The sequence below is a fragment of the Populus alba genome, chromosome 1 (assembly GCF_005239225.2).
Source record: "Populus alba chromosome 1, ASM523922v2, whole genome shotgun sequence".
Lineage (NCBI taxonomy): Eukaryota > Viridiplantae > Streptophyta > Magnoliopsida > Malpighiales > Salicaceae > Populus > Populus alba.
The window spans coordinates 44,452,731-44,524,819 of NC_133284.1; the positions used below are offsets into that span (position 1 = coordinate 44,452,731).

Sequence of the window (72,089 nt, forward strand, 5' to 3'; positions counted from 1 at the left end):
TTTTTTTAACTCTCGCAATTGGTTCTTTTTCTTATATTTAACCATGCAGTCACAAGTAAACAATCTTTATCTAGTGAGAAGTTCTTACTTCTATGTGATCTTCGTTTTTAGTAGTTGGAAAATTAAATTAGAGTATATAGAGTCATCAATTATTTGATTAAGATCACTTGGTTGAGAGATGATATATTCTTACTCTCTAACAAGAAAGTTGTGAAAGAGCTTGAAAAATTTTAATCCATCTACATTGAAAAAAAATTCAAGGTAGAATTAGAATGTTTATAAAGTCATCTCTATCGAAAACTCAAGTTAGAACCTTAAAAGACAAAGGTATTGTTTACACATATGATTTCATTTTTCCCTATTATATCATGTAAAGTCTTTTTTATTACAATAGTAGCATCAAGATGTATCATGCAATAGTTAACTCAAAATGATGACATGAGAACTTTATAATTCATTCCATTATTTTTAAGATGTCATGTAATTCTCACAGGTGCAAATGACTATTTTCTTAAAACAAATATAAAAACTTTTCCTTTAATAACTCATATATTGAGATGCGAAATTAAATTTTTTTAACATAATTTCCAATAACAGTCAACCAGCCTTCATATATCTCCCATAAAAAAAATATATAGATGTCCTGTAACATAGGAAAAGCAAGTGGTAGGGTTGATTGAGTTGGAAAGATAGAATACATAAGCCTAATAAGAAGCATAACCACATCTAAGCCAATAATGGCAGAAAAATAAACTTTTTTCACACAGACAATAAATTATACTATAACGTATCTGACATGACATTCATAGAGTTGATTTTCACTTCACCCTTTCTCTTTTCTAATTCTACTACATTCTCTTTTCTATTTTCTTTCCTTTTACATTCTATCTTCTATTGTATTATTACTTACAATACAAGCTTCAAATTAATCCAAAAATCACCAAAACTAACACTCAAATTTTGTAGAGACTACCAACAAAAGAAAGCAACTAGTTTTTTTTTTTTTACAAAGAAAAGTCTAATAAAAAATCATCAAATGTATCACAATTAAAAAAAAAAACCTATTTTGAGAATTGTCTCACTAACTAAAATAACTTAAGCAAGCTAATTGAAAAAGTAAATTAATAACCGATGAGCAATTAATTGATGAGCAAGGGAAATAATCACCTAAAATGAGAAACTATGACACAACTACAAATAATTAACAAGTAAGGAAAATTGAATGATTGTTACTTCTTATTCTTCCAAACCACAAAGAAGCTAAGACAGGGATTTGATGTTTGAAGGCTTTTTATTTTTTATTTTTGAAAAGGAAAGCAACGGAAAACTATATATGAAAGAGTTGTTGGCCAATGTGTATGTGTACCTTATGTTGACCTTAAGGGCATATATATATATATGATAACAATAATAGGAAAATTGGGCTAATAATATACTTGGTTGAGAATATATTTTAAACATGTTTATACAAATATCATATCATCAAGCAAGAAGGATTTCATGAAAAAATCAAGAAAAAGTCCAAGAAGAAAGTATATTGAAGAATTAAAATTAAATATTCATTTTTAGTGCTTGATGTAAATCCTTTATCTCATCTTGGTAGCATAAAATTAAAATGAATGCACACACACTTTACTATGCACACATTTAAAAAGATTGATAAAACAGTTTTAAAAATTCACCTAGGTTAAAAGTGATAAATCTAGAATTCTACATGAATTGATTGACCATTTGATGATACCAAATGACTTAGTTGACTACTGGTTCATCCATGATGAACACTTAGGAATTTTTCAGGAATTGATCTACTAATTGACTTGACCAATCTAAACTAATTGATCGTTTCAACCGTCAGTGGGAATGTAACGGCTATAAATAACTAGTTTTTACAAGAAACATATATATAACTTGCCTAAGTTTAAAATCAAGAAGGAGATCCAAACCTATATGATACAAGCTATTCTAAGTGTAAAAACATATCAAAATCATCAATCCTTGATTATACTCTAATTGGTGCTTTTAAACCTTCATATTCTAGCATAAACATATTTAATCTCATTCGCATTACACTTAAATACTTTCAAATCCTTTAAGTGTTATCTTGTGAGATATAGAGATATAAAAACTTTCATTTGTTTTATCCATTATTTGTGATAACAAAAATTACATTTATAAACCTTTGAGAGTTAGCTATAAACTTTTAATATTGGTGATGCAATTTCACCAAGAAAAAAATCTTGAAGAGAGCATATCTTCAAGTGAGAAAAATATTGGTGGATTCATCAAGTGGTGAAAAATCTTGAAAAGAAAATATCTTCAAGTGGTGTAGAAAGCTTGGTGTGAATTCATCAATTGGTGTTTATAATCTTAAACTTGGACTAGTAAAGGAATACAATACTTAAGACCATTTTGGTATTTGATGTGTGGATATAGGCCTGCCAAACCACGTTAAAAATCGAGTTTGCAAATTTTATCCCTTACCCATTTATTTTAATAATTTTAATTATATTTTTGGTTATTATTTTTTAATTAAATTACATTGATTGTTAATATTATTGATGCACCTAATTCACCCCCTTAAGTGTTATTGTTACTTTAATTCTATAAACAATACCTTTTCCATGTTCTTGGATTTTTTTCAAGTATGTGTACAAATAGCATTTATGTAAAATAAAAGGTATTTTGGATATTGAAATAGTTATCCTATTTGAGCTGTTAAAAGAAAAAAAAGAGTTAAAAGTATGTTTTTTTGGTTTTAGCTTTCCTTTTTGCCTCTTGTGTTGAAGATGCTCTTAATAGCTATACATATTACATGAATAAGCCTTTACATGATGACATCAACTATATGTTAGACTTTAGAAGATTATGTATGTCTGCTGAAGCAAAAAAGATTATGAATGTCTGTTGAAATTAAAAAAAAAAAACTTTAAACTAAACTTTTCCTTTTTCCACACCTAGTTTAATAAGTTTTGGTGATTTTTTTTTATAAGTTTGGCTAAGTATGTCACTCACTATTTATTGTAAAAAAAAGGTTTTTTTTTTTTTTTTTTTTTTTTTTTTTTTCAAGATAAAGGATTCTACGATGTTTAAGTTGGCAAATACATAGGAAAAAAAAATAATACATAATAAATAAAACAATAATATAAAAGAGTGTATGTTGTGATTGTTGTGTATGTTTTTGTATGGTGTTCTTTATTGTTACATGATGACCTAAGGTATTTATATACCTCAAGTTACATGAAACTATCTTATGAATTGTGGAGTTGTAGACATAATGTGCAGAAGTAATCATGGAGAATAAATACCTTCATTGTGTAGATAACTTGTAAAACAAGTTGTTCATGTAAGTTTCATTCTATTCAATTTGATAAACTAGGTAAATGTTGTACTGATAATTATGAGATAGAGTTGATGTTGTATTGATAATTTGTGTTGTATTTGTACTGATAACTTGTAATGGTGAGACGAGTAGGTGGTTTTATTAGAAATTTTAGCAAATGCACTGGTAACTTTTGCAATGAAGAATTGGATGGGCATCATGCAATACTAGTAAGTGGTTGCGCGATGAAAGCATGCATGTGATTATATTTCCATATATATTGTCCGATTAAGCTTAATTAAGTGACTAAATTGAACAATCAAAGACTAAATTGGACTCTTCCTTGCATGTTGTTTGGTCAATTTAATTTAGGGATTGAATTGGAGAGTTGTTGAAGAATTAGAGACTAAGATAGAGAAAAAAAGGAAAATTTATCATGTGTATTACATGTACTAGCATATGAACTAGGTCATCACTTTGTGGCAGCGTATAAAGTGTCATCCTGGCTTTAATGTTGACTTTTATTGATGTCTTTGGATTTGTCTCAATGAACTCTTCCTCTTAGTGTAACATATTTTGTTATCAGAGACATAATGGTGCACCGATGACTTGTCATTCATTTCTCATTTTTTTTTTTTTTACCCATTTTTTTAGGCTAGTTTATTCTCTCTTTCTTATCTCCCTTAGCCCAAATATTTGTTTCCATTTTTTCTTTTTCTAAAAAATGTCTTGTTCTCTCTTAACCAGTTGTTCAGATAACAACTATCTAGTCTTGACCATTGGGCCTTTAGCCCAAAGCTTGACCGAATAATTATTGTTCGATCTTTCTTCTTATTTTTTTCTAGGCTTTTGGCCCATCAGTTAACCCTTTCAATCTTTAAAATTGAATGTAATTTAAAAGACTCTTGAGTTTTTCTCATAAATATAAAAAGCACTAGTAATGTAATATGTTACAACAACAAAGCATTTATTGTAAAAACTTGAGTTATGATTGCATTATGAGGCACATTATAGTTCTTTGAATTTTTTTTTAAGAGGCTTGCCCAAGGTGTGTTTGGAGAGTGTGAAAATGTTTCTCATACTCAAATGGAAGCTATACCCAGAGGAGAAGACCATTTTCATAAGGAGCAGATAATGCTTTATGCTCAAGTGAAAGTTATATCATGGTAAATGTTGTGCCAATATAGATGAAGGCACTTCTATGTTGTTCCTTGTATCTTTATTGTATCAGGGTTAAGTGTTGTACTAAGCTTGAAGAGAGAATAATAGATATTTTATACTAGGTAGAAAAATAAAGAATTAATAAAGAAACTGCCACGATAAATGTTTAGATAGATCATTATATGGAGGCATGAAGATTTTTTTTTTGAAAATATGAATGTTTTTTTTAAGATCATTTTTTTTTCCCCCCATAAAACATGTTTATAAATCAATTCAAAGTGTCTTGTACCTAAATAAAGACCATATTGTGTCAGAGAGGGTACCTATATACACTTGAATAGGGTGTTTATAACATAAAGAGTTATTTATGCTCTAAAAGAAATCATTTAGAGATTTCATATAGAGAAATGGTGAATCATTTAGAGATTTCATATAGAGAAATGATGACAAGCAATACCATAGAGAAAATATATGGAGAATAATTGAAGAGACTATTTTGTTTTTTTATTATCGAAAACCTCACAAGATTTTCTTACACGAGTGGATGTATAATTCCTAAAAATTTTTTTTTTGGACAATGTATTATAAGATGTGTCAACCTCTTTCCTTTTTTATTCAGGTTGCATTTCCATTCTTATAAACTATTGAATGTAAACATCATAAATCAATATTTTTATCTTCTTTATTAAAGCATAACAATTCTTAATATCATGCTCATTATTGTGATGAAAGAGATAAAATGTATTCGGGTTCCATGTGTTTTATGTCAATTTTCATGGGAGAGCTGTATTGCATATATACTCATTTCTTTTGATAGTAGGCTAATACCTAAGTACATATAGTGTTTCAGTGGTATGATCATGAACTTGGAGAATATCAAGCAATCAGGAATGAACCCTTCGAGGTTTTCATAGATGTCCTAGAAATGCTAAGAGATCGATGACATTTTAGATATTCTTTTACCTAACACTGAAACTAGGGGTGCCCTTACCTAGTCACACTCGTCTTCTCTACATGGATGTGGTTTTCCACTATTTAACTTTGAGAAAATTTAAACCGAGGAAAGTGTATAGTTGTTCTTATATAATATAGTTATAGACCCTACTAATTAGTGTCTTAGTTAGAAACAGGTTTGAGAAGACCTTCCACATTAAACTTTTCATTTTAAAACCTTTTTAGATATGATCCAATGCTATCGTCTTCTTGTTGTGTGATGATGAAGAGCTCACTTGTGGTTTTTTTAACTAGTATATATATACTAAACTGAGATATGAGTTTGGTGTGTAGATCATAAAAGTCAAAGATTGAGTCAGGTTTTGGGCTATGGTATCATGCTCAAGTAGATGCGTATAATGTTGTTAAAAAGATTTTATATATAGCATCTCTTCTTATAATACAAGCTCTAAACTACTTTATACATTTTGTATATGTTCCCTTGGGTTTGTAATTTAATCATAGTTGTCTAAGTTTGCCTTTACGAATATATTAGAGAAATAAGTGTGTAATATTTAATTGCAAAGTGGGGAATCTTTTACTTGGTAAAGGTGATACTAATTTTTGAAAGCTCGTCTCACATGGTTATCGATTCTTCTCGCTTCAGGATCTTTTTTTCTAATAAGAAATATATAAGTAAGATTTAAAGAGGGATTGATTATGACTATGACTTGTTGAAGCTTTACTTTTAGATAGTTAGAGTTCATATATGGGGCGTTTAGTTTGAGAACACTCTTTGTCGCTAGAGCAGCTCCTATGTAGGGTTAGAGTATGAATGTTCTTGTGCTTACTTTCTTACATATTTTTCTACTTTATTTCTTTAGGAAACTAGATTGTTTACATGCATTTAGTTATGAATGCAATAGACCTAGTTATTGTGTCATTTGTTAAGGAAGTGACAAAGTTTGAAACTATTCTTGTATGGCTAGAATTACTTATGTGAGCATTTTTATTTGATGGGCGGTTTATTGGAGATTTGGAGGAGCCAATACACTTATATTAGGGAACTCATTAACTCTCTTATGTCCTAGCATTTCTAAGTTGTCAAACATGAAAAGAATTAGGAAACAAAATGAACTAATATGATTTTGTTCAAGTTCTCATAAATGGAACCATTAACAAAGTAAAACAATTTCAAATTGAACTTGAACCTTTCCATAACTAGTGCAACAGGCTTTGTGGATTTTTTTTTTTTAATTTAGGCTAATTTTATGGCTCATGATCTCTTGCAAAACATGTTTTATATTGGGATAAGAGACCTTTCGATATACAAGTTAACAAATGCATATAATGAAAATAATATACAACAAAGAGAACAAGCACATAAAATAATATATGTTGTGATTGTTGTGTGTGTGTGTGTTTTTTTTTTTTTTGTCTTGTATGTTGTTACATGGTGACCTTAGGTATTTATATACCTTAGGTCATATGAAATTTCCACGTGGAAAATAGAGTTACAAACATACCATACAAGATTAATCATGGAAATAATTACCTTCACCATATAGGCAAACTATAAAACGAGTTGTTCATGTAAGCATTGCACTATTCAATTTATACTCTGACAATTATGAGACAAGGTAAGTGTTATACTAACAATTTATATTGCGCTCTCATTGATAATTTGTATTGTTTAATAATGTAGGCATTCGTTCTAGTAATTTGTGTACCCACATTAATAACTTCCGCAACATAGAATTAGGTGGGAGACATGTAACAATAGTAGACGGTTGCATGATAGAAGCATGTACGAGATAGTATTTCCTTACATGCTACCTAGTCGAGCTTAATTTGAAGATTGAAATGAAAAATCAGGGACTAAATGGGAATCTTCCTTTCATGTTGGCTAGTCAAGCTAATTTGGAGATTAAATTAAAGAGTTATTGAATAATTAAGGTCCAAGTTGGAGAAAAAAAATGAAATATTTTCTATTACGTTTACTTTACAAGCCAACATGTGAATTAGACTTGTTGTCTTGTGGTAACTTGTGAGGCATCTCCAAACACCAATGGCAACCTTAACCTTCTTTGATGATATTGGATTTGTCTTAGTGAGCTCCTTCTCCTGATTTAGCGTGTATCGTTACTAGAGACATGATGAAGCTTTAATGATTTATCCTTCTTTTCTTCTTCTCTCTCTCTCTCTCTCTCTTGTTTTATCAAGTTGTTATATTATTTTTTTTTTTCTCCCTAGCATAATCAACTCTCATTCTTTTTGCCCAAACAACTATTTGATTTTTTAGGACAGTTGAGCCTTTAGCCAAACTAGTTGATCAGACAATAGCTATATAATCTGCTTTCAGCCTAGCAGCTTGACCAAATAGTAGTTGTTTGGTCTTTTTGTTTTGTTTTCTAGGCTTTTTAACCCATCAATATCTATTTATAGATTTCAAGATTAATAAATATAAATAAATTAGAAAATTTAATAATTGACAAAGATAATTATATTGTCTCTATGCATGTTATATAGGATTGTTACTACATTGATGTTTCAAGTACCGATGTGATTTTGAAAACTATTAGAACTATTAATTTTTAATTTAGTGAGATATGTTTTTGCTATTTTATTTAGATTTATTGGGATGCTTAAAGATTAGATTTTTTAATATTTGATACGCTTCAAATATGGATATTATGTATTATACAATAGAGTTATACAATAGAGTTAAGTAGTTTTTGTATTATAGTTGTTTTTTTTTTTTTGAAAGATATAATTGTTTATTTATCAATGTGTATAAATATGTCACTCAATATAAAATAGATAAAAATGATGATTATAGATTTCCATTGTGGTGTTGTTATATCATATAGAGCATGAATTGATTTCAATGGAAATTAATTAAAAAAGAAAATTATTCAACAGTCAAAGTGCAATGTATGAAAAATACAAAATCCCTCTCAAAGGTCTCTCCATCAAGGATTCAAGGTTTGTCAAATTGTGACCTTTCTGAGCAATATGAAGATAAGTTTTTTCGGAAATTACACGTAAAACAAGGACTTTGCCTTGATTTTAGTACTCCCTATATTTTGCAAACTGCTATTCTCAATTGTTAAAATCATTTCATCTCCTCTTTGAGTGGACAAAACGAAGTATCCTAAATAATAAAAAGGGTAGAAAGTAATAGGGTAGAACAGCTCATTATTTAGACCATTCCCGCAAATAAATATGCATTTTGTGCGTTAGTTTTTATCCTTCTCCGTTTTTGTTTAGTTTACCCATGCATAACTGTGAGACATTGCTTTTGTTCCCTTTCGTAAGCCTCAAGGATCAGAACCATCCCGAAGCTGCCGAAACTTTCAAGTCTCTCTGCTCTATTCCTATATTTTCTACTGCCTTTATGCTGCAAGATGAGTGTGTGTAGGTGTGAGGTGATGAGCAACAACGAGAAAATAAATAGTTTACAATTTTGTTTCTATTTCTCATTTAACTTACAGACTTGCTGTGATGGTGTGTCCGGAGAAGGAACATAACTAATACATTGAACAATACAGGCCACTTCACCTGGGCCTGGTCCTAGGGCCTTTGAAAGTTGTTCCTGCAAATCACTACCTTGGGTTTCTGTCTTCTTGTCTTCCTTTTTAGCAGCATGTTTGTTAGGGAAAAATTTTCTATCAGACTCGACAAAGGGCATTCCATCAGAACAGAGTCCTACTTCAGACGAAAGGTTATTTACCATGGGTGGTGCTCGTCCTAGTCCTTCAGCACCATCATGAGTTTCCCTTTCACTGCTTGGTTCAGATTCTTGCAATTTCTGGCTTTCACCATGTTTGAGCTCTGCTGAGATACCAACTTCATCAAGGTAGTTACCTTGCCTTTCACTGCTAGGTTCAGATTCTTGCAAATTCTGGCTTTCACCATGTTTGAGCTCTGCTGAGATACCAACTTCATCAAGGTAGCTGTTCTCATTGGATTGCTGCACCAACTCGGTGGCATGATCCTCCATGGGGCAAATATCTACTTCAGTTAAAGGTGCTGCATCACCCAAGTCTGAATGACCAAAGAAAATTCATCGATTTCTCAGAAAATTGGAGATGATCAACAGTAACCTGGGCTTCTTTTGAAAAGGGAACGAATACTCACCTGATTGTGTATCTGCTTCTTTTGTTTTGTACAACTGTTTTTTCAACAATATTGTTCCAGGGAACACCATGAAGTTTATCTTGTTCAGACTTTGCTTTTCATCTTTACTCACTGGTATGAAGCCAAAACCCTTAGTCCATGTCTCAACTAAATCTGGGATGGCGGATATAACAAGCTTTTCCACCTTGAAGGAAATTAGCATCTGGGACCACCATCATTGAGGTTAAAAGGAAGGAAATGGAAATGTTGATCACAAATAGGCTTGTTATTAGAGAAATAAAAAACTCAACATGCAGCTGACATGTGAACCGTGACAACTTGAAAACCAAAACACAAGCTACAGTATGTAATGTGAATAATCAGTATAGAAATGACGGTGATGAGCAAAACAATACAACAAAAAAGAACTCAAAACACGAGGAGTCTTGAGAGCAATTGAAGAACTACAAGGAACAATCTGAAATGACATTGGTTGGGGTCACAAGGATATGATGACCTAAATTTTGTAAAGAAGGGGACCAAAGATAATGCATAGTAGCAAACATGCAGGCAACCCATACAAGTTCAGATATTAAAGCTTTGATGGTATTGAAATTGCTTTTCTAAAATCCAATTAAATACAGATAAAAAATGTTGGATCAGTAATTAGGCCTTGCCACCCAAAATATAGCCCCAAGTCCAAAAATACAGACACGTAATATCTTCTTTTTCATTTTCAGTTTTTAAATTTCACAGATATATGATAGATACCTAAGCATGGGTTTAGTTTGAAATATACCTCTTCAATAGCAGTTATAAGGTGTCGACACATCCCCTGACGGCGATAGTTACTGCAAGTTGCAATGAGGGGCATCTCTGCAACTGTTACTCCATGCACCCTGCAAAAAAATGAGATTTTAGTTCCAATATAAAATTGCAGACAAAGCAAATGCAGGGCAAAGAACACAACTCTCAAGATCAGAAAAGCTAGGAACATTTCTCATAAATACTCCAAAAGCTGAACATATAATGACCATCCCATCCCAAAGTAGATTATCAGAAAAAGTGATTCTGCAAAATCCTAGCATTTATCACCATTCAAGCACAACAAATAACTGCAAACACTGCACATCACTAAAGTTTCTAGCTATCCTTCCCTTCTTAAACACGGAAACAATTCGATATCAAATCCTCCAAGGTTTATGGCCAACACCACTTCCAAGCCCCAAATAAGGCACACATCATATTTCCATGTATTTCTTGGAACAAGGCAACGGAAAGAAAAAAGGGTGATTCAACACTCCAGTGCTATTAAGATAGATGACACAGATCTGGAGACAATGTCTTATCCAGCCTTCACTGCACCTGAAACATATGGAGGATAATAGACCCAGAAAAAGTTTTCAACTAAGACGGAACCTTATTCTTCCAAATATGGTTTACCAGAGTGATATAAGACTGGTGGGGTAAGGTGGGTAAAACAAGATATTGCATCCCTCAGCATCCGGTTACTCTAAAAGGTTAAACCCTTAGATTGGGAGTTTTAAATACTATCTAATGCATAAATGACGACCAGACTGCCTAAGAAATAGAAAAATTGTGGGCTGTCTTGCTTAGAAAAAGTGGAAAGGCAATTACAGTTTGAGAACAAAAGTTATAAGATTATGAGTACTTATGGAGAGAATAGCATGCAAAGAGGCAAAAGGAGAAAACATAAAGAGGGAGAAAAGCACAAAGAGAAGAACTAATAAATCATGCCATCCAAACAAACTAGAGTAATTTCATTCAATAATCTAATCTTGATGTGCAGGAGCTAGAACTGCAGTAGCTTTCATATAATTAGGGTTTTTCTTTTAATAGTTTATTTGAGTAATATTTATGATGATAGTTTGGACAGCTAAGATTTAGTTATTTTTAAGGGTAAGAACCTATTTTACTTAGTTTTTTTTTTTTTTTTGGTATTTTAAGGACTGCTATTACTGTAAAAAAAACAATTCTGATATTTTGATAATTTTATTAAGAGTTTGTTATCTTTTTTCTTTGGTTGTGTTAGCTATCTTTTGCCTTTTCTTCCGATATCAGTTGGTATTAGGATGCTAAACCAACTCAAGCAAAAGGTGTTAACCATGCTTGAAATTAGAGTGGAAGCCAAAAAGGAGACTTTGGAAGCTGACTACAACCCCTTATACATCCCAGAAGGTAGTCATAAGGGTCAAGGCTCTTTTCATGATGTTGAAGCCATAAACCATATGGTGTGAGGTGGATTGAAAAAGGGAAAAACACTGTATTTCAAATGGAGAGAGAGTGTTGAGGAGCAACAAGCACTATTTGTTGAGGAAAAAAAGAGTTATGGATCGGAGTTTTTTTGCCAATATATGATGATCAATGTGGATTGAGATTCTCCACCAATCTACAATGTTTATTGTGATGATGAACTTGATAAGGAGAACAGTGACAACTATAGCAACAACCATGAAAAAATAGCAACTAAATGCAAAGATTGCATCGTTGTAGTTGTTTCAGAAAAGGAATTCATCAGCTTAAACCGTTAAGTGCTTCATACAAATTCAAGAATAAGCTTCTATAGAGATTACAGTCTATTATCCATGACAAGAATTGGGAGGGAATGAATTGCAAGTACAAGTTTGGAATCCTAACCATGAAGTAAAACTACTATTAACCATATATGTATATGAAACGGAAAAAAGGTTGGCGATTTGTAATTGGACACCCTTAGGATTGAGGCAAGAACGGTTTCAACTCGAGGACAAGTTTCTTCCAACCCAAGGAGAATGATTCAGGAGTTAGAACTACAATAGCTTTCATATAATTAGGGTTTTTCTTTTGATAGGTTATTTACGTAATACTTATGATGGTAATTTGGATAGCTAAGATTTAGTTATTTTTAAGAACAAGGGTTTATTTTGCTACTACTACTGTAAGAAAACAAATATGATATTTTGACAATATTATAAAGAGTTTGTTCTCTTGTTTCTAGTTGTCTAGCCTAGACAACCAGCCTTTGATGGTGTTGGTTATCGTTAGCAATCTTTTGCCTTTTCTTCCTACATCAAATCTCAACCATGCATCAAACCCCAAATTTAGAAACCTAAATGATAAAGATACCTTAAGGAATAAGAGTGATTACAGTTAACAAATATTGAGAAGATTTGTATACTACTGAAAGTTTCAGGAGTCTATACAATTCGCTGCATCATAAATGATGTTTTTTCTTTTCTTTCGCCCTCATTGAGACTTGTAAGAGCTAGATGATGTCAAGGACAAATAAATGAAAATAGTTGTGTTAGGAAGACAATGCATGCCTTTGGTGGGGAATCAAGAAAGACAACAAAGGGAATTATTATTTGATTATTTAGGAATTTTAATATTGTATGATAATTGTAGATATTTAGTATTTTTAGGTATTAGCATTTTATATTTAGTACTTAAAATAGAATTTTAGTTTCCTTATGGAACTATAACTTATTAGTTTTTTTCTATTTTATTAGCATCATATTCCTACAAGTTCCAAACCATTCTTTAACTTTGACCTTTAAAACTCATTATACTTTTAACTGTGGTCAAACTACAAGCTGCAAACCCTTTTCTTCTACCATCCCAAAATCTAAGTGTCTCTAACTCCACCATCAGATGATGGTAGACAGTTTAATATGCCACACATCATGACAGAAGTTTCATCAACAAATTACGGTTCATAAATGGAGACAAACCTGTCTAACTGAAATCCTAGAAATATTTCAGCATCAAATATAAAATCACAGAATCAAAGGAAAATACTTGAAAGTAACGTAATTCCTACAGGCATGATTCAAATTGTAAAATGTTAAATATTCTGAGCAAATAATGCATATCACCTGACAGATGCTGCAGATACAAGCACATCATCTTTCTCCAACACCACAGTGTAAAACCCAAAGAAATTTAGACGAGCAAAATCTGACCTGAAGATCATACAAAAAAGAAAGCAAATAATAACAATAAAACATCAAGTGCAATTATATTTTCTCTAGGATAGGATTGAAAGATTTTGCAAAGACAAGCATCAAAGGTCATTTATAATCATCACTTCTAATCTCTAAATACAGTAAGCTAAATTGCATAACTCCACCTATGATATCAACACTATGAATTAAGTGCCATAAGCTTTCTTATAGTTCCACTTGCTAATAGTCTTTTAGGATAGGTAACCTCTATCCTCACATTTCTAGATCTGTCATGGAAGGAGATCTGAAGCAAGTCAAGAACTGAAGCAAGGGAATGCTTATATAAGAAACTAGATGCATGAGGCTGTTTTATATTTTAGATGATGATTAAGCCAGGATACTCTCCATCCATATAGGCTCACAACTCTTGTTCTATAACAACATAAATTTGTCGACATATATGATGAAAAAACTTAAAAGTTGCAGTTTGTTGAAAGTGAGGCATGTCTAGCTCAATGCAATATAGACAACAAACCAAATCCTATGTTTTCTAAACTCTGGCAAAACACAAAACAAGATGAATGATATTTACATAAGATGCCTATCTTTTAACAGAAGATACTTGAAAAGAAAAGGATTGCAAACAACAAGGCACTCACCCCCAATTGTATAAAGCATGGGGTATCATGTCTATGCCTGTTCTTGGGTCTACCATAGATTGAAAGCATTCCTCCATAATGGTAAGAGCAACAGCTAATTTTGAGTTGCATTCTGCCTTGAGGGCAAGTCTTTGAGCAGAAAGAACCTTTTGATCTTCATGAATGCATCTGAGAAGAGTCCAACAAAAGCCATCAGCTATTGGATTATTGATCCCAACACGAGAATGAAGACCAGAGTACACCTGCAAACACCAGCAAACCAAGTCCTTAATTAGGAATTAATAAAAACAGATGCAATGAAGGCTTATTCAGCGGGCACTGTTGGTTTAAACACAAAATCTCACAACAAAAAAAGAAATCAGAAAAACTGGGAAGCAGGCATGGAGGATCATTTAGTTTCTTTGTTGGAAATAGCAAACTAGATCTGTTTTAAAGTTCTATTCTTCTGCAAATTAGCTTCTGCTAAGCTTTTACTATTTTAAATTGATAGTTTTCTATTAGCTTTATCTAGCTTAGCTTGCTTTGCTTTATCAAGTTTGTTTGGCATTATAGTTATCCAAATAATTAGCTTGTTAACCCCCTGTAAATGGGACTGTGTAAGTTAGTTCACAATAAGAGAGAAATAAATCATTGAGATTGTTTGTGCAGAGGAGTGTTGTTGCTTTTGTCTAAACCAACATCTGGTATCAGAGCTTGAAGAAATACTCTTGAAGAGATGGCATCTAACCTGGTACAACTTCAGGTACATGTACTAGCAATAGAAAACCATGAAAAATGGTGCATTCAATTCAAGGCACTTTTTAGCTCACAGGATCTGTGGGATATAGTTAGCAATGACTATACTGAACCCACCCCTAATGAAGAAGGTGCATCCACTCCATAACAGAAGAATACTCACTAGGATTAGGGGAAGAAAGATAAAAAGACTATCCCTTATTTATATTTGAAAAGATCCCAGAAGCTGTCACAAGTGAAGAAGTGTAGGACAAGCCGAGAATCATCTAGAAAGGAGTAGAACGAGAGAAGTCCGCACACATTAAAAGGCGTTTGAAACAGCACACGTGAAAGAAGGTGAAGCTGTGTTAGATTATCATTCCAAATTAAGTGGATTTGTTAATCAAATGAGTAGAAATGGAGAAAAACTCAATGATACTTGAGTGTTAGAGAAAATGGCACCGCCTAGTTTTGAATAAGGTGACAGTAATAGAAGAGTCCAAAGACTTGGAAAGCATGAGCATGCAGGAGTTGTTGGGATCACTTCAAGTGCATGAATTGCGCATTTGAAAAAATGACAATGTTAACAGCTATGAAAGCTTGTCCTTGAGAATATCAAAGGAGGACAAAGAAGAGGACGTGGAGGCTTCACATACCATGGGCATGGAGGACATGGTGGCTCAATGCACACAAGGAATGCTTAGTACAGTGAAGGAAAAATGAATGTTCAGTGCTGGAATTGTAAGCAAGGCATTATGCCAATGAATGTCCAAACTTTATCAAGTCTATTTTAGGCCATAGGTTCTTTTATTTTAGGCAATAGATGACTCTAATCTTCTGTAAAAATCCTGTGAGTTAGGAATGTGGGGCTGGTGCACCATTTATTGCACACTAATTTAGCATGTAGAATAAACAAATAGATCACTTCCTATTTAAAGGAGGCTTGGCTGCATAAAAAAGACAGTTTTGAAACATTTGTTATCAAACCATTAATGATCAAACGGTTATGAATTTGAATCTTACCACCTTCATTCTAACTAATTAAATTAATAAAATTGCACAAAATAATGGTGGGTTTGTGCAAGTTTCAAACCCAAAGAGCTTTCATTTAAAGGGGTGTGTTAAATAGTATTATAAAATCATACTTGGAGTCTTACCTAATAGTTTAAGCTTTTGAGTTAAGATGGTTTTTGACATGATATCAAAACCTAACCCCCTCTTCATATATGCTGCCTTAGTCTTCCATCCATGCTTCGTGTGGGGATGTTAGAATCCCACATTGAAAACAAAACACCAAAGTTAATACCCTTATAAGCTCTTGGCAAACCTCATCTCATAATGTGCCTTTTGAGATGAGTTAGGCCTTTTGGCCATTCTAACTTCCTGTGGACTCGGCCCTTTAGTCTCCTCTGGGATTCTGCTTGTTGCCCTTTTGGCTCTTCCAAGTTATGCCACTTTAAGCTTCCTATCTCACTCCCTCTCTTAAATTCAACATCGTATGTCTGTTCTGGGCTCCTGCTAGTAGCTCTTCTGGGTCAGGAGTGGGCTTCTTCCTAAACCTCTCTCTCTCTCTCTCTCTCTCTCTCTTAAATTCAACACAAAGAAAGTTGACAACATGGCAAACTTTGCTAAGGAATCAAACAGCACATAGGAAGAACCAACATTGCTAGTTGTTGGCAGTGGTATGCTTGAAGGTGAGAATGTTTGGTATCTGGATTTAGGAGCAAGAAATCAAGTGTGGAAGGACATGAATTATGGAGCTGCAGGAGAATTTTCGTGAACATGTTAGTTCTGAAGATGCTTCTAAGTTGCCAGTTGCTAAGAAAGGAAATGTGGCCATATATCAGAAAGATGGAACAACTGAATTCATCTCATATGTGTATTACATGCCTAACATGAGAAACAACATTCTGAGTCTTGGACAAGTACTTCAAAAAGGACATGAAATCCACATGGAAGGGAATTTTCTTTAGTTAAGAAATGTTGAAAGGAGACTCACTGCTCAAGTGCAGATGACGGAACAAAATGTTTCAATTGCTTTTGAAAACAGTAGCTAGGCATTTGCATATCCAACAAGAATGAGCATGAGATTGAAAAATGGCACCTACCTTATGGTCATCTTAATGTCCTGAAACTTCTGTACAAAAATGATAAGTTGAGAGGACTACCAAGCATAAAGGAGCTGGGTAGTGTGTGTACCACTTGTGTACTTACTGTCATTGAGATTGTATGTGCAGAGAAGTGTTTTTTTTTTTTTTTTTTTTTTGTGTGAGAGTTTGTGTTTAAACCAACATCTAGTATCAGAGCTGGATAGTGTGTGTAACACCTGTGTACTTGGGAAGCAGGGATGTCAAGCTTTCCTCACTAGAAAGACATGGAGAGCAACAACACAATGGCAGCTTGTACACACAAACATATGGGGACATTTTGAACCTATGTCAATTGGAGGTCATGTGTACTTTGTTAAGTTCATTGGGGTTTATTTTCTTAAGGAAAAAAATTGATGTATTTGAAGTGTTTAAAAGGTTAAAGCTTATACTTGAAAATGAGAGTGCTAGGAAGATTGTCACAGTAAGATTAGATCGAGGTGGGGAGTATACCCCGGCTGCATTTCAATCTTTTTGCAGGGAACATGGGATTAGATATCAACTTACAGCTGCCTACACATTGCAGTAGAATAGGATATCATAAAGAAAGAATTGTATGATCCTGGATATGACCAAAGAAAGAATGATGCCAAAGATGTTTTGGAGAGAAGCAGTAGCATGTGCAGTGCACTTGAACAAATGCCCCACCAAAAGTATTCTGCACAAAACACTTTATGAAGCATGGAGTGGAATTAAGTCAAGTGTAGCAAATCCATGTAAATTTGGAATTGTTGACTATGCACAAGTACCCGAGGCCAGACGAATGAGACTAGATGATTGTGAAGTAAAGTTAGTGTTTGCAGGTTACAATGAAGATTCTGAAGCTTACAAGTTGTATGATCCTCTTTCAAAGAAGCTGTTGGTTAGTAGGGATGTTATTTTTTATGAGACAGATGCATGGAAGTGGGACAACAATGACAAAAATGTGGAGAAAATTGTACTAGAAGACAATGAGGCTGATCAACATCCAGGAGTTGGGACAGCAGCAGCAGCAACATCACCATGTCAATCAACACTACAACCAGCAATACAATCAAAGGAACAAGTGGAAACTGTCACTTCCCTTTCAAGCTCAACACCAACTCTACGAACAAGGAATCTAGCATACCTATATGAAGCAACTAATGAGCTAGTCTATGATAATAAATGGATTCAAGTCTGTTGTGTCTATATGCTGATCATGAGCCCCTAAGCTTCTAGGAGGCAAATGAAATGGAATGTTGGAAGATCGCTAGGAAAGAAGAAATACAGGCTCTTGAAAAGAATGACACCTGGACAATGACTACACTCCCCCCTCAACACAAATCTATTGGTGTTAAGTGGGTTTACAAGATTAAGAGAACTGCGGATGACAATGTTGATCATTACAAGGCTACGCTTGTGGAAAAAGGGTACAGACAGAAATATAGGATTTAATATGATGAGGTGTTTGCTCCAGTGGTCAGATTTGGTACGGTGAGATTAATTATTTTAATGATCTCTTGCTGTGCAAAGACACTTCTCTGCACAAACAATCTCAATGATCTCTCTCTCTTGTTGTGCACTAACTTTCATAGTCCCATTTGTAGGGAGGTGAAAAGCTAAATATTTGGATAATTATAAAGCTAAACAAACCTGTTAATCCAAAGCAAACTAACCTAGATAAAGCTACTCAGAAACAATTAGTCTAAATTCAATAAAGCTTAGCAGAAACTAATTTGCAGAAGAATAGAACTCTAAAATAGATCTAGTTTGCTATTTCCAACAGGCACAACATACTCTACAAACTTCATTCATGATTATGATCAATAAAACAAAGGGTTCGGTATCTTTACCAGGAAGCTATTTATCTTGGCATGATTATTTCAATTAATTACTAAAACAAGGTAGAAACATTGTAAAGGAACAAATAGAGAAATTAAAAGAAATTAAAATATGTAAAAGCAGGCAAAATTTGTAGAATCATCTAGGTTCATTCAACAGTGATAAAGATGCAAGCAATAACTATCCTAAATCAACATTACAAAAGCACAGGGCTCCATAAAAATCAGGGAACTGGCATTTTCCAAAACAAGTGCTTTTCATGTCTGGCTCCAGGAAATTAGAATAAGAGTCTGCATTAAATGCTACATGCCAAATTTATGGAAAACATAAATAAGTTTTTCATTAGAAATAAGGAAACCAAATTGTGATGTGTTATGTCAGATACACAAGATCGACATGCTAGGCAACAATTAATCACTCTTAAGCACTTGAAGCTTCACACTCCTAGAAGGGTTCAATTTGACATCCAACGTACTTAACAAATTAACTAACTTTGAAGATAGAGCCAAAGTACCTCTTGACAGCTTCCACTACAAAACCAAGCATCAGAAACCAGTCCTTCATGTGTTTGTTTTCCTTTTTGGCATGCCCCATGATCTGCAAAAAATATAAACACCCGGTAAATTTGAGACTCAATATTATGGAATAGGGTAGCGGAAGGGGTACAAGTCCACATACGATTATGAAAAGCTGTGAGCAATCAATTACCACGGAAGATGAAAATAAAATCCTAGTGATTAATAGGATAGAGAACCACAAACAATAGCTCACTGACAGGATTATTATGCCAAGCTTATACATTCAGCAAGTTAGTTAGATTTTCTAGAATAGGGTTGAAAAAGATTAGATTTAGAACAAGTTATGATCCAAGAAATTAGTATCATCAACTTGCAGTTCTAACAAGTTTTCAACATTATTGTCTATGACAGTAACAATATAAAAGTTTCCCCATTACACGAGAAACAAATCTAGTTCTATTTTAACATGTATGTCCAGCAAAAATAATTTCAAGCCACCATAATACGTAGAAATTACCCACTCCAAGAAGCATGAGCTTTAATTTCATGTACAATTCATACTTTAACATGTGCATCCTGAATCAATTCTCAAGCCATCCATGGACGTTGCAAGGAAGTTTAGATTCAATGAAAACAATCAAGCTAAACAAAATGGAGGTTGGAGACGTACATTTGTGCTCACACTGCAAACATTTATAAGCACCAACAGAACTCGAAGCCTCTTTATCATTGACCAGATCCCCACATATCCAACAGGTGCAATTCGGGCAATACCAACTGCCTTCAGGAAGATCCTGAAGTACAATAAATAAATTAAAAAAATGTTGATTTCGCTACTGTAGCTAGAACAAAAACAATCTTAACTCAGAGAGAGAAGTCATCATGCTCCTTGTGTGTAACTAGTCATATTGACATTCATAAAACCGAACTGCACAATTAACATGGTCGTTCCACCACTTGCACATTTTCCTCCATTCTACTCTGTTTCAGAACTAATTATCTGTGAACTCTTGCAATAGTAAGGACATCAATTATTTGGAATGCAAACAGGAAAAATGACCATAAATATTGCTATCAAAATGCTATTTATTTCCCAAAAGATTTGACAACCAAAATATTGAGACACTAATGGCCATGTCAGTGCATCTTAAACCACAACTTAGACCACTTATAGTTGCTAAATAGTCTGCTTGAGACAAAAAAGAACAAAGAAAAAAGAAACAAATAATTATAAGAAATCTATGGGAAAAGAAAATGCACCATAAAACACAGCAGAAAAGCAAATGGCAAACCTCTGTACACAAGCAAGCTTGATGAAAAGTAGAGGGGCAATTATCACAGCATATCAACTCCCCACCATCACCGCACAGCCCACATGAATCATCATTCTTATCATCTTCATCAGCATGAACCACTTGGGTACCACTTTTCCTGCTCTTGTATTCAGCAGACCATGCTTGCAGCTGACATAAAGTAAAAGGCTTTCCAGATTCCATGAAAAGGTTTGAACATGGTCGGTTAAGCTTGAACCCAGCATGGCTGTTAAACTTTGTAACTGAAAGCACCATATTGCAGCACTTACACATGATGCCATCCTTGGTAACCAAACCATCTTTAATCACAAAATCGTCTTTTAGATTTCGGTACTGGACTACATCTTTTACAGACAAGACCCCAGCATCTATCAACCATGACAAAACCGTCCTAGATCCCATTCTTGACCACTTACCACCCACATAATGCTTTCCTAGTTTGCCCAGATTTCTTGGGAGTAGCCTGCAGCCGCCCTTTTTCCGTTTGCGCTTTGAGCCAGCTCTTAATATGCAGGATTTCTTTTTAGAAATAGATCTGGTGGCACCTGGGCTAAAATCTTTGTTCTTGATAATGGCTGCAATCAACAAATCATCATCATCAATTTGGCAGCCAGTTGTTTTCTTTTGTTTGTATTTGGGACCATAACTATTGCCATGCATACTCTTTAATTTTGTACCATTTTTCACCACCTGATGTAGGCAATTATCCAAAGGGGAGGACTTCATGCAGATCTTTTTAGTTCTTTTGATAAGCTTCTCTTCAACTTTGTTTGACTCTAATGGATTGCCAAGCACATCAATATTTTCACTTTGGCTTAATGTGGTTGATCTGATTTCTGATATTTTTCTGGACTTTCTACGTATCTTTTTCATAGCTGCTTTATCCCTTGTTTTGAACCTCGAAGCTTGAATGCACTGTAAACCCTCCTCTTCACTGAATCTGGATTGCTGCAAAACTCCTGAAGTCACAACTTGGGCAGAAGTTGGCTCATCATGGTGGATGGAGTCCATATGACCAGTGCCATCATCTGGATCAACTAAGTTGCTGTCTTGATGAGGGGAAACAGATTCAGACGCCCCATGCACTATAATGTTCCCAGCAGTAACAGGAAAATCATTACATTGGCAACTACACAACTGGGCAGAAGTGCAATCTGTCCCACAAGTTAGCCAGTCAGTCATATCCACACCGCCTATCTTGTCCTTACACATGCTGCAAGATTGATTTCCCATCCCATCAGAACACATGCCTTCTCTGTCATTCATATGAATAGATACATCTATCTGACCTTTCACCATTGATTCATGTCCACATTCTGAGAAAGTCCTGTTGCCAGATTGTACATCACAGTCATGGCAGCTTCCTTCACAAATTGTTGATGCACTTTTAGTGATCGGACAAGAATCACTATGCCAAGCCAACAAATTTTTCTGAGCAGACTCCTTTCCAATGCCATCTTCCCTTTTCAAATTTCTATCATTCACTAAGCTTCGTGCAGCTTTAACCATGCATCCCTTTCTCAGTACGCCAACCTTCCGATCAATGAACACAACATTAACAAAGGGATCTAAAATACTCCACTGATGTGCCAAGGCTTTGGCAAGATCAGATTTATCCATGTCTTTCTCAATAGTAGTCAATGTATCTGAGAGATCAGACCAAAAGTGACTTATATCAGCCCATTCCTTACCATTGCCTTCCTGCACCACCTTGTATCCATTTGCGAACAAAATTTGACCACACAGCCTCCACACTTTAGGGAAATCACGAATTAATCTCCCCTCAGGTGATTGATAAATAGACTCCATATATTTTCGACTGGGTCTCTTGCGCTTTCCAACACACCAACCCAAAGCTGAAAGTAAGCGGGTGATATGACTTTGGAGAAAAGGACGAGGATCCATCTTAGAATCTGTCTTCGAGATAATGGAGACATCCAATCCTGATGAATTGAATGCCTTCGCTCTTTCCTCTGCATTTAAAGGGGATCCAGGTTTCCCAACAACATCTACAGGTCTTGCAAGCAATATCCTTGTTGCGTAGCTCTCTTGGGAAACAGGTGAAGCAATAGCTTTGCCAGCAACACCATCTGAGTTTGGCAAACTGCACTTCAGAACATCTGGCTTGCGTGCATCACCTTTTCTGTCTATTTTTGCATGTTGCTTTAACAGATAGCTGGTGGATACAACACCCTGAGAGGATGATTCGACTAAATGTAATAATACTGTTTGGCTCAGTGAATCCATATCTGCAGCACCTGTACCATTAACAATCTCTTTAGGCAGTAAGGACGAAGTCAGAACTTTCAATGTATCAGGTTCAGTGTCCGAAGGTTCATCAACTGCAAACTTCATTCGCTTGACAGTCTTATTCTGGCTAGTGCCCTCCACAAAGGTAAATCTTTCTGTAAAACAGCCTGAAGCAGTAGCCCCTATAGAATTCTCATTCACATCAGAATCCTCGATTGACAAACTTACAGGAGAAGAAAGAGTAGTGACAGCTGAGTATTCATTGTTAGTATGCAGCGAAGGATCTGCAATCTTACAGTCCTGGCTCTTTAAATTAATAACTCCAGCACCAATACTCCTCTTACCTGTCCCACCAGTATCTTTGCCAAAGAAAATATCTGCAAAAATACAGCGCTCTTGATGTGACCCCTCAAAGCCATCACCCCGAAAATCATCAATTGCCGAACTGGTCATCACTACAGCCTGACCAAACTTCTAGATTCTCCAAACTTTTCCACGCATATGCTCTCAAGCCAAATGCAACCATCCATTAAAATTTAAAAGTTGCATAAACTGGTGAGAAACAACAAAAACAAAAGGAGTAAACAACCAGGTCTTAGTGACTGAACAATCATGCACTCCTATTAGCAAAAAACTAATAGTAAAAAACAATGTGTATGGTAAAACTCTACATTAAGGAGGTATAACATAAAAAGTAAAAAACAAAAGAAAAGCAGATGCATATAAGGTAATGGCATGTTGAACTTCTAATGTAGTTCGTGTTCGCTCTGCACCTACAATGCGTATGGATGAACAAATTCCACAGAATTCCCCTCAAAAGTTGTAAAACCTTGCATTACATGCAACTCAAGGAAATCCAAAATCCATTGCATGCAAAGAAATAATTTCCACTCCAATTGCACTAGGAAAAAATTAGGGGCATGAAGGGAAATTTATGGATTTGCATGGCAAGAGTATATTACTGATGGAGGGAGCACCTAAAACAGATCATTTTAACCGATCCTAAGTTTAAGAGGAAATATAAAGAAATAATCAGGTAACCAAATGCATTTAATAATTTCCATGCAGAAAAATTGTCACTGATATAACAGAAAAAACCAAGATGAAAATCCCAAAAATTAATTATTTCAACTGCCCTGGTTGTTAAGGAATCATTTTTCAGCTGGCTCATGAGGAGTTAGACCATGAAAAGATAAAGCCACTCCTTTTGTCTATACCACCACCCAATAGACCAAACCAACAAGTAAACGCAAATTAAGAAAAAAATCAAGCAAGAAAAAGGAGGATTCAAGTTTGGCTATCCAAGCTGCCATTTCCAATTCAAAGAAAAGTGAAGACAACATTCCCAGATAAATCAAATGGCAATGCTAAAGCTAATCCCGCTCTATGTACCTCCATCTGCTGTGTCAAAGATGAAAAGAAACAAAAAAAAAAAAAAATAGGTCTCCAGAGGATTTTAATGCACTTATGACCTCAATGGTCATTTACAAAATCCAATGCAAGAGAATTGGATACCCATAATTCACCATGTGCCATGCTCTTTTGTTTCATTAACATAGGACATCAATTAGCAATACTTCCTCCATTCAGTTCTGTTAAGGGCTAAGTTTTTTGTAAGTTTTCATGATTCTAGATTATTTTTTACCACTTAAAACAAGTCATATTACCCTCCAACCTAAATGCCATTTATCAATGTTACTTTAATTAGAGAAGCAAGATCAATAGATGGACAGGAAGATAGATATATAGATAATAGAGAAGGAGTGATAGAGAAGAAAAGCCTCGAAGTAGGTATAACTATCTTTCTGCCGATAAGTTAGGAAAGTTAAGAATCTTGATATATTTTATGCCTCCCCCAATAGACAGTTGACCAAGCAAACAACATCTAATTCCATAAGTCAACAACTCCTTCCATCTGTATGACTATCATCAATCAGTAACAGCATCATCAACATATATTAAAGTATTTTTCTATTTGCTAGATGGCAACACAGCATCGATTAAGCAGTGTATCTAAAAAGCCTAGAGAATGCATAAGGTTCTCTGCTATTTAGCTGAAAATGTGATATAGATATAGCAATTCTTAGTCCCCAGTACGGGAATAACAAACATGTCAAAACGCAAGCTGACATGAGCAACTGTAACTGTCGCGTGCATGAAGTTTTTCACCCAGTGAAATCATTACAGCCCATTTCATAATAAATTGCAACACATCAACAGTCTAAAAAACTGCTAGATGTTATCAGAGTGCTTAAAACCATGGAAAGGTTCTATGTAAACTAGTAGAATCTATTCTTGCATACGTAGTTTTACTGTGCAGTTGGATTTTTGCTTGAAAGTTTGTGTGCATCTATTCATAACAGCAACTTTAGTGAGGAATAAATATCAAAATTCGCACATTGAAAGAATATTATTTGTGCATGTTTACCATAAAAAAGCTAGTAAAAAATGACAAGCTACTTAATCATCTAAAGAACAATATATGTGATTATTGACAGGTTTGTTTAGGAAATATTATATGCACAAAAATTTCAGTAGAATGCTGATCATTCCAATTTGGCGCTCTCAAAACTCTCGTAGTCTCTTGTAATATTTAATTCTAAATTTTCCTAAGACTAGTGGAAAAAGAAAAGCTGGGGGCAACATTACAAAATGTAATCCAAGCTTGAACTTAATTGCTAGAACCATGGACTCAAATAACAACCATCACAGGATGGAACTGAAATCCAATGCCAAATGGAGGTAATTTTATACTCACAATTGTTACAAATCACGACAGCCGTTACCATGCTAGTAACAAATTTGGTGACTATTGCAAATGTTACATGTACAATCAATGATGTTGTGCTGTCAGACCATTACCTTAGAAAAAAACCTGAATTGTTTAGTTACATTTTTCATTTCACGTTATAACTGAAGTCAAAAGTGTTTTACTAAAATGAATTAGTTTTATCTTGTATGTGTTACAATTAATATTTTGTAGTTGGATTTTAGATTTGCATAGAAGCACATTTAAGAAGGTTTTTGAATTAATTTTTTTGGTAGTTCTTTTGCGTTAATATTTTTTTGGTAGTAAATGCTAGATTTTGGCTTAATCCTTTTCATCAGTGCATGTCTTAGGAATTGGCTTATGCAATTTGAAGCTAAATTGTTAATCTTGATTGTGTGATTAGGCAAGACAAGTACTTTCATGATAATATGATATTCATTTAAAGTTTTCAGACCATAATATAAACACATATATATATGCACAAATTGATAAAGAGGGAAAACTAGCACATGAACCGACAAAAGATGACCTCAACAAAGAACCCCCCTGCACAAAATTTATGGAAAGAACAGAACAAAAAAAGGAAACAGATAAAATCCCATACTTCTGTCTTACATATCTGTATGTACCTCAAATACACATGAAAAGATCAACCAGAAAATATGGAAAAAATTAAGTTCGAAGATTAGGCATCGCCCTAAGAAGAAGAAAATGAAAAAATCTCAACAACTACAAAATTTGGTGGAAATGCTGTATCTGTTTTTCTCAAGAACTGTTGAAGATTCTGAAGCAATCAAGGCAGATTTGAATCTGATCTGAACCTGATTTATGGGAAATGAATATAGAAAGCCAGATTTTCTTTCCCATAAATCAGGTCCAAATAATAACACCTATTTATGTGTAGTTAATAGCCTTCCTAATATAGATTTGTAGATGGTGTATATAATCAGGAATATATTCTGAAATAAGATTGAGAAGTAAGAATTCAAGAATTCTCCACATGGTATCAGAGCTCTAAACCGAGCCAGTTTTTTTCTTTTCTTTTCTAAACCTATCTCTCTCTGGATCTGGAATTTCTTCTCTTATCTTCCAATCTGTTTTTGACAATCCTAGTAGCAGACCTGTCCAGATCTGAAAAAACATGTCTGAAAACACTACAAAAGAAACCCAAATATCAAGTGAATTCCAGAATTTACAGTCATCCTACCGACTGAATGGAAGAAACTATCTGAAGTGGTCACAGATAGTAAAAACCTTTCTCAAAGGAAAGGGAAAGATTAGTCATTTGATGGACAATCCTCCTAGTCCAGAAGACCCAAAGTTTACACTCTGGGATGAAGAAGACTCCATGATTATGTCATGGCTATGGAACTCTATTATGCCAGAAGTCTGTGGGCCTTGTATGTTTTTGGTGACAGCAAAAGACATATGGGATGCAGTGAGACAGACTTACTCTAAAGTGAAGGATGCTGCGTTAATCTATGAGATTAAGACGAAGCTTTCAATGACCAAGCAAGGTAATATGATGGTTATTGAATATTACAATACTATGAAAAGTTTTTTGGTTGGAGTTGGACTATTATCAAGATTTTAAGATGCAGTGTAGTGATGATGCTGTGATTTTAAAGAAATATGTAGAAAGAGAAAGGATCTTTGAATTTCTTGCAGGACTCAACATAGAATTTGATCAAATGCGAGTCCAAATACTTGGAAAGGAATCTCTACCCTCACTCAATGAGGTATTCTCAGTAATAAGGGCTGAAGAAGGAAGGAGAGCTGTGATGCTGGATGCACCAAATACTGAAGGATCTGCTATGTTGATAACTAATAGCAGAAACATGGGTGATGCCATGAATGGTGCAGAAGTTGGGAAGATTGAAGGAAAAAAATTCCCTAAAGATGATTTGTTTTGTAACTATTGCAAGAAGGCAGGTCATACAAAGGAGACTTGCTGGAAACTCCATGGAAAACCACCAAGGATGGGGCGTAATGGAGGATACAAATGGAATCAGTCAAGAGGACATGCACATTTAACAAATTCAGAAGAGACAACCCGTGAGTCCAGCATCCCAGAAGTGGGGGGATTCAACCAAGAAGAGATTGAACGCCTAAGGATCCTACTCAACACCATGGAGAAACCATCTGGGTCATGCTTTCTTGCTAAAAATGGTAAAATTCTAATTTCTCATGCATTTAGTGCCTCAAACAAGGACCATTCCAGCATCTGGGTCATAGACTCAGGTGCAACAGACCATATGACTCATTCTGCAGGTTCATTCAAATCATATCAGCCTTGTCCTAGCAGTCAGAAAATCACAGTTGCTGATGGATCTCTAATCACAGTAGCAGGACAGGGAACAATCCCTCTTAATCACTCATTGAACCTTAAACAAGTGCTACATGTCCCTAACCTTACTGCAAATCTGTTATCCATTCGAAAACTAATCAAAGACATAAATTGTAGTGTAACTTTCTTCCTTGATCACTGCATATTTCAGGACCTAGCTACGGGGAAGATGATTGGGCAGGCTAGAGTCAAGGATGGGCTGTACATGCTTGGACTGCAAGGCAGCAGTAGTAACTCTCACCCTCTATCATTTATTTCAGTCAATTCTAATAAAGATGATGTTTGGAACCATCATCGTCGTTTAGGACATCTTTCATTTAAGACTCTTAGTCACATGTTTCCATCCTTATTTAAAAATCTTAATGTGGAACAATTTCATTGTGAAATTTGTGAGTTTGCAAAGCATCATAGAGTGTCTTTTCCTATAAGTGATTCAAGATCTATGTCTCCATTCCAAATAATTCATTCTGACATATGGGGTCCATATAATGTTCCCAATATTTCAGGAGCAAAGGGATTTGTAACATTTATTGATGATTGTACCCGAATGACTTGGGTTTATCTTCTTAAAAGAAAAGCTGATGTAAGTCACATCTTTCCAAACTTTACAAAAATGATAAAGAATCAATTTGGGGTTAGCATTAAGGGGATTAGAACTGATAATGCTAGGGACTACTTTAATAAGATCCTATCACCATACTTTGAAAAGGAAGGGATTATTCATCAATCATCTTGTGTTAATACTCCTCAACAAAATGGGTTAGCCGAGAGAAAAAACAGACATCTTCTCGAAACTACTCGAGCTTTACTTTTTCAACATCAAGTTCCAAAACACTATTGGGGAGAAGCTGTTTTAACATCTACTTATTTGATAAATAGAATACCTTCAAGAGTTATTGGTTTCAAAAGTCCTTTAAACTATTTATCAGAATTCTTTCCAAAGAATAATTTTTATTCTAAAATTCCCCCAAGAATTTTTGGGTGTGTCACCTATGTTCATATTCATAAACATCACCGAGACAAACTTGATGCTAGAGCTCTAAAGTGTGTTTTCATAGGGTATTCTGTCACACAAAAGGGTTACAAATGTTATCATCCACCTTCAAAACGATTTCTTGTGTCAAAAGATGTCACTTTTAATGAAAACCAACCTTTCTTCAACAAAACTTATCTTCAGGAGGACAAAACAGACACGGAAGATAAGAATACAAATGTTTTTGACATTTTTTCCTTCCAAATCCCATCACGGCAGCAATCATCTTTGAATTCACCACCCACTAAATCTCCAAACCTTACAAGAGAAACTCTGCAGGGTGAAACTACTACTACTGACCGACCTCTTCAGGTATATAAAAGAAGGGTACAGCCTATTCAAACTCTCATGCAAGCCCAAGAATCTGAACCAGAGCAAGGTAATGAAACTTCTCATCCATCCTTATCTATTCTTAATACTAATGATCTTGATCAGCCAATTGCAATCAGAAAAGGGATAAGAGAATGCACTAAGAATCCCTTATATCCTATAGCTAACTTTATGTCATTTGAAAAGTTTTCACCATCACACAGAACCTTTCTCTCAAAAATAAACACCATACCTATCCCAAAAACCTTGCATGAGGCTCTAAGCAATGAGAAATGGAAAATTGCCATGAGAGAAGAGATGAATGCTCTAGAGAGGAATCAAACATGGGAAATAGTTGAGTTACCAAAAGACAAGAAACCAGTAGGGTGTAAGTGGGTCTATACTCTGAAATATAAAGCTGATGGCAGCCTTGAAAGGTATAAAGCCAGGCTAGTTGCAAAAGGGTATACACAAACTTTTGGGATAGACTATCAAGAAACATTTGCTCCAGTTGCTAAGATGAACACCATTCGAATTTTGTTTTCTCTATCTGCTAATCTTGGATGGTGTATGCAGCAATATGATGTAAAGAATGCTTTCTTACATGGGGAGTTGGAAGAAGAGGTGTTTATGGATCCACCACCAGGGTTCAGTCACTCTCTACTTCCCAACCAGGTCTGCAGACTAAAGAAGGCACTCTATGGACTGAAACAGTCACCTAGAGCCTGGTTCGAAAGGTTCACACAAGCCATGGTGTCAATGGGATATCGACAAAGTCAAGGAGATCATACTTTGTTCATAAAACACTCCATTTCAGGGGGAGTTGCTATTCTAATTGTTTATGTTGATGATATTATAATAACAGGTGATGATCTTGTAGAAAGGGATATATTGAAAAGAAGACTTTCTGCAGAATTTGAAATCAAAGAGCTAGGAAAGCTGAAATATTTTCTTGGCATAGAAGTAGCACATTCAACAAAAGGGATTTTTATCTCTCAACAGAAGTATATTCTGGACCTTCTAAAGGAGACAAAAATGGTTGACTGTAAACCATGTGAGACACCTATTGACCTAAAGCACAAACTTGACAATGATGAGGAAGGAGTCACAACTGACAAGGGACAATACCAAAGGCTAGTTGGTAAGCTGATCTACTTAGCCCACACTCGACCAGACATTGCCTATGCAGTGAGTGTGGTGAGCCAATTCATGCATAACCCGAAAGATTCACACCTACAAGCAGTTTATAGACTTCTAAGATACTTAAAGTCTACCCCTGGAAAAGGAATCTTGTATAAAAAGCATGAGAATCTGAAACTTGAATGCTACACAGATGCTGATTATGCTGGTGACTTAACAGATAGGAGGTCAACATCAGGTTATTGTACTCTGCTGGGAGGAAATCTTGTGACATGGAGAAGCAAAAAACAGAATGTTGTTTCAAGATCAAGTGCAGAAGCAGAATTCAGATCAATGGCACTTGGAATTTGTGAGTTGCTATGGATAAAGATTATCCTAGAAGATTTAAGAATCAAATGGGAAGAACCAATGAGATTATACTGTGACAATAAGTCTGCCATTGGAATAGCACACAATCCAGTGCAACATGATAGAACTAAACATGTGGAAGTGGACAGACACTTCATCAAAGAAAAAATTGAGAGTGGACTGATTTGCATACCTTATGTGCCTACTGGGGAACAACTTGCTGATATACTTACTAAAGGTGTGCAGAATCCTTCATTTAAAGGTATCTTAGACAAGCTGGGAATGAAGAATCTCTTCCATCCAGCTTGAGGGGGAGTGTTGAAGATTCTGAAGCAATCAAGGCAGATTTGAATCTGATCTGAACCTGATTTATGGGAAATGAATATAGAAAGCCAGATTTTCTTTCCCATAAATCAGGTCCAAATAATAACACCTATTTATGTGTAGTTAATAGCCTTCCTAATATAGATTTGTAGATGGTGTATATAATCAGGAATATATTCTGAAATAAGATTGAGAAGTAAGAATTCAAGAATTCTCCACAAGAACCTTTATTTTAAATTCCCTATCTACACTTTTTCATCACTCTTGCCTTATTTCCTAGAGAATTATAAATCTTACTAATCACATACTGAATAAAATCTTCAGAAAGGCTTGTTACCCACCATCTCCATTCAACATTCATGGTTCATTGGAAAGGAAAAACCCATGTCATATACCGAGTTCATGCGATCCTACAGTTGCGAAAAAATCTGCATTAAAACACAAAGCCAATTTAGACAAATACAGAGATGCATTTTAACACCCAGTAAATCACAGTTCAACATACAATGATAGAACGCTAGAAAAACCTGCATTTAAAAGAGGAAATCAATTTAACAAAAATAAAATAAATGGCACATTAAAAAGATAAGATAACCATTAAAGAAAAGTGCTAGGCTTGCCTGAATTTATAATCCATTGTCTTTCCTTGTAAACTAGACAACAATCAATAATTACATCACTAGGCACACATGAATAACACAAGGAACTAAATCGTGTCTGAAAAAGGAAAAAGGCAAATGCCCAATTTTGGTCCAAGTGAGTATCTAGGATGGAGCTTTTGGAAATAGCTCCACCCCTCAGTATTTTTGTATGCAGACGTTACACTTAAGACTCAAACTTACATGATGTGGTTACAGGCCCAAATATTGTTGCACCAAAAAATGACCTCTAAACTGAAGAAAGACTAGGCATCCCAAAGTTCCAAAAGTATCAACGCAAGAGATCATAACTATTAAAAGTATAAATCCAGATACTGAAGAATCTATCATCTACAAATCCCCAAAGCATCCCAAAGTTCCAAAAGTATCAACGCAAGAGATCATAACTATTAAAAGTCTAAATCCAGATACTGAAGAATCTATCATCTACAAATCCCCAAACATTTCAGATTTCACAAAAATCCCATAGAAAGAAGATTGGGCTTAGGTTTCAACTCAAACCATAATATCACGTGGGATCTCAATCTTACATACAATTCCAACCAATTTGAACCATAAACGTTCGTCCATTTTCCCATTACATTTTTATGTCACATGAGGCTTAAGGCTAAAAAGGCTTCATAAGTTAAAATTATGTCCAACAGAGATAATTATTTCTCCATGGCAATTAATAGGGAAAACCCCACAGTTGAGCTTGACAGCATCACTTCTTATCTTATAGTATGCTTTCTTCAAGCATTAGAAAACAAACAAGCATCGAAATGGGACTTGAAATTTCATTATTGTAATAGAAAAAGATCTACATACTTAAGGAATATTTATGTTCTTTCCTCACAATCAAATTCAGCATACAAGAGCTATGGTAAGAACATTTGATGTGAAGTGACAAGCCTTGTTCAGAAAGGCCTATCATGATACATAAATAGAAAAACAAATGTTTTGATGTCTAATTAGCATGTGGAGAGAGAGAGGGGGAGAAAGGAACTGGCTTGGCAAATGCATGTCAGCAAACAATAAAAGAAACTATGATGAACTGAATAATACCCCATATTCATTCTGTTTTGGGATAAATAACAAATGAATAAGATGCCCAAAATTCTTGGATTTAACAATCTTACTACAGAAAATGAAACTTATTATTGCATCTTCTGTTATGCCTCCAAGTTCTTTATGTGACTGCATGCCTGAGGCAAATCGATGAGAATTGGATATGGCATGGGCCTTAGTGTTTTATTCATCATAAAGTTGGTTTATCCTCGCAATCCAACATAGAAATCCCTTGATCCAGAAAACAACTGACATGACACAAGGAACATTTGGGGAAAAAAGGAAATTTAGCATATCAAAGGATTATTATAATCTATAATTCCAACTACCCAAATCACACGGAGATATAGCAACCCAAAAGATTACACTAAATCAGCAAGTTCTCTAGTAGTCACATGATCATATTTATATTCCACAAATCACACGGTGATATAGCAACCCAAAAAATTACACTAAATGAGCAAGTTCTCTAGTAGTCACATAATCATATTTATATTCCACACACCTAAACAAACATATTTGTGTTCAGATCATCAAGATGCTAGAATTTGGATCTTACCATAATTGCAGCTGTCCGGATTCATTCTCTTGTTGGAAAAAAAACGAAGGAACCTTTGCAGAGCAACAAAAGCTACAGTCTTAGCTTCAACACTGGTATAATTGAGTAATCCAAGTTATATAACAGTGGCCAGCCCTTGGAAAATGAAACAGTGCTACCAACTGCTCCAGGTGACAATAATTATACCTGTAGACTGTATGTAGTATACTACCCTCTACCTTACCCTGCTACCCTCTGCTTATATGCCACATCATACCCTCTGCTTATACTACCCTCTTCCCTTATACTACAAGTATCCCAAGGAAGACAAAAACTATCAAGCTAACTTACAACTATTTACAATTTACTTAGCTAAAGCTCACAGATAAGGGGGAGAGAGAGAGAGAGAGAGAGATCAAGTATTATTTCTATCCCACCAATGCAAAACCTTCAACCTGCATAAGGAAGCATCCCCCCCCCACCCCCTCCAAATCAACCAAAATGATCAGCAAATGTCAACATTTCCTTTTCTTTCTGTGTAAGACTTCTGGTAGCAGAACATGAAAACTTTCATCCAAAGTGGCTTTTGCAAGTCCATTACTCTACACTTGAACATGGCTAATACAAACAGTTCCCTCAAATATGGTTTGATATGAAACAAACATAGTTCTTTGTATTCTCCATGTCTTTACAAGCTTCACTTCTATAGATTAGTAGGGTCATCTATTATTGAAGACAGAGAAGGTAAGGTTGACATCAAATTAAATCTAAGTCATTCTTCATTCACTTGTGTGTCCTAAGCAAAATCCCATTTCACAAAAGGAACCATCCTACTTATGCCACAACAATATATAAAGCCAGATAATAAGTGCATTAAGTATTGAGCTCTCAACTCTGCTTTCCAAGACCTTAAAAACTCAAATAAAAGGCAAAAATCTGCCATGCAAAAAACAGCAGCTACTCCTGATTTCTGCCTCGAAAATACCAGTAAAACGTACCGAATTCTCCTAACAGAAAAGCACTAGAGCTGATATCCATAATCTAATAGGTCATCTATTATAAGGGCACTAGAATTTTACACATCCTATGATAATCAATGAGAGAGAGAATGAAGTGCCGCAGATATAGCATAAAAACCCCATGCATTGAATCAAAAGAGGATAAAACAGCACAAAAAAGAAAAACAAATTAGAGAAGGGAATCCATCAACTTATATCCAGAATTCACAAATCTGAAAACTCAGATAAGCACAAATAGCCAAAAGCCAGAATCCAAAAGACCCAAAATTTACACAGATCACCAAACGCCAAATCAATTACCTCCAAAACCCACATTCAAATTCCCACATTTCAATCAAATAGTTCAAAAACATATTAAAAAACCGTAAGAAAAAATGACCTTACCTCAACAATGCAACTTGGGATCAACATGCAAAGAGGAGCAAAGCAGAGAAATTTGATTGAAATAAGTGAAGAGGAGTTGAAGATGACAATGGGTCTTCTTCAAAAGTGAGATTGACATTAAAGACAGAATATTTAAACCATAGAGTGAGCAATAAAAAATGGTTTTACTTTTAACCTCATCAAGTTTCAAAACTGGCTAGAGAGAATGAAAGAAAAGGGTATCTATAGCTTCGGAGAACCCACAGTGGTGCTCTCTTCTACAATAGATGCATATACCTCTCTCTCTCTCTCTTTCCTTCTTCCTCTCCTTTTCTCTCTACAACTACCATGTGCATGTATGTCATGTGTACACAACACCCTCTCTTGTACTGTTTCTCTCTCTCTCTAAAACTGACCTGACCACTTTGGTTTTTTTTTTTTTTTTTTTTTCCTGTTTTGGGTTTTCTTTTAAAAAAAAAATATATATATATATATATATATATATATATATATATATTATGTCATTTACTGTCCCAAAAATCCCAAAAAAATATGTTTTGGGATACCGTAATTCTATGGTTTTTATGGCAAATACAACAAGAATGAGATTGATATGTTTTATTTTCTTTCTTTTTTCAATGGATTGTGGTTGTGTTTCCCGATTTTTGAACGGGAAAATAGCTCCACGTATTCTTATAATTTGTAACTAATATGTTATATACGTTTAATTACATCCATTTTATCATTAAAAAAGTTGTTGTATTTTTAGATCCTTTTATTTTTGCATTTGAAGAACATTTTAAAAAAAATATTTTTTTTATTTGTTTTAAATTAATATTTTTTGGTGTTTTTAAATTATTTTAATGCGCTGGTATCAAAAATAATTTATAAAAAATAAAAAATATATTATTTTAATATTTTTATAAGTGAAAAACACTTTAAAAGACAACCACAACTATATTTTCAAATAGAACCTAGACCCTGGCATGATGGATTAACTCAAAGATTTATTAATTGAGAATCTAATTTCAGATTAAAAAAAATCTAATATATTTTTACTAAAAAAACCTTATTTGGAATTTATTTTTAAGAAAATAGTTAAATATTAGATATAATCTCTCTCCTAATCAAATGCAACTTTTGGGTTGTATGTTATAACTATTCTCCAATCTAATCTTTCACCATATTTTTACCATCAGAAATAATGAAAATATATCAATTAATCAAGTTAATATTTTATACATTCACAATAATTTTTACCAAAAAGTTAAAATAAATGTTAAAAATATTTTCAAAATTTGTCACGCGTAGAATAATTTATATGTATAACTTATCAAAATTAAAATTTAATTTATTGAATTGTATCTGGAATTTTAAATATTTTTTTATTTTTAAAAATATAAAATTTAAACTTGGTTATGTGCAAATTATTTTTATTAGTTTTGATAATGAGAATCTAATAAATGGGAGATACAATAACTTATTACAAATAAATTAGATACAATTAAATATACATAATACTATATCGGGCACAGTCTCTCTAAATATAATAGCATTTAGAGTCTTGTCCCCATTTTTAGCAAAAGGTTTTAGTTGCCATGGTTGCTTATTACATTAGACATGGATTAGATTTTTAGATTTGTATTTCCATTTATATTTCTTTCCATCTAAAGTTGATAATTATGCATTTGTTCAATATACGGTGTTTGTTAATAAGTAATGTTTATATTGAATAATTAGTAGGTAGTTAAGTAAAGTCAATAAGAGCCAAATATATATATATGTTATCTTTGTAGTTTTTAATTTGACTTTTTTTGTCCATGAATTTTATCACAAGTCTTGTTTGAGGTATGAGCGTAGTTTTGAAATCCGACTGGTGAATCAATTAGAGACCCGGCTGACCCAGGGCTGGAACTGAGCCTGGCGGGTTGATCCGGAATTGAAATTAGATCGGGTTGAAGAAAAAATAGGAAAAAAAACTTGGTGTAATCCAGCTGACCTAACGGGTTGACCCGGCAAGATCTGGTCAAAAACTCGATTGCAATTCGTTGACTTTTGTATTTTTATTCTATTAAAATAACGTCATTTTGATTTAAAAAAAAAAACATTGACCCAAGCGATCTGATGATCCGGTCAAAACCCGAAACCCTGGTCTTGGATTAGATCTTGGACCGGGCTGGGTCTAAAAACTGTGGGTGTGGAAACTTTGTTTCATATATATATATATATATACAAATCAGTCCAAGATACCTAATATATAAAAGAAAATAATATTTATATCGAAGAAAAAAAGAAAAAGAGCATAATGAAAAATAGTTGACTAATTTTGGGGGGGGGGGGGGGAAGGTCTTTAAAATGATTTCTTTGAATCTTGTTCTTGTCTACAAGATTTAGAAAGAGAGGAAAAAGAAAGGTCACGATGAAAGAGGAATTGCAAGGAGAAAGCAGTTCCAATTTCCAATGATAACTAGAATATTGTTTTTTTGTAAATATGCGGCAACGTGGAAGTGATAATGACAATGAACAAAGGATACATTGCTAGTATGAAAAGTATGGTGTTTCTTTGAGAGAAGTAAACACTTGAATTTATCAACACTCAGACTACTTGACTCCCCTTAAGAAAAAAACATAGGAAAATTACTTTTTTTTTCTTTACATTTTTTTTTTTGGAAAAGAACTATTTTTTTTCTTTACACTATGAATATTTATCACTTTATATTTGGCCTAGTTATATCATTTTTTTTTGTTCTTATCATTATTCTTTTGTAATTTGTTTTAAAAAAAATTCTTTACACTTTTTTTTTTGAAAAATTATTATACAAAAACTAAGGAAATAAAGTTTCATTGTAGCAATTGCAATATTATTCCATTATTCTACTACATTAAATATTAGCCTGAGATCTTACATGTTTTTATTAACATATATGATATTTACTATATTTTATTATATATAAGCATCGAATTTTGATTCACAATTATATTTATTACTTAATGTTAAAAAATATCTTAATAATACTTACATATTAATTTTTTTTGAGATAGAAAAAAATAATCAACTTGCAGCAAGGCGAGTTAAATAACTGTGTTAAGACTTTTTTTTTTGTATTTATTAGCACAAATGGTTCTCGATGTATTTAATTAAATACATGTATAATCCTTTTGATTTATAATTAGATTTTTTAAAGGAAAAACCACATTGAAAAAACTTGCTTATTTATTTGTTTTTTGTCAAAAACATTTTCTAACCCACACTAAAATACTGGTAACATAACTAGTCCTTGTCTAAATTGATGCATTCATTCAAAAATAGTTTATTACATCATAGACTAGAATATTAGAATATATATATATATATATAAATATATATATATATATTTTAAAAAGAGCTGAAAGGAATCAGTTATTTATTTTGGACATAGACTCAAAACATTGTGGATTGAAACAATGTTTTGACCTCTTTTCCCTTCTTGACAAAATTGACAAAGGTTGCCTTCATGGATATTTTTGTCTTTTCCAAAAGGTTCATTAGGTATTGCCTAATTAACAGGGGTAAACTAGCTAACATATTTTTTTTTTGCATAATATAATGATTTTTTTATCCTTGAAAGTAAAATGACATGTATCTATCACTTGGGGGTATATTTTTACTTTTCATGTGTATTTACACAATAAATTATTGATGTTATCCCTAGAAACCATAACAAAGAAGCTATCATGCAGGGGCATTTATGTATTTTCTCTCTCTTGTTTTTTAGTAATAACCAATTTGACAGAGTCTGTATGTCTTTTACTAAATATATAATACTATTTACATAATTTATAGGAAGGCGTGTGGGAGATCTAAGAATGTTGCAACATCACATGCGACAGATTTACTTGGTCAAATAATGGCTTTCAAGGCTGTGATAAAATCCTTCAGGTTGTCCCTACCTTTTAAGACACGTGTGTAACTTCATTACCTCTGGTTCGTTGTCAAGTTTGTTTCTTCTTTTTATCTCATTTTCTCTTTCAACCTAAAAAACCATGACAACTCTAAAAAAATTAGTGTAACTCTCTGAATCTTCAAATTTAGTCCATGTTCTTGTAATTAATATTTTTTTTATTTGAAATAATTTATAAAATTAGAATTCTTTTTCAATTTCACACCCATGGATTTTTTTTATATGTTAAATTTTGTCCCTATTCCTTTAATTGCTATATATTTTATTCGAAATAGTTTTTTTTTTTTTTTTCGATTTCATCCTCTATTTTTTTTTCTATCAAATTTGGTTCTCATTTTTTATTACTATTTTTTTACCTTGAAAATGTTTTTTTTTTTAGGATTTTATCCTTCTAAATTAAATTTATCAAGTGTTGAGCTTCTTGATTGAGCTCGAATCTAGAGCTTAATGGATTGTGAGTTTGAGATATTAATTCGGATTTAGGAGGTTTGTCTAAGTGTACTTTTTTTTAAAATTTCATTCTTCAATATTGTTTTTTGTTTTCTATGAGAGTTTTTGTCTTTTTGAGAATATGATGGATTGCCTTAAGTTTTTTTCCAATCTTTTTATAGATCTAGATTTTTTAAAAATAATTTTTATTAGATTAAATTAATTTTTTGCATCCTTTAACATTAAATTGGTCTTGTATTGCCTTGGGTTTTTCCCTGCCTTTGTTAGATTTTGCTTTTTTAAAAGGGATTTTGTTTTTTTAATTAAATTTATTTATTTCATCTTTTAACATCTAGTTGGTTGGATATTGAGATTTTTGGTTGAGACCAGGTAGTAATTTAATGGATTACGGGTTTGAGAGATTAACCTGAATTTAGAATGTTCAAACTTCAACCAGATTTGCTTGGATTTTTTCCTCTCTTTTTTTGAGTTTATTTTTTTTCTCAATCTCATCCTCAAATATTTTCTACTTTTTTTCACATCCTATGTGAATTTCTATACATTCTGAAAAGAAACACAAGTTACCTAAGGCTTTTTTTATATTTGTTGAATTTAGCTTTTTTTTTTTATTTTGTAATTAAATTAAATCAATTGATTAAATATAAGCTTGGGATTCGCTTTATAGTCTTTTTTATCTTGCTTTTCAAGTCATTGTTCTGATAACACAGGTGGTCCTTCTCAATTACCTTAATCGTAGATTTTTCTTACTTATTTGAAAATGTTGATGTAACATGAATATTTTTTTTTTGTGAAAAAATTGGCTCAAACCGCAGTGTAGTGCGAGCCATCTAGCTAGTTAACATATATTAAAAGGGCTTAGTTTTTCACTATAGCAATGAATAGTGAAATGCCAAGAGTTTTTTCACTTTGGTCTTTAAAAGTTTTGAGGAATTTTTTTTTAATTTTAACTTTTTTTTCAATCTCATCCTACAACGTTGAATTTATTTGATATTGAACTTCATAATTTATTTTGATTTGCTTTCTATAGAGTTATCTCACTCTCATAACTCGGGTTGCAAGTTTTGTGGGTTAGTTGTATTGACTTGGGTTAACTTTTTATTTCTTTTTTAATTGATTTTTTCCTAACATCACTCTTCAACATTAGATTGATCAGGAATGCAGTTTTATAATTTTTTATTTATTTATTTTATGTAGGGTTATCATAGTCTCAAGATCCAGGTCACGTGTTTTGTGGGTTAGGTAGGTTGACTAAGTCTTTTTTGTATATATATTTGACACGATCAAAAGATTGATGTTTTCTTCCAAGTGCAGGAGTGTCGAAGAAATAAATAACCCAACAAGACTGTGATCGAACCACATGGAGGTTAATTGTATAAATTATAAATAACAATAATACAACAACAACAATAACAATAATAATTGTAATAGTAGTAGTAGTAGTAGTAGTAGTAAATAAGAAGAAGTTGATGAGAACTTTGAGATAGAATATTAATGTGAGGATTAAACAATTATAAAAACAAATGTCAAGGTTAGAGGATCTACTAATGGTATTTCAAACAAGTATAGTATAAACTCTTATTACTCAACTGGAAACCACACATAAAGGAGGTTCCAATCGGATGATTTGTCATTAATAGCTCATTATAAATTGTTAACATGATCATATTAATTATCTTATTTACGTAACACCAAACTTTTAAATATTGTCAGGAATTCATGATACTAACTTATATTAACAACAAATCAAGTTCCTTTTATAGCACAAGTGTAGGTAATACCATACGGTTGGGCTATGAGAGTGCCAAGCATTTGTTATACAACACAAATCTAAATTAACCATTTAACAAGCAAGGTATTAAGAATTAGTAAGATAAGAAGATAAGATATGTTAATATTAAACATTAAAGTCCATATTTAGTTTACACTATACTTATTCTTACACCATTAATGTAACCTTTTCATCTTGACATGATAAACTTAGCTAAACATAATGAAGAAAAGAAACATAAATAAACAAAATAAGAACATAAATAAGATATAAGTTAATTAAGTAAAGAAAATGAAATGAAAAGCATAAACAAGATATTAATGAAAGCAAAATTTAAGAATTAAAAAAAATATATATATAAAGAGAGAGAGAGAGAGAGAGAGAGAGAGAGAGAGAGAGAGCAAGAGCAAGTTCTAGATCTGAATAACTAAGCCCCTAAATACATGGAAAATAACTCCTTTTATAAGCCAAAATTTAGAAGTATTCATTTGATGACTAATTGTTGAGTGGGTAGCCAACTCTTGACTTGTTGAAAATTCTTATCTTCTTGTCTGAATAAAACATCATTGCTAGCATCAGAACTGGAACCACTTGTACCATGAAAGTTATAGGAAATTATCTTATCTTTTCAGGAAAAAAAATTGAGGTCATTTGGATTTTTAGAACTTGAGATATGGGCTGAACACTAAACAGTGTCTAGGCTGCAGGACAGATTTGAACTTCTTTGTTGTTGTTATAATTTGGACTTGAAAACGACCTTTTTAAATCTTGGACTCCATATGAAAGTTGTAGGTCTATGTCTTACCAAATCTGTCCAAAAAATGGTGGTGATTTGAACATCTAGAACTCGAGATATGACTCAATTACCGAACAGTGTTTCCGTTTGGACTGCACCAACATCTCTTTTCTAAGTTTGGCCATCTCTTTGTCCTTTTAATTTCAATACTTAAACTCATTAATCAATCCTTTCATTTACGTGATAGGTCTGCATTTAAAATGAACATTTACCATAAATTAAAGGCATCTTATATTATTAGGTATGTTATTATAAAACATGTTTTAGTTAAGGAGTTATTGATACTTCAAGTGCAAAATAATGATATAAAACCTTGATAAAAATGCACTTTTAAGTACTAATCACTAGTCCCTAAAATCCTGCAAAACAAGTTTCTTATTGAGATAGGGGACTCTTCAATGCTTAAACTAGCAAATCGTAAGAGAAAAATAATGATAGAAAAAAAATGAGAATAATATAAGTAGGAGAGTAAATATTGTGATTTTGATGTGTCATGTTGTTTTGTGATCTTGTATACCAAGTGAATCAGGGCATTTATGCACCTTGGTCATATGAGATTATCTTATAGGGCATGATGTTATAGACATACTATGTGGTTATAATCATAGAGAATAATTACTTTTACCATACAAGTAACTTATAAACTGAGTTGTTTAGTACAAGCACCACACTAGACAATGTAGGCTTTGTACTTATCATTGGTGGTAGCTATTGATAGGACAGGTAGACATGTAATAACTATTGGCAAAAAAGCTAGATGTTGCACTAACAACTCATAAATTCATAAGCATGAAAGATTATAATGTCACATTGACAAGGTGTAGCTAGAGGAGTAAGTTTGCAATATTGTTTTGACTTCTTGAATATTGTAACATTGCATTGTGGTGTGTGTAAGTCTTGCCCCTATGAAATTTGTGTGGGATTTGGACCCAATTAAGATAGTTAGGGGTTACATTGAGGCTTGGCTCAAGTAACGAAGCCCAAATAACATAGCGGACAACTTCAATATTCATTGTTTGTTGTTAGACTAAGGCCCAAACAACTTAATGGATAACCAAGTTATTCACGCGTTATCGGGCCAATGGACAAGTGGATTGCCAAGTTGTCCATTCTTTTTTCCCCATCAAACACTAATAGACCATGTTAATCCTTAAGATCAAGCTATTATACAATAAAGGTGCAAGTTTTCAAACACATAAATGATTAAAAACTTACAATTGATGTGGCATATGAGACTAGTAAAAAAATAAATTGAAATGGTGTGATTGCAGAGGTTGCATAACATAAGAGAAAGAATAAGAATAAGAGTAGGTTATATGGTTATGTAAGGCCACATAACATATGACTAAAGATTGAGCATTACAAAATTACATTAAAAAAACTATAACATAAAAGACATGATGCGAGTACAAATCATAGAGGAATAACCTAACAATTTCAAGGTTGCATCACTAAGGAGAAATAAGGTGTTGCGTACACATCGCAAACAACAAGAGAAACTTGATTTGAAATTTGAGAATATGCATCAAGGAGTGTTGAAAAATAATACACATCTTTCATGGAAAGTATTCATCTATTTTCAACCAAACCCTCAAACAATAAAATATTTCAACTGCATCTCCATCATATCTATGCCATATCTAACCTTACACCGACACTATGACCACATCTTATCTTGTCTTTTTTACTAAATTTAGGAGTCTTGATTTAGTACACCAAAAGCTTTGAATTACATTACATAAGGGTACATATCTCAAATCAAATAACTCTTTTGTTTCAGGAGCATGTCAAGAATATCTTTTCAAATGATATTAATTACGATTATTATAAGGAGTGATAAGTCTCGACCTTAATATATATCCCATATTTAATATCAAATACTCTTAAAAGGAGTAATAAATCTTAACCTCACTATATATCCTACATCTAATGAATAGAACTTATCTAAAATAAAGTTAAAAACATTATTTGATGTATTGAATTTTTTTAAGCTAATCATAATATAAATGAATTAATAATGTTAGCCAAATGAATTCTTATATTGTCTTTTCTAATTAAATCATTTTCTAAGATTCTTAAATAGAAAGTTGATCCTTCTTAAAAACATTTTAGGTTAAATGTGTAAGTAAATAACACATTCATTATAGGATACTGATGAATCGAAATAAAATGGATCAAACAAATCTTCCAAAATAGAGCAAAAAAAATCCCTTAAAAAAGCAAGAATTAAAAAAAAACCCAAAAAAACATGGGATTAGGTAAGGAGCCCGAGCCCATGCACTAGGAACATGGGCTCAGGTAAGTGGCTAGAGCCCATTCTTCCTGCATAGGTATATGGATGTCTAGTGCATGGGCACCATGCAATACACTGGGTGTACACCCAATGCACCCTATAGGTGTATGCCTAGCTGGTGTTGGCCATGCTGCCTGGTATCAAAAATGTTAGGCATACACCCCAGGGCTTTCGTGGACCCGGGATGTCAACCTCGAGCCCAATATATTTAGGTTTAGGCAATGCATCCAGACCCACTTTCATCTTTAATGGGCTTAGGCAAAGTGTCTGAGCCTAACATTCGCTAGGGAATTTTTCCTGGACCTCAAGCGGGTGCTTTAGTATTTTATATTGATCTAATATGTATTATTTTGAGTAAAATACAACTTAAAATATCACAAGGATAAAATTACATTTCAGTCCCTCCTCTCCACAAAAGAATATGATTTATGGGCTATAAATACACCATGAATCGTTTAAGTCAAAGGTTCACAATCTCTTCATTCTCAATATTTTTAGCATATATATTTTTAGAGTCTATCTCTTTAAAATATCATTGTATTTTCTCTCTCTACAATATTACTAACTTTACCATCGAAAAATCCCCATGTCCATCAAAGAAAACCTTTTGCAGGTACCAGTTACTGGTCACTTGACTTACCAAGCATCACCTGCTACTACAACAGTTACTGGCTACCTGCCTTACCAAACATTACTTGATACTGCTCACCAACCTCAATTTCTTTATTCTAAACATTTTTAGTACATATATTTTTAGAGTTTACCTTTCTAAAATATCATTGCACTTTCTCTCTACAAAGTTACTGACTTTACCATCAGAGTCTCCATGTCCATCAAAAAAAATCTTTTGTAAGCCAGTTATCGGTTACTAGACTTACCAGGCATCACTTGGTACTACCACAATACTAGTCACCTATCTTATCAGGTATTACTTGCTATCATTTACCAACCTTCTAGGTTTTTCATATTAAGTTACTAAATACCTTGACTATGTAAAAAGAATCAGATTGCTTGAACTAGAATAAATTAATCAATTATCTAGTAATCAATCTTATTCCTAAATATTTGAATATTAAAACTCTTCTCTCTCCTTCCTTTATATCTTTACACACTTTATTTTGGAATCTTTACATGAATGTGTGTTGCATTGATGGCACCAATCAGTACTTTAAGAATGCCATGAAAAAAATGATATAGATGTACTTTTATACCATCATGAAATTGGGGATAAAATCTCCCTCCATTTTGAAGTATTTTTGAAGGGATTGTGAAATCACGTGGTTGTATAAAAAATTGATCTTCAAGCATTATAATTTCTCAGAGAACTTGATAAAAATGGTTAATTGTCTAATAGTCTAAAATATAAGTTAATTTGTTTTTATTTACCTTTTATTTATACACCATATAAAATTCTAAATAACACAAGATGAGCCATTTAAATTACTCCTAAACTATATAGTACTATATTTATGTTTTATATTGACTATCAACTCTAAAAATTTAAAAACATGTCAATACAAAAATATAGTATAGTCCTTATAAAAAAAACTAAAGGAGATTACTTGAAATCAATCATGTTTATTTTAATAAACATTAAAATTTATTTATTTATAAATAATAATAAATAATTTATTCAAATTTGAAAAAAATATGATAAATTTATTAAATAGTATACATGCTTTTTCAAAGACAAGACTTGGGCCAGTAAAAGCTATGCTAAGAGATAACATTGGTAAGTGTTTGTTAACGTATTGTAGAATGTTTTTATAATAATATTTTTTAATAAAAATTTATTAAAATAAATTTATTTTAGTTTTTTATATATATTTTACATCAACATATTAAAAATATATAAAAAAATATACTTAAAAAATATCAATTTAATATTTTCATATGAATAACAATTTAAAAAACACTTTAAAAATAAATTGAACCATAAAAATAAAAACAAATTAGAAAAGTAGAATAGAAAGATGAAAGTGTGTAATTTTTCAAATGATAGTATTCATTTAAATTCTTTTAATTACTGTGATGATTTTATTTTTTTTTTGTTTAAATGAACACTACCTTAAGCAACTGCCGGGACAGCAGCTTGGAAGCTAAATTACAGAAAGTTCGAATGAATAACGTCTGCTATTCCTAGCATGAGACCTTTAATAATGTGGCATTGAGGAACTCAGAAAAACTTTATGAGATTGTCTTCCGACACTTGATTGAACACGAGGTCTCAAAAAATGTGTAATATTAAGGCCTCTTTTTTGGATACTATTAATTAATTAATCCACTAAAATATTAGTGTAGCATTCTTTTTTAAAAGAAGAAGAAAAATCAAATGGGTTTTCTTAGCTAGACACATAATTTGGTTTTGTATGTGAAGATAACAAGGATGGGCAATTTGTGTGGATTATATAAAAAACAAAACTGTCAGTGAAATAATAAATTATATATCGAGTTTTTTTTAATAATTTAAAATTTTTAGTTGAATTGGTTCATTAATATGATATTAAAGCCTAGATAATTAAATAGTCACGAGTTCAATTCTCATCTTTTTTATTTATTTGATAAAAATTAAACATAACATATATAAGTTTGTGCAAGTTTCAAGTTCAAAAAACTTTTATTTAAAGAAATATTTTAGAGAATAACATAAATTATATATTAAAATCTCACTTAATAATTTAATCTTTTGAATTGAATCAAATCTTAAAGTATTTAATAAAAATTAATTGAGTTAGTGTATGAAATCACATGGATTAAAAGACTTTAGGGTCTTGATCCTTGACCAAACCTTACCTTTCTTGTCTACCAAACAATACCAAACTTCCTCCCCAGTGATTCTCGAACACAAGCAAATCTTATTATAGCCACAGCTTGCACTCTTTACTATATTGCATTATTATTATTATTCCTTCATGTCGGCATCCCTTCCATAATCTGATAGAGAAAATTTCAAACACGCCCTCTCTCTATTGATGGAAAATATACCATCACCATCACCATCACCATCACCATCACCAGGGAGTTCTTCCTTGGCCAGTCCAAGCATTCAAATGGTTTCGAAATCAGTCTCCGAGAGACTTCTTGGTAAGTTCTTCGATGCATCTCAATATGACTTCGATTATGAGCAAAGTGGTCTTTGGTCTCCACCAATACCTGCCAGAAGGGTTTTCTTGGCTTCACCAGCAGGCCATATTTACTCCAAAGATGAGTTTTTCTCGGAGCTCAAGAAAGGAAAGAGAGCCTGTAGAAAGCGCATTGCTTGCTTCAATGTAAGTTTACTAATAATTATGACATTCTCTTCATTATTATATCAGTAATTCACCACGGTTAGTTCTTCATGTTCTTATACCTCTCTATATTCCAGTTTATGATCCACTCTCACACACTTTTGTATTTTATGTATGAGCAATTTTAGATGACACGATCTATGCTTGTTCTTCATTTTTCAATCTGTTCACTGCATTTTCTGGAAAGAAAAAATGAGGAGCTGTTTGCATATCTTGGATCACAATTAATTATATTCATCCATGTGAATTATTTTATATGTGTGTAGTTACATTTATAGATATCAGTTATATCTAGAAAATGATTTTGGGATGCTTTTTTTTTTCTTTAATTCGCAGGCCTTTTGGTGCACTTAAAGACGACAACCTTGATTGGTGCCATCCCCGCCTTATTTTTTCTCTTACAAAGGCATGTTTAGTCTCAATCACTATTCCCAAGCTGCATTGGGAAGCTTAATGGATGATAGTCAAAAAGGTTCAAGTCAAAAATATTGAACCCCAATACATATATATATATATATATTAAAAGTGGAAGAATTAGGTAAGTTTCATACCCATATTATGCAGACAATTAAGTGACTGACTTGCCACATGAACTGCTGATTTATTTATTTATTTTGGCTAATTAAATCTACCATTGAATTGTTACATGTCTATAATTGTATGTTAGTATCCAACAATATAAAGACAAGTGTATTTGATTTCGTATTTGTGTATTTTATTAAAAAAGTGCATTAATGTACTCTTAGAAGAGAAATTAATTATTTTTTTCCAACCAATACTTTGAGTGAATGTTTCTCAAAATACATATGTTGTTAATTGTTTTTTATTTAAATCAAATTAAATTTAGTATTGCAGACCTTAGATTAAGATGTGTATTGTACAGTTTTTATTAAGTGTAAATTGATTAAAAAGCAACAAAAAATACAAGCTCAACCAATCTTAAGGTCCTTTAAGTTTCCAAACTTTTTATTATAATACATGAATTGGATTGGATTTTTTGCTTACGTCCTTATAGTATTTCAATTAAGTCTTTCATTAGTAAAAATGTGAAAATAAATGTATAAATGTAAGATATGCTATTGATAGAAATAAAGGTTCGAATAGTGATGTTAATGAAAAAGTGGTATGTTCGATGTAGAAGTGAAAGAGATAATAGTTAGATAATCGTGACAATGATTCTTAAGAAAGTTCATGTATTAAGATAGTGATAGTTATGTTGTAACCTATTTTTGGATCCCCACAAAAAATAAAATAAATAGTCAAAGCGCTCAGAAAATGGTTGGAAGATTGGTCAAGGAGGTTAAAAAAATACAAAGATTGGATTTTTTGACGGTATATTCTTGAAGGATGAGAGCCCTGTTGAGAAGGAAAATTTGAATTTTGAGGAGAAAAGCCCAAATTTGGATGTTTATGGACTTAATTGGATTTTATTTGAATTTATAGAGGATTTGATTGCAAGAAAAATCGATTTTTAAGTCAATTTGGGCTTTAATTAGAAGAAATTTAAGTTCTGGGGCCAAAATATATTTTTTAGGAATTTATTGGGTCAAATCAGGGGCTTAATTGCATAAATATTGAAGTTTAATGGCCAATTAGGGGTTTAATTGTGAAAATCCGAAACCAGGGACCAATTTGGAAAAAAAACGGGTAAATATAGGGGGCTATTTTGAATTGATTCAGGGGCCTAATTGAAGAAATTGGAAGTTTATTGATCAATTAAGGGCTAAATTGCATAAATCAGAGGCCAAGGACCAAAGTGAAAAACGCGGCCAACTATGGGGGCGGGGACCGAAATTGGCAGGGACTCAATTGAAATGAACAAAGATGATTGAGGGCTAAATTCAAAATTGGGCGCGTTCTGGCGCCATTTTTAAATGAAACGACGCGTTTTCTCCAAAACGACGTCGTTTCATACATAAAAAAAAAAAAACAAGAAAGACCGAACGGTGCCGTTTTGAACGGCATTGTTCTCCTTTCTTCTTCCTCCCCGAATGTGCAGCAAGCACGGGAAGAAAGTTGTTTAATCAGCCAGTGCCCCTCTCTCCTCGCGTGCGCTGACAGAACCCGGAGCCCATACACCTCGGAGGACGCGAAGCCACGCCTTGATCCACCACGCTCGCCGACCAGCCGACCGACGATGTGCTGCTCCCCACGTTGCCCAGCTCAACCCACGTTGTGCTGCTCCCCACGCTGCCCATGCAGCCTCGCTCTCTTTGCTCGCCTATAAAAGAAAGGTGGAGACTGGAAGCACGGGGGAAAAAGAGAGAAGAAAAAACTCAAGAAAGAGAGAGAGAGAGAAGCTGAAGGAGAGAGAGAGAACTAACGAGAGTGAGAGGGAAGAAAATGAGCAAACTGAAAACAGAAAAAAGGAAAAACAACCAAGCATAAAGAGAAATAAAAGGAATAAGGAGAACCACCGAAAAAGCGAAATCTCTCTCTCTCCGCCGTTCGAACCGCCACAGCACCGCCCGGAGCCGCCGTACGCGCGCCACGCCACCGCAGCACCACCATCGACCGCTTCCTCCACGCCAGGTAAAGTCCTCGTCCCCTGCATCGTTTTGTTTTAAAACAGGTTCTCCTCCTGCATGCATAAGCCAGTTGCATGCAAGAGGAGGGGAGGGGAAAATTAATTCCCCTCCCCGTTTCTTTTTTTTCCCCCTGGGCCAGACCGGTTCTGGCCCAGCCTTTAGGTCTGGGCCGAGTCCGGCCCAGACCAGAAGAAGCATGAGGCATGTTGGGCCGAGATCGGCCCAACTCAGTTTGGGCCGAGTTCGGCCCAACCTTTCTTGTTGGGCTACGCCTGGCCCATTTATTTGGGCCGGCCCAGCCCCATAAAATGATATATTATATAAATTATTATAAATTGTACATATATGTGTATATATATTATATTAAAAATATATAATAATAATAATAATAATAAATATTTTGAAAAATCTTAAAAAAAATATGTTGCTTTTTCTGCATATTTTCTGTCAAAGTGGTTTAATGTTGGTTTGTATTTTTATACCGTAAAGATACAAAACCAGTGTTAAAAATACCCGGTTTTCGTCAAAATATCAAAGATTTTCAGAATAAAAGATGTTTTGCTTTCAAAAAATTTCTAAAAAGTCCCTAAAAATGTTGTTGATTTTTCTGCATATTTTTATCAAAGTGGATTAATATTGGGTTGTATTTTTATACCGTAAGGATACCAGCTCAGTATTAAAATACCCGATTTTCGTCAAAACAATAATAATAATAATATTTTCAAAAAAATTGTTTTTGTTTTAAAATACGGCCTAGTCTTTCCAATATATATATATATATATATATATATATATATAACATCATATTTTCACACAACAAAGAAAATTTTCAAAACAATATATGTATTAGCATGCATTTTGGGCTTTAATAACCACTTTATTCAAGCCATGAGAACTAGGCCAATATTTCAAAAATTCTAAAAAATCTTTTTGTTTTCTCTCAGTATTTGGGATTACGAATTTATACGTAAAACGTATTCCTAAATATTATTAATAAAGTTTTTGGTATAAACATTAGAACGGTTAGGGTTTTACCCGATAAGATAAAGACCTTCTTACCGAGGAGGATTTTTTCTTGAACCATAGACAAACCAGCAACTAGGAAAACATGAAAATACCTTAGATTTTATCAGACAATAAAACAATGCAGCTTACCTTAGGTAAGGTGTATTTGGGGTGCTAATACCTTCCCTTTACGCAATCAGTCCCCGTACCCGTTCTCTGAGACCAGTTAGGGTTCCTAGTGACCAAAATACTAGGTGGCGACTCCCATTCCATTTTTTCACCGATCAAAGACAATATTTTCTTGTCTCCCCATATTTACCAAATAGAAATAGATATAGAATTACATTGTAGATGTAAAAATGGAAAAACAAATATAATTTTCGCCACGACGCCGCACACGTGCGACAAGTTATTTGATATAATTAAGAGTTCATGTATTTTTTTATAGTGTTTTTATTCTAATTGTTCACTTCTTATTTTTTTTAAAAAAAATTAAATGTACTAAATAAATAGTTTATGAACATATACTTACTACGTAGACCATTGAAAACATCTTACTACATTTTTTTATGTTGTCAAAAAATCATCTCAACCCAATAACTTAAGTTTTTAGGTGAAGTTTCAAGGTATAATTTATATTATTCTCTAACACACACCCTCAAGTGAAAACTTTTTAAGTTTGAAACTTGCATAGGCTCATACTACCTTGTGCTTAATTTTTATCAAATAAATGAGGATGATAAGATTTGAACTCGTCGCTGTTTGATCATCAAGATTCTGATTTCATATTAAAGAACCATCTCAATCTAAAAACTTAAGTTGCTAAGTGAGGTCCCAATATATGATTTATATTATTCTCTAAAACATCCCCTTAAGTGAAAGCTATTTGAGTTTGAAACTTATATAAGTTCACACTACCTTATGTTTAATTTTTATCAAATAAATAAAAATAATGAGTTTCAAACTTGTAACCATTTGGTCATCAAAATTATTATATTATGTAGAAAAATGCAATATATTTTCAATGAAAAATTTCCATACTATATTGATTGGTTAAAGATCTAATTTATATACAGAGTATATGCTAAATGTAATGAATTACAACAAGCTAAATATGGAAGGATTTACAATTGTTTTCCTAGAATCCTATTGCACTATCTATTTACATTAATAATAGAAATCAATAGCGTTCTTCACATGATCTATATGATTTGATTTGAGGCTAGAAGTCTAATTTATTATTCTTGTCGTAATTTGCCTTAATAGACCACCATTAATCTTTTTTTAGGCCATGATGACAAAAATAAATAATTTATTATTATTTTTATAAAATATTTTAATATTTAAAGATATAAAGGCATATGTAAGGTTGTTAAAATCATATAATTTTACAAGTTAATATATGTTTAATATTTAAAATGGCTTTAAAAACTTAAAAATTAATAAAATCAAATTAAAATTGAATAAAATCAATAAAATCAGGTGAAATCATATAAAAAATAAATTTTTAATTTTTTTTTACGATTTCAACAAATATATATACACACACCCACATCAACATGACCTTGGCTGTACCTTAAAGATTATAGTATGACGTGGCCAAGTAAAGTTGTACAGACTAAAGACTATACTTATAGCATAACGTGGCCATGTAAAGTTGTCAGAATCAATCTCATATTAATGGATATTTGGCAAGTGGCATAGTTTTTGTTTGTGTTTCTAGATTTTTTAAAAGTGTTTTTAACATTAAAAAATATTTTTATATAATTGTAATATATTAATATAAAAAATTATTTTAATATAATTTTAAATTAAAAATATTTTAAAAAAAAGCATAATTTATTATAATTTTACACAGAATGATTCGTATTATTCTTATACTATAACAATTAATTAATCAAATTCTTCCATCAATCAATTTAAATGATGTTTACGCGCTCAATTATACATATAAATAATAATTTTTATTTTTTAAAATTTATTTTTGATATCAGTATATTAAAATGATTTAAAATCATAAAAAAAAAAAATAAAAAAAATAATCTATAATTTTTTAAAAAAATATTTTTAAAATACAAAATAAATATGTTGAAGGATAGAAACCATAAAATTTACGGTCATGACAGTAAAAAAACCTATCAATATTAAGAATGGTTAGGGTAGGGTAAACAAAAAAAACAGCAAAGAGAAAAAAATAAATAAAAAAGAAAATGGTTTCGAAAGAAATGAGAGGATAAGCGACAAGTTGACTTAGTTTTAGATTGAAAGTAGACTTTATTTTAGCCAAAGACAATTGCTTTGCTAGGCATTATCAAAATTAAGTTTGGTGCAGATTTGAGTGTCTTTGGGGTTTAACCAAAGAGAATGAGTACTTTATCATTATTTATTGGTTAGATAACTTATATTCATGATAACATAATTCTCTTGATGATAATAATATTGATAAATGTTTGAGGAATAATGAGAAAGATAAAGATAATAAAGCTAGTTTTAATTTACATGACACCCTAGCAGATTGTTTGTTTTAAGTTTGTTAATTGTTAGTTAATGAAAAGTTACTTAAATTATGTATAAATTTTTATTTGAACTATGTATTTTAAGATGCTTAAACTATATATGAAAAAAAAATTTCATATAATTTTACGATCTGAGTTTATTTTGTATTTTCCGTGTTGTGTTAAAAATGTGTTTTTAATAATCTTGGGCACATGTATTTGTTTTTTTTTAATTTAAAATTTTTAATTTATGAAAAAGTTTAACAATAACTCCCGGAGAGGATGAATGGAGGGAAAACTTGACACAATATGTGTTAATTATATAAAAATGCTTGAAAATATAATATTTGAATCGTAAAACTATATGTATAATCCAGTGTTTTAAATATAATCAAATTAGCATTCTAATCATGATCATAAAAAAATCAACGTTGATATTATCAAAGCTGACCATGACAAAGCGGGGACATCGTAGAGTGCGTTTTTAACTATGTTCTTGTCGACGTATTTTTTAATGATACATAAGGCCACATGTAATCTTCTCCTAGCTAGCTACTTTCTCGTTTAAAAATTACAGCATATAATATATTAGAGACAGCATGCTGCCCATTACCGCATACTTATAAAATAAATATGTTTGATAGTGCTATAATTATAACCATCGTTAAATAAATAATAGAAATTAAAGGTATAATAAAGCCAATAATTCATGATAGGAAAAAAAAGTTGTGTTAGTAATAAAAAAAACTTAGAGACTAAACAAAATGATTTATAGCAATCCACAGTGTTTTATAAGGAAAGATACAGTACTTTCGCCACATGATTTAGCTTTTTTGTTAATAAAAAAAATACAAAGCTAAATTCTCTACCAACTTAATATTAAAAAAAAATCGACAAAGATAATTTTGGAAGGAAAAAAAACCCATGAGGAAAAATATTGTAGCAATTGACAATGTTTTTTCAGGAAAACTATAGTGTTTTCCCCAATAAAATCGAAAAAGACAATTTTAGAAAAAATCATAAAAAAAAACCATATTGAGAAATACTATAGCAATCCATAGTGTTTTGTGAGGAAAACAACAACGCTTTCCCCATATGATTTAGTTTTATTGTAATTATAATTGTTAACCAACTCAATATTTAAAAAAAATCGAGAAAGATAATTTTGAAAAAAAAAATCATAAAACAATTCATATGAGAAAACACAGCAGCAATTCACAGTGTTTTAAAGAAAAACAATTACAAAGCTAAACTCTTAACCGGATGAATATTAAAAAAATAAAATTGATAGAGACAATTTTACAAAAAAAAAGCAAAAAAACAGAAAAAAAAACCCATGTTGGAAACACTGTAGCAATTCATAGTGTTTTGTGATGAAAGCTACAATGCTTTCCCGCATGATTTAGCTTTATTTGTAATGACTTATAATTGTAATTCTCAATCAGCTCAATATTAAAAAAAAAATTTGACAAAGTTAATTTCAAAAAAATCATAAGAAAAATAAATCATATGTGGAGACACTGTAACAATCCACAATGTTTTGTGAGGAAAGCTATAGTGCTTTCCCCACATGATTAAGCTTTATTACAAAGTTAAATTCTAACTAGCTCAATTTTAAAAAAAAAATAAAAAAAATTGACAAAGGTAATTTAAAAAAAATATATATTATAAAAAAAAACACAAAAGAAACTGGAAAAAAACCATGTAAGGAAAAAACTGATCAATCCATAGTGTTTTGTGAGAAAAGTTACAATGTTTTCCTCACATGATTTAGGCTTACTTGTATTGACTTGTAATTATAATTCGTAACTAGCTTAATATTTTAAAAATAAAATTGACAAAGACAATTTTAGAAAAAAAAAAACTATATGGGAAAAAACATTTTAGCAATCAATAGTAATTTGTGAGGAAAGTTATAGTGTTTTCCGCATATATTATAATTATAATTCTTAACCAACTCAATATTAAAAAAAATTGAAAAAGATAATATTGGAGAAAATTATAAAAAAAACAAAAAAAAAAAAAACATGTGTAGAAACATTGTAGTAATCAACAATGTTCTATAGAAAAAAAATTATAAAACTAAATTCTCAATCAGCTCAATATTTAAAAAATAAAATGAATAAATATAATTTTTTAAAAAATAGAATAAAAAAACAATGTGGGAAAACATCGTAGCAATCTACGGTATTTTAAAGGAAAAAAAATTTAAAGCGAAATTTTTAACTAGCTCAATATTAAAAAAATATGATTGAAAAATATAATTTTGCAAAAAAAAAAACAAAAAAAAAAAAGAAATAAAAAGGGGGAAAGCGTTGTAGGGAAAAAAAGAAGAAGGAAAGAAATACACTGTGAGTGAAAAAAAAAGTAAAAAAAAATGAAAAAGTAAAAAAGTAATACACGTGGATTATAATCCACAGTTCCATGGGTATGGATGAGCAATAATTTCTTCATATCCTTTAACTTTATGTATAATATCATTCTTATTAACTGAGTCAAAAGGGTTTTCAAGTTCAAAATCAAAGAATCTTTTCAATGGAACAATATACCTTTTCATGAGATTAAAGCATTTTAATTTCAATGGAACAATATATGGTCTTGTATATGATATATTTAAATATTGCATTTTTACGGCGCATGCAACATCTCAAGGTGATGTAAAATAAGCTTTTGTCGTTCTCACTTGGTTCTTCTCCATGTCCTTTTTTTATTGGTGGTGCATGACATCTAAAGATGGTCGATTTATAGTTGATGGCCTCTCCTTCCCACCTTTATTTCTCTCTCCTACCCTAGAAAATCAATTATGGTCTTTATTGTTGTTGGTGTTTTCAATTTAGTCCTTTTAGTTTTGATTTTTGATTTTTGTCATTTTTTTAAGTTTTATTTATTTTCACTTTAATCCTTCAATTCTAATTTGTAAATGTAATTTTTTCAATTCGATCCCTCTACTTTTGATCCCTTATTTTTTTCTCTTTGCTTTTTTTTTTTTAAAAGTTTTTTATGGTTTTTAATTTTATCTCGCATATAAGGTTTTTGATTTTTTTTTCTCAATAAGAATAATACTAATTTCAATTTGGTCCTTTTTCTTTTTCTTTTGATTTCTTTTTTTTTCTTTTTTATTTTGTCAAAGTTTTTATGATCTTTAATTTTATCCTTCAAATCAAGTTTATGTTTTTTTTTTTTTTGTTATTTCAATAATAATAGTAGTAGTACCAGTAGTAGTAAATCATTCTAAATTTTTAATTTAGAATAATAAATTCTAAGAAATTCTATATTATATATTTTTTTAATAAATACTAAATGAAAATAAATTTGAATTCTATTAAAATAAAATATAATAAAAAATTAAATATATAAAAATATTATATAAATCTAAATGTAGTAGATGTAGTCTTTGCAAAAGAAAAGATGTGGTAATAGTGGTGGTGGTGGTTGTAAGAATAATAATAATAATAATAGCCTTCAAATCAAGTTTATATTTTTTGTTATTTCAATGATTATGATAATAATAGTAATAGTAGTAGTAATGATACTAATAATATTACTAATAGTGGTAATAATGGTAATAAAAGTAGTGACAGTAATAGTAGTTTATGGTGGTGGTGGTGATTATAATGATGATGATGATAATAATGGTGGTGATGATATTAGTAGTGATGATGATAATAATAATAATAATGGTGGTGGTGGTGGGAAGTAGTAATAATTATGATAATAATAGTAATAATAGTAGTAATGATACTAATAATATTACTATTAATGGTAATAATGGTGGTAGTGGTGGTTATAATAATGATGATGAAAGTAATGGTGGTGGTGGTGGTGGTATTAGTAGCAGCAGTATTAGTAGTAGTGATAATAGTAATGGTAATGATAATAATAATAATGATAATGGTAATAATAATAGTGGTGGTGGTGGTGGTGATACTAATAATAATAGTAATAGTAATAACAGTGATAATAATAATTAAATTGATTAAAAAAACTAAAAAGAAAAGGGGTTTCCCTGCAACCATATAGACGATCAACTATTCATTACAATAATCAAGTGATGTCAATGCCCTTAAAAAGAAAAAGAAAAACGCACTCGCCTTAAAGTCAGGGGCATTTTGTATTTTCACATAGTTTATAAGCAAGGTTGTTAAAATCACGGTTTGACTCGTAAAATCATATGATTTTACGAGTCAATATATGCTTAATGTGCGAAATTGTTCAAAATACTAAAAAATGGGTGAAATCGCGTAAAAAAGTGATTTCAGGACCGTTTTAACGATTTCATCATAAAACATAAACTGTCATAAACCTTTCCTCCAAGCTCTAGTTGTCCAGCAACTATTAGGCCATTGGCTATTACACATTTGTGACACAACCAAAAGCTTGATGTCTTCTCCCAAGTGCAGGAGTGTCGAAGTAATAAATAACCCGGCAAGACTGGGGTCGAACCACAAAGAGGTTAATTGTATAAATTATAAATAACAACACAACAACAACAACAATAACAATAGTAATAATAACAATAGTAGTAGTAGTAATAGTAATAGAAGTAGATGAAGAAATTAATGAGAACTTTGAGTTGGAAGATTAATGTAAGGATTAAACAATGATAAAAACGAATGTCAAGGTTAGAGGATCCACTAATGGTACTTTCAAACAAGTATAATATAAACTCTTATTACTCAATTGGAAACCACACATAAAGGAGGTTCCAATCAGATTATAAATTGTTAACATGATTACATTAGTTATCTTATTTGAATAAAGCTAATACTTGTAAATGTTGGCAGGCATTCATGATTATAACTTATGTTAACAACAAATCAAGTCCCTTTCATAGCTCAGGTGTCGGTTATACCATACAGTATGGGCTATGAAAGTATCAAGTATTTGTTGTACCAAGTGTTATACAACATAAATCTAGATTAACCATTTAACAAGCAAAGTATTAAAAGTGAACAAGATAACAAATATAAAACATGTTAGTATCCAACGTTAAGGTCCATGCTAAGTTTATATTATACTTATTCTTACACCATTAGTGTACCCTTTTCACCTTGACATAATTAACTTAGCTGAACATAATGAAAGAAAGAAACATAAATGAACAAGATAAGAACATAAATGAGAAAGAGGTTAACTAAGTAAAGGAAAGGAAATGAAGTGCATAAACTTGATATTAATGAAAGCAAGACATAAGCAATACAAAGAGAGAAAGCAAAAGCATGATCTTGATCTGAAAACCAAGATGCCTTAATACATGGTAAGTGCCTCCTTTTATAGGCCAAAATTTGGAACTATTGATTTGTTGACTAATTGATGAGTGGGTGGCCATATCTTGACTTTGGTGACAATCCTTATCTTCTTGTCTGAACAAAACGTCATTGCTAACATCATAATTTGCCCAGAATCCTGAAGAATGTTCTAGGAAATTGTCTCATCTTTCCAACAACAAAAAGATGAGGTCATTTGGACTTCTAGAACTCAAGATATGGGCTGAACACTAAATAGTGTCTGGGTTGCAGGACAGCTTCAGACTTCTTCGTTGTTCCTTCAATTTGGACTTCAAAACGGCCTTCTTAGATCTTGGGCTCCTATGAAAGTTGTAGGCCTTTGTCTTACGTTTCCATCCATATAAAATGGACCTAAATCCGAGATCTAGAGCTCCAGATATGATCCAATTACCGAGCAATGTTCTGGTTTGGACTGCACCGACATCTCTTTTCTAAGTTTGGCCATCTCTTTGTCCTTTCACTTTCAATACTTAAACTCATCAATCAATCCTTTTATTTAAGTATTAGGCCTGCATTTAAGATGAGCATTTACCATAAATTAAGGTATCTTATAATATCAAACTTGTTATTATAAAATATGCTTTAGTTAAGGAGTTATTGATACTTCAAGTGCAAAATGATGATATAAAACCTTGATAAACATGCACTTTTAAGTACTAATCAATTTGCGTGTTCTTTCATCTTTCTTTCAGTTGCTGACACACACACACACAGAGAACAAACAAAATCTAAATCCCTAAAATTCTAAATCCTTAAATCTAATCTATTTCTTTATAAACATCTCACGGTCACAGCCTCATGCCTCACGGCTTCCTCTTCCTCTTCATCAACAGTGGCATCGCTCTTCTGGTAACAACTCACGCTTGCCAAACATCGATTCACGCCTCACAGCTTCCTCTTCCTCATTATCAACGACTCACGAATTCCTCTTCATCAACAGCGGTGTCGCACGTGTGCGACGTTGTGGCGATCGTCCACCACCCCCCATCATCAAGGTGTGGTATGTATCTATCTATTGTGGAAAATATGGTGAGACAAGGAATTCTTTGTCTCTTAGCGGTGAAAAATGGACCGGGAGTCGCCACCTAGTATTCTGGTTACTAGGAACCCTAATTGGTCTTTAGAGATCAGGTACGGAGACTGGTTGCGTAAAGGGAAGGTATTAGCACCCAAACTACGCCCTACCTAAGATAAGCTGCATTGTTTTGTCTAATAAAATCTAAAGTCATGTTGTGGTTTCTTATTGTTCAGAATATGTATTACGTTTAATGTCATACCTCGGTTTTTATTATCTGAAAAAAGAATTAAATATCTGGAATACGCATTACGTGAAATGTCATGCCCCAGATACTAAGAGATAAACAAAATAAAATTTTTGTTGTTTTTGAAATTTTGGCCAATGTTCTCTTGACTTTAATAAACTGATTATTAAAGCCAAAATGCATGCTAAACATTGATTTTTGGTGTATAAAAAAAACACAATATGATTTTTTAGCTTGGAGACACTTGGCCATATGCAAAAAAACATTTTTCTCCTTTTTTAATTTTTTTTGTATTTTTGGAAGTTTTGACAAAAATTGAGTATTTTAATATCGGATTTTATATTTTTAGCAACATTAAAAAAAAAATTGCTTGATATTAATCAAAATAACATAAAAAATATGCGGGAAACTTGTAAAATTACAAACAAATATTTTTTTGAATTTTTCTTTACAAAAAAAAAAAACAAAACAAACTGGGCCGGATTCGGCCCAACCATCCTGGGTTGGGCCGGACCCGGCCCATATACTGTGGGCTGGGCTGGCTAATGTTCCAGCCCGTAACTAATAAAAGGGTTGGTTACTGTAATTAGCTAGTTACTGTGCACAACATAGTAACTAAGTAATTAATCTTCATTTGCTGCAGAACATAAACATTCTGCATGCAAATGAATCTGAAGTGAAAAACAGACAGCGGACAAGAGAAAGTTACCTGGAATGATGGCGATGCTGGCGGCAACGGATGCGGCAGGGGTGATGGTGTAGGTGGCGGCTGTTCTTTCTCCTTCTCTCCTGTCTCCTCTGTTTCTCTTCTCAGCCACCCTCTCCTCTGCCTTTTTTCGTTGTCTGTTCTTCTTCTCCTCTATCCCTTTGTGGCTGTCAGTGGCTGTTGGAGATGGTAGTGTCAACGGCGATCAAGTGGTGTACTGTGGCGGTGGAGAGGAAGCACGATGGCAGTTGCAGTTGTTCTTCTTCTCCAGATATATATATATATATATATATATATATATATATATATATATATATATATATATATATATATATATATATATATTCTTGTCACTTCCTTTTCTCTCCTCTGTCTTCCCCAAATGTCCCCCTCCCCTTTTCTATAATGCTTCTCACAGGTTGTTCCCAGCTTTCTCTTCTCTATTCAGTCTCTCTACAAAAAACTGTCGGTCCTCTCTCTCGGTCTCCCTTACTTTCTCTTTCAAAAATCCTTCAAGCCCTCCAACTTTCCTTTCTTTCCTTTTTTTTTTTGGCACTCCCTCCTTTGGTATTTATAGGCAGAGGAGGGGAGGGCCACCTTACCCCTGTCATGGCGCAGGCTAAGGTGAGCTGGGGGTTGTTCGCAGGCAGGGTATGGCTCTTTCAGCGTGAGGGCGTGGTGGTGTCAGTGAAGAGACAAGTCGGGTCGTCATTGGTTTTTCGGGTTTTGGGGGAGAGAGAGAGAGAGAGTAACAAAAGACAGGGGAAAATTGCTTCTTCTTCCCCTGCTCTCTGCGTGTGCAGGGGAAGAAGAAAGCTTATGGTGCCGTTCACAACGACACCGTTTGCTTCTTCTTTTTCTTTTTTGGGAAAAGCATGAAACGACGCCGTTTTGACCAAAACACGCCGTTTCATTTAAATGAAAATAGGCGCCAGAATACATCCAATTTCAAATCAGCTCTTTAATTTGCGCGCTTTTTCATTGTAGTCCTTGGTTTTTGATTTCTTCAATCAAGTCCTTAATTGGCCACCAGACTTCAATATGCATGCAAATAAGCCCCTGATTTGACCAAATCAACTCTAAAAAAATATAATTTGACCCTAGAACTTCAATTTCTTCCAATTAAAACCCAAATTGACTTAAAAATCAAATTTTCTTACAATCAAACCCTCTAATAATTCAATTAAACCTTCAATAAAATTTAATTGAGTCCATAAACATCTGATTTTGTACTTTTCTTCCTCAAATAAAATTTTTTTTAATCAATAAGGCTCTTACTGGTCAATGATATACTGTCAAATTTTGACATTTGTATTTTTGAACCTACTCAACCAATTTTGACTGTTTTTTTTTGTGCTCTGGCATCCTCTTTTCATTGATATATTTTTTGATATATTATTTTTTTTTTCAAATTTTTTTTAATAAATTTTTATCTTTCTCTTTTCTTATGCGGAGATCCAAAAAATGGGTTACAACAAGCGGCAACACTCTTCAGTCTTTAGATTGTTCACTCTTCATCAACAACGCTCTTCTCTTCAGTCTTCAACAATGACTTGCTATTCAGCCTTCATCAACAACCATCTTTTTTTTTTCCATCATCAACAGCTTCCTCTACAGTCTACATTGTAAGTTGTTCCATTTATAATATCATTTTGTTTGGTTGTTGAGAAAGTTTTGGAAAAAGATGTGACCTTTTTATTGTTATATGCTGATTAGTTGAACTAAATTTAATTAAATTTTTAATAAATTAATGTGCTTAATATCGGTTTGGTTTGCTAATGATTTAGAGGTGATGAAAGTTTAGATTTTGACAAACCAGAAGTAGATTGTGATAAGAAAAAATATACACAACATGAAATTATTCAAATTGGGAAGAAATTTAGAGGATTTATGGGTTTTTTATTATTATTTTCTACTATGGGCTGATATGTGGGTTGTGAACTTTACGCCCTTCCTCTTCATCAATATGGTTTTGCTATGTGAATAAGCTGTGATTAATGGAACTGGATTTACAGGTTATGGCTAATTAACTTTGTGGATAGTTTATTGCATAAACTATAGTCTGAGTGTTAAATTATAGTTGAGCTTGTTGACTGGAGATGATAACTTTCTTTTCTTGCCCAGATTTCGGTGGTGCAATATGATTATAGTCTAGATGCACTCTGCTTAGGGGATTTATATTACTGGTCATGATTATAGTCTTCTAAATTGTCTCTACAATTTTTATAATTATCTTCGAATTGCTGATAAGGTTTTGGATAATACTAACTGCATGAATCACATAGAACAATCTTGGCTAATTTTATTGTCACTATTGATTTATATTACTAGTCATGATTCTCTTTGATTTAAAATTTATTTGTTTTAACCTTACAAATGTATGAGGAATAATGAGCAAGATGAAGACAACGAAGCTAGTTTTAGTTTACATGACACACCAATAAATTGTTTGTTTTAAGTTTGTTAATTATAGTTATTGAAAAGTTACTTAAATTATGTATGAATTTTTATTTGAACCATGTATTTTAAGATACTTGAATTATATATTAATTTTTATTTGAACCATATATTTTAAGGTACCTAAACTATATATGAAAAAAAATTATTATGAGTTTACGATCCAAGTTTATTTTGCATTTTCTATGTCATGTTAAAAATATATTTTTTGACAGTCTTATTTATAAGTTATTGTAGATTTGGTTAGGGGTATTTTTACTATTAAATATTTTTAATTATAGTAAAATAACAAAAATATCATCGAAGATAAAAGAATCAAAACAACAAGGGCTGGAGTAACCTGTAAGAATGTTATTAAAAATAAATAAAGTGCAGTGATCAATATAAAAGGAGATAAAAAATTTCAGGATCGAAGGTGAAAAACATTATTCTTTTTTTTTTTTGTGTCCAAATCTTTCATTTTATTTTATTTGTTAATGTTAATTAACTGAGAGCATTGAGACTGGGAACCCAAACCCTAACTATGATTATTTTCAAAAACCAAGTTTATAAAAAGAGTAGAACAAATGAATTCACAAAACACACACACACACACATATATATATATCCGGTTGTTTGAGGTGTACAAAGTATTTTTGAAAACCACGTGATTCCGGTAGAAGATTGCGTTTTTCCTAGAAAAGTTTTTTTAAAAAGAAAATATAATTTGAAAATTAGCCAGTTTCATGACTAAATACAGAAAGAGTCAACATTAAACTATTAAGCAATCTAATGAGCTTCTTCGGAAACAGTAACATTGTAAAGACTAGCACGTAACTAGCATCTTCTACTGTTTGGGGTCACTTCTGGCTGTCATTTCTGCAAGTAGCTATTGAAATTTAACTAAACCACAAGTCTAAATTCAAGAATATGATGTATGGGCCAATCAAAACAAACTAATCAATCAAATTACTATTTTTGCCCGTGCATCTCTTTTATATGTTAAAAATAATAATTATTCTACAGCGTATCGCTAGTCATTTCAGCTGCAGGGACTAAAATCAATGTCTTCAATGGAGAAATCAATGTCTTCAATGTATTATAAACTATAAAATACTAAAAATTACTAAAAACTAGTCAAAATACATATAAACTTACCCACATACCAACTTTAATAAAAAATTATTGCAAGGGAAGTACTGCAAGGAAAATAAAAACAAAAAGTTACCAAGAAATATTTAAGAAAGGCCGGCAACAAAGTCCAAATGTACCTAACCCAATTCCACGAGGTACTTCTTAGACAGGCCTGCAAATTTGTCAACTACTAAGGACTTGAATCTTTCTTCCCTCTCAGCTTATAAATAGCCAGCAATATTCCACCTACGCTACACATCCTCTCTGCTACATATATATATAGCCTAGCCTAGATTTAATTCTTTTTGTAGCATATCTTTATATAAATGGCTCGTTTGAGCACAGTCCCTTTCATCTTCTTTCTCATTTTGACTTGTCACGCACAGTCTTTTGAAGCCAGAAAGTTCTTGAGCTTGGAGAAGAAAGAAAACCCTTCTTTGAAAGACAATACGACGCCACCTTACCATCGTGTTGGTGAAGGCCATGCAATAGTTCTCGATACAGGGTTCATCATTTCCCACCTCTCCAAGATCGATCGAATTTTGCGTTCTGTCCCCAGTCCTGGAACAGGAAACTAGATTATGTTTCTTTTGTATCACATCAATATATATATATATATATAGTTACTTGAAAAAATGCTTTTTAAATTGCAACTTTCAGTATGTATATTTTATGCAGAGGTGGTTTGAATAAAAAGTTGCTCTTTTGGCAGTTAGTATAGCATGTATTCTTGCGTTAGTTTCTCTCTCGTTATTGAAAGAGCCCTTTTATGTAACTGTCGGTGGCATTCTCTCTTGTTCATAGATATAGAGGGATTGAAAAACATAAATAAAATAAATTTATAGACGAAACATAAAAAGTCCAAAGAAAAGGGATTGAATATGAAAAAAAAAGTTAAACTTAGTGGGCCAATCGATCTGAACCTTTTCATGCCATCCGAACAACAAATTAATGTGCGGGCAGGTTTTTTATAAAAATGTCAATTTTAATCCTTAATTTTTCAATTTTAGTCTTAAGAACAACATAAAATTAGTTTTTTTTTTTGTTAAATTGATCTTTAATTCAACTTTAAAATATTTAACGAGAAGTCAAACATGTGAAAACAAATAAATTAATTAAATAATAATAAATAAAACTATGTGAACTTAATTTGTAGTGATCAAAATAGGAGAACGATTTCTGGACCGAAGATGAAAAACATCGTTTTTTTATTTTATTAATGTAGGTGTTCGAGTCAGCTTGCATGCATTTCAATTAATCCTACAAGTTTTGAAATTAATGACTATTTAAGTTTCTAGTGACTTTAAAAAAACTCAAACTTATGATTATTAAAAACAAACTTAAAACATAACCACTCTTCAGGGTTGGAAAAAAAAAACACTTCATAAACTAATAGGCTAATAAATGAAAAACACTTTTCATCTACTGTAGATGAACAATTTTTTTTCCTTCATTTTTTATTTATTTTTTAATGTTAATTAATTGAAAGCATTTAGCACTGAGAACCCTAACCTTAAGTATGATTATTTTAAAAAACCAAAAAGATATCAATGTCTAGTTTATAAAGAGAGTAGAACATATGAATTCACAAAACATACACACACACACTATCCATTTGATTTTTTCCCTGTAATCTAAGAAAACTACAGTTCTTTCGTGATTCCGGTAGAAGATAGTATTTTTCCTATAAATGTTAAAAAATATATATTATTTTGAAAATAAATCAGTTTCATGACTAGTCAGCATTAAACTATCAAGCAAACGAATGAACTTTTTCGGAAACAGTAACATTGTAAAGACTTGCACGTAACTAGCATTTTGTGTTGTTAGGGGTCAAATTTGGTTGTCATTTCTTCAACTAGCTATTGAAATTCAACTAAACCAAGTCTTGCTCCATTCAGTGGTTACTATTCAAGAATATGATGTAAGTGCCAATGAAAATAAATTAACTAAATTTTTTTCTTTTTTTAAAAAAGAAAGAAAGAAAAAGAACGTGAAAATAATGTTCACCTAGTCACATTGTACCGTGGAGAACAGTATTTTCACCTTCTTATCAGTTGAAAAAAATATGAAAACTAATACGCTAATAATTGAAGGTAGAATTTTCCTTGTGATATAATCATTTTTTCATTTTTATATTGATTGAGGACATGATGGGTATCTTATGTTCTGAAAGCATAATAAATTTACATCACTACCCTTATAAATAAATTGTTAAGTTACGATTCAGGGTTACTTTTGTATTTTCATATAAAATGTGCATACATATGGGTTGGTGGGAGTATTTTAGTCTTTTAATAAATCAAAAGTATTTTTAAAAACATGTTATGCAAGCGTCAATCTCTCCACCATTTTCAGACAGCACCTACAACTCATTTCACTAGCCAAAGTTTTTGTTTAAGGGTGATGTCCGGTTTGTCTAGGCATTTCATCAATGACCTGGCGGCACGTGCACATAGAAGATCTCAAGTTTGGCGCCAACAACCATTCCTGGTTTGTCTTCTTTCTTTTCTATTTCTTCCTTGGTGTTTGCGCTGCTCTGTAATTTTTCAAATCAGCCACTAAATTTCTCTTTCCTTTTTATTTAGTCATTGTTTTTTAATTATTATTTATTTTATTTAAAATAATTTATAAAGTTTAAATTTTATTTCGATTTCATCATCATTCAATTTATTGCATTGTCAAATTTAGTCTTCATTCTTTTAATTGTTATTTATAAAATCTAAGATAATTTTTAGAATTGATTTTCTTTTTAATTTTACTCTTCATTATTTTTTTCCTATTAGATTTCATCCTTATTATTTTGATTGTTGTTTTTTCTCATTTGCCAAAATTTTTTAGATTGATATTTTTTTAACCTGATTTCATCATTCAACATTTAATTGATTTGGATTTGAGCTTCTTGATTAAGCATGTATTTAGGATTTCACCCGGGATTGCTTTGCCTTTTTTTTTTTTTATCATCTGTTTAAATTTATATTTTTTCAGTTTTAATCATTCAATATTTATTTAATTGGAGGTTGGACTCTATTTTTTATCCAACTTTCTGCATCCTTTGCTTTTATTTTTTTATTGGATTACCCCAGATTTTTTTTATTTATTATTCTTTGTTAAATTTATTTATTTTTAAATAAATTTTATTTTTAAACTAAATAGAATTAATTTGAATATAGGTAAATGTTCACTGTCCCGAAGTGTTGCTCTCGCGATCTTTGGGACTTTTTTTCAATGTCGTCAAGTAGTCTTTTTATAGTGGGGTTGAATTTTCTCAACAACCTCTTAAAGTGGTGGTTGATATCTATAATAGAATAATAGGGAGTCTCTAATAATTTTTTTCTTCTTCTCATTTCGGGTACGATATCTGCGTCTTATTTGATTTAATTAATTGTAATCAAATGTTTTTTTTTATTTGTCTATTACCCATACCTACAATTTAAATCATTATATTACTCAATTTATCCGGTTAAATCAATAAATTGGGGGTAAAATTTTTCAGCCTGCTGTAAAAATAATACTTTTAACTAAGCATCTCTTTTGTATGGTAAAAAACATTAATTGGCCAGCGTGGGGTCACCTATCTCTATCTACCGTAGCTACAGCTAGATTCGGCTACAGGGACTAAAATCAATGTCTAGATCCTGAGCAATTATTGCACTTCAGCTCTTGGTCTTGGCTAGTGGTGGAAGAGACTTGTTTCTTTCCATTCCACTAGAGTTCAAATCTTCATGTGCACGCCTGTCATCCCCGTGGTACCTTACATGCTCACTGAGTTTGCAGGATGTTCAGTGGGCTGTGGGATTAGTCGTGGTGCGTGCAAGCTGGCCCGGACACCTACATAAATAAAATAAAAAAGATTATTGCATGAAAAGTACTGCTAGAAAGAAAAAAAGAAAAAAGAAAAAAAAGGTGACCAAGAAATATTAAAAAAAGGCCTGCAACATAGTTCAAAGGTACCTAACCCAATTCCACGAGGTATTGCTAAATTAACAAAGCAAAGATATTCCTTAGTTTGTCAACTCCACAGATATCGACTCTACTACTAGCTACTTTAATCTTTCTCCTCTCTCAGCTTATAAATAGCCAGCAATATTCCACCTATGCTACACATCCCCCCTCTGCTACAGATATATAGCCTATATTTAATTCTTTTTGTAGCATATTTTACATAAATGGCTCGTTTAAGCACAGTCCCAATCATCTTCTTTCTCATTTTGATTTGTCACGCAGAGTCTTTTGAAGCCAGAAAGTTCTTGAGCTTGGAGAAGAAAGAAAACCTTTTTTTATTATTATTAATATAGATGTCCGGACTAGTTTGCACATATCTTAATTAATTTCATAGGCCCTGAAGTTAACGACTATGTAAACCTTCAGTGGTCATCATGTTAGCAACCAGAAAGCTTGAACCTGAGATCACAGGGCCACCAATAGTCAACTGGTGAAGTGTTAATTTAATATGGTATGTAGTTAATTAGTTGGTTACACGTGGTATTATTATATTCATGTAAATATATATTTATTAATAATAAATGCTTAATTTATCTTTAATATTCATATAATATTAGATTAATAAATCTAGAATAAAGATAAAGTTCATGAGATAAAAATACTTTGTAAAACAAATTATAAAGTTGTTATAATTATAAAATTTCTATTGCACCAAAACATTGTTCCTAAAATGTTTTTAGTTTATGCTCTCTTAAATACTAGACATTCATTAGAGCCATAAAGATTGATATATATTATGTTCTTTCTTTTATAAAAGGAAGCATTTGTTCTTATAAGCTGAGATATAAAAGATACCTATAACTAATATGTAGGTGCTTGTCATAAGATATGTACACCAAATTGATCTGTATGAGAATTTCATATGGAGAAATCACTTATATTTATGAAAAGACTCACATGACGATTGAATAAGTGATCCTTAAACTTGAGATCATTAAGTCATCTTATATAGAGAAATATTATATTTTGATCATGTTATATGTTATCTTAATTGAGATAACAAAATGACAAACATTGAGTATAACATGAACTATATGAAGGTACTTGAGTGATCAAGAAAGTATTCATCACCCTATGTGAATTAGGGAAAATGTTCTGTTTATTCTCAAATAGTATTGACTAAGAAATCTTTGGTCACTGTAAAATGATATTTGAAAAGAGTTTCAAATTTTATTTAAATGATCAATGACTATTCTGCAGATAATAAACATGATTATCTAAGAGAACAAGACTCCGATGTTGATTCAATGACTATTCTGCAGATAATAAACATGATTATTTAAATGATCAATGACTATTCTGCAGATAAAAATTTAAAGTACTAAAATGATACGATTATAGATAATTTCTCTTAAAAAAATTATTGGAGTTGATTCAACCCAGTAACTAGGTAACAAATTAATCCCCTAATTTGCAGCTAAGAGAACAAGACTCCGATGTTATGGATATTGTTTTCGGTATTACAAAAATAGCATATTATGAATGTAAATATTGATATAAATTTTTGTTTGTAAAATTGTTAAATCTGGTAGTATGTGTTTTTTACATAAAATAACATGTCTTTTTAAAAAGAAAATTTTAAATTAAAACTTATCTTAATATTAAAAAAAATATTTGAATAAATAAATAAATAATTGATTAATATTTTTAATATAAAATATCAAAAAATAAAAAACCGAAGAAAAATCATATAAAAAACTAATTAAGTAGTTATTTTATCTACATTAAATGTTCATGAGGGAAAAAAAAAAGAAAAGAAGAAGAAGCATGTTTCATATATAATTATTAAAAAGTAATCATTAATATTCTGACAAAAAAATATAATATTATTTGAAAGCTATGCCATAATCGAATAATTATTTAAATATTATTTGAATAAATTTATTTAAATTCAGTCCTATAGTAAAATGTAAAAAAAAAATAAAAAAAATAGGGTCATTTAGAAGAAGAAAAAAAAGCCAATCATGACTGTGTATTAGCCCACGTGTACCCAAAACTATAAAGCCAAGGCATTCTTGGGTCTGGAATGCCAGACTTGCACGCTTAAGTTTTTTTTGCTGTCATCTGCAGGTGTTTAGTCCCAAAAATCCAACTTCAATCTTATTGATGCAAAACATGAAAATACAATTATATGGACATTTAAAAATCCCATTACTAATTACAAAAATATATTTTAATTAGATAAAAAAATTAAAATCAAACCAAATTAAAAAACATTGAGCTTCAACTACCTTGTCGGTCATCATTGAAGGCAAAAACTATCTTCATTGATTTATCCTCTTAAAAAAAATTCAAAAGACATCAAAAATAGCAATTATTGGTGGCTAGAATTTGATTGTCGAGAACTTTTTCTCTGTTTTTTTTACTACTTTCTCTCCCTTTTCTGGACATCTAAAAACTGAAATGAAAATCTCAAAGAAAAGGGACTAAAAATAAAAAATAAAAAATAAAATCAAAACTCTAGAACCAAAATTGAATATTTTCTTGGCATTTAAGCAACAAAAGCGTGAAAAGGTTTAGTTTTTTTAAATATCAATTTTGATCTTTAATCTTTCAATTTTAGTTTTAATAACATCATAAAATTAAATTTAGTAAAATTGGTCTCTAATTCAACAACATAATTTTTAACAAAATGTCAAACATGCGAAAATATGAAAATTAAAGTAACTAACAACAAATAAAACATGTCAATAAAACTTATAAAAATATAATTAAAAAGAAATAAAGTTCAACGATCAAAATAAAAAGTTATGTTAATTCATAAAATATCTTAATAATTTATATTTTTATAAATGAGAACAAAAAGTCTACTAGTTATGTACTTGTGTTACGTCACAAAGTTTTTTTTGCGTTAAAAATAATATCTAGATAGTGCATGTATATTTTTTTTTGAAAAAAAAAAATTATAATTCAAATCATAAACGGATTGAATTAAATAAATCATTTTTATTTTAATCAAATGATAAAAAATAAACAATGACAAAAAGGGCATTCGCCGATAGGACTTTCCCCTTGGATGCATGTCCGCCTATCTTCACCCCAGACCCCACCTTTTCCTCATTCTCTCATGGGGGTTTTTCCGATTTGATATTAGGATTTCCTTTGGATTAAACTCGCAATTCAGCCGGGGAAGAAGGGTATTCGCCGGCAGCTTTCGAGAAGGAATAAGCGGTCGTCAGGCCTCCGCTGTCATGTGCCTCCTAAAGAAAAAAGGGTTTCTATCTCCACTCATGATATGTTTAATTTATCAAAAACTCTCTCTTCTACATTCAGGGCAAGAATCCATCTGAGCTTATGCAAGAAAGTCTATAATCATAATAATAATTACTTGGCTGGTCGAGACTGAACTGATCTGTGGATTTAGCTTACAATGTTTCAGATATACCGACAGTAGATGAGACACATCCTTCTGGAAAAAAAAGGGATTCATTGGATCGGTCTTCCTCCTCCTCCTCCTCCTCCTTCTGAATTACCTCTGTGCAGTTTGGTAAATCTTTTGAAAATGTAATTGGCATCCGGGAATAGAATTGTCTTCGCAAGCTGGGACCTGTGAGACTGATTTCATGACAGAAATTCAAAGTTGATATATATCAAATCAAGAAACACAACTGGTCAAGAACATAATTAGTAATTTCTGAGAACACTTATCAAGACGAATAGTTGATCAATCATGAAAAGACTGGCATGTCGTGGAATTCCTCAACTAGCCCGAACAAGGAAAGATAGAACCTCTCTCCTTCGTTCTCACATGTCATTATAGTGCGAAACCCATCATTACGAAGACAATGTTAGCCGGATAATATTGGCTGTTATTGGGACTTTTTCAACAAAAACAGAGGTACAGATGAAGTTGCCATCAGGTCCCATCCATGGTGGTGCCAGAAGAACTACATAACATATGGCCATCTTGCCCCAAAT

The 72,089-nt window shown here is 32.1% G+C and overlaps 1 protein-coding gene across 3 annotated transcripts; it reads right to left on the reverse strand.

Annotated features, from left to right (window-relative positions):
- Window positions 1–8,831: 8,831 nt before the first annotated feature.
- On the reverse strand, window positions 8,832–35,198 carry LOC118043386 (increased DNA methylation 1). Of its 3 annotated transcripts, none has more exons than XM_035051348.2 (10): window positions 34,799–35,197; window positions 31,493–31,579; window positions 20,610–23,432; window positions 19,988–20,111; window positions 19,314–19,396; window positions 14,136–14,377; window positions 13,408–13,494; window positions 10,332–10,431; window positions 9,554–9,755; window positions 8,832–9,460 (listed from the first exon to the last, which is right to left on the reverse strand). In XM_035051348.2, exons 3-10 carry the CDS (start codon window positions 23,331–23,333, stop codon window positions 8,886–8,888), a joined length of 4,137 nt encoding a protein of 1,378 aa, XP_034907239.1. In that variant the 5' UTR covers window positions 23,334–23,432; window positions 31,493–31,579; window positions 34,799–35,197; the 3' UTR covers window positions 8,832–8,885. The 3 variants fall into 3 exon arrangements, with proteins under 3 accessions (XP_034907239.1, XP_034907240.1, XP_034907242.1); XM_035051349.2 differs by having other exon boundaries at window positions 33,417–35,197; XM_035051351.2 differs by lacking the exon at window positions 31,493–31,579 and having other exon boundaries at window positions 34,799–35,198.
- Window positions 35,199–72,089: the final 36,891 nt, after the last annotated feature.

Coding starts and splice junctions, on each gene's coding strand:
- LOC118043386 (XM_035051351.2), bottom strand. CDS start 23,333: ATGACCAGTTCGGCAATTGATGATTTTCGGGGTGATGGCTTTGAGGGG. Junction 10,432..13,407: donor GTATCTGCAGCATCTGTCAG/GTGATATGCATT, acceptor ATTTTTTTGCAG/GGTGCATGGAGTAACAGTTG. Junction 9,756..10,331: donor TTATAACTGCTATTGAAGAG/GTATATTTCAAA, acceptor TGGTGGTCCCAG/ATGCTAATTTCCTTCAAGGT.